The sequence below is a fragment of the Schistocerca nitens genome, chromosome 6 (assembly GCF_023898315.1).
Source record: "Schistocerca nitens isolate TAMUIC-IGC-003100 chromosome 6, iqSchNite1.1, whole genome shotgun sequence".
Lineage (NCBI taxonomy): Eukaryota > Metazoa > Arthropoda > Insecta > Orthoptera > Acrididae > Schistocerca > Schistocerca nitens.
The window spans coordinates 731,638,998-731,711,086 of NC_064619.1; positions in this window are offsets into that span (position 1 = coordinate 731,638,998).

Sequence of the window (72,089 nt, forward strand, 5' to 3'; positions counted from 1 at the left end):
TTGATGGAATACTGTTTGGGCATACAATAAATACTGACCTATATACATTACTCTCTCTGATTCAGGCTAATGATGTATGTGCAGTTGTGAACAGTGCAGAGCAGTGGTTTCCAATCGATGGTAAGTGGACTGCAGTGTGGCATGGGCACCAGCTACTTGGAGTCAAACATTTAACACAATAATTCATTTTTAAAGTAATCAGACTATTGACGCTGTTTTATGCAAGCGTGTTCGCTTCTTTAAGGGATCAGATGTTTACTGGTACATTTTTAACATGTGGATGATAATGTCCAGAACATACATGAAGAAATTAGAGATTTTTGGAAACTCCACTTCAGTGACTTGCTTGTATTTAAAATATTGATGTGATAACCATGCAATCAGGTTATTACTTTACAACAAACTGTTATGAATGAACGACTTTATGGACATCACATAACAAAAATTTTTGTGAACAGCAGTAACACAAACAAATGTAGTGAGTCTTGAGTTGGTTGGTATTCTGACATTCACAAATTGATCACTTATTTATTATTGTCAAATGAGGTTTGGAGCTACAACTCCATTTTCACCAACTGTATGGATATAAAGAGCATTAAATCTGCTACAGTTTTTCACCCAACACACAAAAATGCAGTTGTTACATTTAAGGAGGTGAATTATACCTCATGTGGAATAGTGGCAGAATGCAAGAGCAATGCCACAATAATGACTATTAACATTACTTGCATTTGACCACACAACTTACGTTTTCTGCATTGGTGAAATACTTCCACATTTTCACTTACATTTTGAAAAGACGTTATGACAATAGAGCACAACTAATGGTGCATATTTGACCTATTTTAAAATGATGTGATGCAAGTTGCAATGGATACACTGTTATTTTCGTTCACATAATATGTAAAAGTATGTAAGAAATTAAAAAAATTACTTGGATTAGTGGCCTTTAACAATATTAGTTCAAGTGCTTACATCTTCAGCATGAAATTTTACATGCTAATTTAGACACAGAGTAGCTCTCTCTCTCTCTCTCTCTCTCTCTCTCTCTCTCTCTCTCTCTGGCTATGAGTATAGAGTGTTCAAACTAACATTACTCTCTGACTCCTCATAAAAAATTGGTAAACAACTTACACATTTGAGGTGCCAGGCAACTGCAGGTATCTTGCACTGTATTTCTTGCAAGCTGTCTGCTTTCTAGAAAGTCTAAAGCAGTAGTCCATTAATACTTAATAATGTGCCATGAGTAACTACTCTGTTGAAGAGTGCCAGAGAATGCATGTGTGTAGATAGGCATCCAAACTTTTATTCATTACCCTGGCTATTATAATGCTGAAGGGCATGTTAGCAAAGCTGAGACACATACAGTACTGCATCAAGCACGCTACTTGTCAGGTAGAGCTTCTTATCTGTCACATTTCTATCACACTGTTATGGAAGGAAGTTGCCCTATAGGCAGCTGACATCTTTTCCCCAAGTGAAGGAGAGCAGGTATACATCTGGTTGAAACTCTTCATATTCCTGCTTGCAGGGATGCAGAACAATCTTCAGTGACAAACAGTTGTCATTCTCCCAGTTGTAGACACCAATATAAAAATGAGGATTGGTGCCAACATCAGTGAGGTCTAGGATGACAGACCTTCGAATATGGTACCAATTGAGATGCTGTGTGCTGAAAGTGATTGCCTTGGGAAGAAGTACATCAGTGTCTCATACTTTCAGCAGTGTTACTCCACATCATAGTGTACTCATATTCATGTTTGGTCTCTTTTTCACATCTGCCAGCCACAAATTACATTCTTCGTTAGTCATCTCCTGCCTGTTGCCCACTGTTACTGGTATTTTAGAACAGGAGCCTGCTCTGTCGCTTCTGTATTCAATCACTAGTGATCGAGGTCACTTCAGTGTTGTGCACCACTCCATCATTGGCTATGTAGTATGGTGGCAAAATTCCTCATTGTGGTTTTCAGTGGAAACACATGTAAGTTCAGCAACAGTTAATATTTGATGTGTTTTGCACCGTACTACGGAGTGTGCATACTTATGCAGTAGGCTCATTCTCCATTCCGCTTACTTCATGCAGACAAACATATGTAACTCTGGGCATATTTCGTTCCAAAACCAGAGCTGAGTGAGAGTGATACCATATGAACACTGGTCTATGACCTGTTCCAACATCACCACCCCTTACTTGTAATTCATATCTGAGGATTATTATTTTCAGGATTTTGAGGACAATTTTTACATGGTCATGTTAACAGCCTTATATAATCCACAGCATTGAAGATCGAGCTTTGTGCTGTGCATTTTCTCCACAAGAAATGCTGGCTTCACCACACCTGAACATGCCCTCCTCCCCCTTTCACATAATGATTAGAGAAAGAAAATGAAAGACACCCCTGGCCTCGCAACCTAATACCATCGGGGTTGAAAAAACAAGAGTTGGCCAAGGGAGGCCGAGAGGAAAGGTGATAGTACAGTAGTCTGACAAATAAGTGGAAGCAATGTCAGACTTAGTTAACAGCTTAATAACTGTCAGTCATGTGGTGGCATTTTTCAAAGATTGTCAAGGACCATATGACAAAAAGAAAATTGTATGAGGCATTAGATATTCTCATGGATAGCAAAATTTCATGAATGAGTAACAGCACTGTTACTCATTAAACACAAATTTACAACATACACTCACTGCTCACTTGTTATCTTGTATTCCACAATGGAATTTATGTGCTTTTACACAATCACAGTTACATGCACATATATCATAGCTATAAATAGAAACTTCATTAAATAAAGGCCTGTAATATTTGGACCAATAATAATGAATGATGCTTGATCTGGTCAGAATATAAAAAAATAAGTTTTTGTAACAACTCAACTGTAGGCCAATAATTTCATTATCTACCATTTACAAAATTATTTTGAATACAGAGAAGTATTTTTAAAACTCACTTTATTAGAATGCTAGAGAAGAGCATCACTAACATAAAATAACTTTTGTTTCCTTTCAAAGAGTGCATATTCCAATGACTTTGATAACAGAAAAAGGTAATGATGATTACATAACGTAATATGCACATCTAAAAATTTCTCTGAACACAGGAAAAATAATCTATTGTGGAATCGATACAAGTACTCAAACACACCACAGATTCAATTTTTATGAAGTACTTTGGAGAATTTATGTGAAAATTAGTGCAAGTTATTGAAAAGTAAATTAACATGAAATAATTATCGAATTTTACACAAACTGTCAAGTACACAGAAAATCTGTAACAGAGTATATACTAACAAAAAAATTCATACAAAGAATTTATGTATCAAATGAAAAAGTTAACTGTGAAAACTACAGCTTTTGTAGCAGTCACTTCCTCAGGAGAGGGTGGTACATTGGGAGACAGTAAGAAAGGAAATACAAGCCCACAGTCTAAGGGACCCATCCATGGTGGTGGTAGTGGTCAGGGTACAGGGTAGATAATGATCAAATGGTACATGTGTGTGTGTGTGTGTGTGTGTGTGTGTGTGTGTGTGTGTGTGTGTGTGTGTGTGTGTCTTCATACAAAGACATTGAGGTACACAGAGGCTCTGCCTAAAATTATTAACCAAGTACTGTCTTTGAGAAATGCATGACACAGCTACTTTCTGAAACTTATTACAGCTGGTTTCTGTCATTGACCATCTTCACAGTTCCATATGATTGACAAAACTGAAGAAAACTCAATGTAACAATGAAATAGTATGTAATATTGGAAGGGTTCTTTTAATATTTGCAGAAAAAAATTTTATCAGTCATTATACATTTCTCCACGTATGAAGAAAAACTGTGGGAATCAAAATGTAAGGAACACAAACTGACATTTCCAGAGCTAAAGACTATACATTGTCTGTCAGGTACATATGTTTCATTTAAGAAGCCAACAAGGTAATACACAAAAGATCATACAGATATCAGCATATATGCGGATAGCAACATGCAACGGTTTCCCTCTAATATTATATATATATGTAGTTCTAGAACAAGAGTGACAGTAAATGGTCAGTTTCAATGAATGTACTTTTTAAATTCTTGAAATATTTACTCAGTGACCAAACTGTTTGTTCATAGTGCATGTGTATATTACACACAAATGTAATAAAGGAAACAGTGCACAAACCGCAATTTAAGTAAATGTCATCAGGAGCTCCACCAGTAAGCCTACTTGAGTTCGATGTACTGAAATCATCAAGGAATTTTGTAACACATTTATGTCCTATATTTCTGAAGTTTATAACACTAAGACGAGACTGCAATACAAGAGTCATTAAACATTCATATTAAATAATGCATCATTCAGAAGCATATTGAAAAATACATAGCAAGACAACACACTACAATAACTTTAGAGCTTCATAATGTTATCACACACTTGGATTACTACTACACTTAAGGGGCACTCCAGGTATCTGCATATTATTTTTTCATATGCACAATAACTAAATGGAAAGAGAAATATTCACAATTTAACCATAATAGCGGAAAAAAACATTTAGAGCAAAATACAGTACATAATGCCCATCAACTGGTGAGGAAGTACTCATAGATAGTTAAGGACTGTGAAAGCTTTGAAAGCACAAGAGGAGTAATATGTTTTTTTGTACTTACACATCACGTTCAGATTACACAGAACCCATCATTACAATTATTAACACAAATCTACGCTCAAACCACAATGTTGAGTAATTAAGTAAAAACTGTCATACGATGTAACAAAAGAAGAGGAGTCCTAACACTACATGACTGTGTAAAGATAGAACAAATGTTTATACTGTATACAATAAAAGCCATGAGTGGTCAGAAGTCTGAAATTCACAAAATCAGGAATGTAATCTAATTTTGTTGGCCCTTGTTAACTTCAAAGGCATATGATGGGATTAGAAGACAAGCAATATGGTGGCCAAAGTGTGTGCTAAAACATAGCTTAAATTGGTAATGTAATTCTCAAGGGACTAAATGTATTACAACCCAAGTGGATGTTTAAAATATATTGAAAGGAGGCAAAATATAAACCACAGAAGAACCCTCCATCTGGAGAAGCAGTAATAGAAAATCAACATTAAACAGTGAACCTATGATATCTTAAGGAACCAAACACTCAAGTTTTTAAATTATTTGTAAAGCAATCAGATGTTTGCAGCAGTTTAAATGTGTTAAATATCTGAATCGCAGGTAAAAAAGAAAAAAAAATTAGATAACATTTAAACTTATGTTTGAAGTCACCAAGTTTACTCAGTACGAAACACTGCATTAATATAGTCTGTGTAATTTGCCAATCATGAGCTACACTGACTGAAAACACCATCACATCCATATTACAGTCAAACTGTTAAACCTCTGACCTAACATTATACCTGTTAATGAGTAGATCAAAACAGGTATTTAATTATTGACTGAATATAAAAATATATATGAAATGTTGAAATTCAAATTCTTGTTGCTGTTTTATGCAAGCGTGTTTAATTCTTTAAGGGATCAGATGTTTACTGGTACATTTTTAACATGTGGATGATAATGTCCAGAACATACATGAAGAAATTAGAGATTTTTGGAAACTCCACTTCAGTGACTTGCTTGTATTTAAAATATTGATGTGATAACCATGCAATCAGGTTATTACTTTACAACAAACTGTTATGAATGAACGACTTTATGGACATCACATAACAAAAATTTTTGTGAACAGCAGTAACACAAACAAATGTAGTGAGTCTTGAGTTGGTTGGTATTCTGACATTCACAAATTGATCACTTATTTATTATTGTCAAATGAGGTTTGGAGCTACAACTCCATTTCCACCAACTGTATGGATATAAAGAGCATTAAATCTGCTACAGTTTTTCACCCAACACACAAAAATGCAGTTGTTACATTTAAGGAGGTGAATTATACCTAATGTGGAATAGTGGCAGAATGCAAGAGCAATGCCACAATAATGCCTATTAACGTTACTTGCATTTGACCACACAACTTACGTTTTCTGCATTGGTGAAATACTTCCACATTTTCACTTACATTTTGAAAAGACGTTATGACAATAGAGCACAACTAATGGTGCATATTTGACCTATTTTAAAATGATGTGATGCAAGTTGCAATGGATACACTGTTAGTTTCGTTGACATAATATGTAAAAGTATGTAAGAAATTAAAAAAATTACTTGGATTAGTGGCCTTTAATAATATTAGATCAAGTGCTTACATCTTCAGCATGAAATTTTACATGCTAATTAAGACACAGAGTATCTCTCTCTCTCTCTCTCTCTCTCTCTCTCTCTCTCTCTCTCTCTCTCTCTCTCTCTCTCTCTCTGGCTATGAGTATAGAGTGTTCAAACTAACATTACTCTCCTGTTACTTGTACCATCACTGCTAAGTGCTGTCAGTCTCTTTTGCACAACCACATCATTCCAGCTCTCCAACAGCTTGGATGTGTGGTTGGGATTATATTTATGCAAGATGGCACACCTCCACACATTGCAAATCCAGTTAAGCAATTGCTGAAACGTCATTTTGGAAAAGCTAGAATAATCAGCCGCCATTTCCCTACATCTTGGACATCCTGATCACTTGATCTTAATCCATGTGACTTCTGGCTGTGGGGCTACCTCAGGGACATTGTGTTCAGTGTTCTGATTGCAAACGTAGGTGCACTGAGGTCATGTATTGTGCAACACATTCTCAACATGACCCCAGAAACAGTTCGATCAGTTGTGGAACATGCTGTTTCTTGATTTCAACTTGTTGCAAAAAACAGTGGGCAGCATATTGAACATATTTTGAGCCAATGACACAGAAATTAATAATTTGATCTGATCTGAATTTGATTGATTCTTTTTACGTGGTTTTTGGACTCAGAACAATTAAATATTAATTTTTGTCATTCAATGTGATATGAACCTGCTGTGGTTGGTGGGCTTACATAACTAATGGTATCACACCTTTACACCCATGTACACTGTGTAGCACAGTTTGTTTAGTATGAAAAATACATCTTAAGCATTGTTGTACAATTCATTTCTGTTTTGTGGTTGAACACTATTAAATTATGATGCTTGCAGTGCTATTGCTACATTTTGTAACTTTTTATTTTTCTTCTGCCATACGTTTTCCCCATCTCTGATAATATTCCATTGCAGTTTGATGTCATTCGTACCAGTGGTGTTATTTATACAATGATTTGAAAGTTTAACTTTGATTATAATCACCCTATATATGGATAATCACACTAAACAGCAAGTCAACACATCAAAGTACCACGAGAGCTTCATTATGTCAGCACACAACAATTAGATTGTTACTGTACTAAGGAGGGAGGAGTTCAGTATGAATAGTCCACTGATACACTAGATAATTCTGAGTCAGCACATGATTATTCCATAGGCACAATAACTGTAAACAGAAATATTCTAAATTCAACAACAATAGCCTAAACAAAAATTTAATTTAATACATCACATAAATTGCTGAGCAAGCTATAACATAGATTGAGAAAATGGGAAAGGTTCAAAAGCACAAGAATTGTAATATGTTTCTCTGTACCTATAAAATATGGTTCAGATTAGATTGAAATCATCCTTACAACTATTAATAGAAATGTGTGCTCAAATCACTATGTTATGTATTTAACCAAAACCTTACATCTGATATACCAAAAAAATAAGAGTCCTGTCATCTTGACTGTGTAAAAACTGTACTAATTTTGTGCAGTATACAATAAAAGACATGGATAATCAAAAAGCTGATGGACAGAAAAGCAGGAATGTAATCTGTTTGTGTCAGGCTTTGTTAACTTCAAAGGCATATTATCGGATTAGAAGACAAGCAATATGGTGGCGAAAGTGTTTGCTAAAATCTAGCTTAAATTGATAATATAATTCCCATACAACAAAATGTATTAAGGCTCAAGCAGATAAAAATATTATGGTAGATGTCCTAGTATAATCCATAGAACAAACCTCAGCCAAGACAAGTAGCTATAGCAATTTGACAGTAAACAGCAAACCTCCAGTACCTTAAGTAATGAAACTCCCACATTTTTAAATTATTTCTAAAGCAATCAGAAGTTTCTATCTATTTTAAGATCTAAATATCTGACAGATATGTGCAAGAAAAAATTTGGAGAAGGTTAGAACCTACAGTTGAAGTCGGAAGTCATGAAGTACTCTCAGTATGGAATACTGCACGAATGTAGTCTGGGTAAGTTGCACATCACAAGCTACAATGCCTCATGACATCTACTTAAGGCATTACATCTACAATCCGCAAATCACTGCGAGGTGCATGGCAGAGGCTACTTTCCACTGTACCAGTTATTAGGCATTCTTCCTATTCAGTTCATATATGGAGTGCAGTAAGAGTGAATGACTGAATGCCTGAATGCCTCTGTGGTGACTACCACACACGTTGATTGCAGCCGATCCATAAAATTTGCGCCAACCACAGAGATTATTCTCCACAGTTCGCATGGGAGTTACAGAGAAGAGAGCTGTTGACTGTGATTCTGATACTTACCCTTTTTCTCTTTGTTGTTGATTCTCTTTTATGTATTCTCTTACTTGACAACCTGTTATATGTGAAAGAAATAAAAAAAGAAACTTGAGTTCACACTCTGTTAGTTTCCAATTTCTAACCGTGTTTGCGTGGGTACACACCTACTTACGCAACATTGGTGACCCCGACTGCAAAACAAACAGCAGATACGGATATGGACACGCCAGCAGTGTCAAGACTAGCGGTTCGCTTACCACCCTATTGGCCACACAACCCTACGCTGTGGTTCACACAGGTGGAAGCGAGTTTCAATACGCGGGAATAACTGCAGAAACAACTAAGTTTCCCCACGTAGTAAGCCAACTCGATCATCGTTACGCAACTGAAGTTCAGGATATCATAACGGCTCCTCCAACAGAGAATGCATATGAATGGTTAAAGACTGAACTGATTTGATGCTTAGCCGTTTCTCAAGAAGATAGAATCCGGCAAGTATTGACACAAGAAGAAATTGGTGACAGGAAGCCTTCGCAGTTCCTGCGCCATCTCCACAGCAAGGTGGACCCTGGCATGATTCCACATAGCATTCTGCATACCCTGTGGAGTTCCCGCCTGCCACCACAGGTAAAAGCAGTCATCGGCACACAGAACGAGACGTCACTGGACACAGTAGCAGAACTCGCCGACTGCATACTGGAAGCAATCACACCAAACACACAGGTCAGTGTTGTAGACATAACTGTCAGCATAGCAGCTGCATCTACTATGGTGTCTTGGGTGGATTACGATGCACTAACTGCCAAGGTCAATATCCTATGCACACAGCTCTCGAAACCAATGTCGAATGGCATCAGAGAAGCCGTAGCCGATGACGACATGGAAGTCGTTTCGCATCGCAATCTACAACCGAGAACAGACAGACCATTTGTTGGTATCATAGTTGGTATGGAGAGCAAGCACGTAAATGCATTAGCCCATGTTCTTTCTCCAAACGCTTGTTCACCCACTGCTTGAATACTGCTCAGCACTGTGGGATCCGTACCAGATAAGGTTGATAGAAGAGATAGAGAAGATACAACAGAGAGCAGCGCGCTTCATTACAGGATCATTTAGTAATTGCAAAAGTGTTACAGAGATGATAGATAAACTCCAGTGGAAGACTCTGCAGGAGAGATACTCAGTGGCTTGGTATAGGCTTTTGTTGAAGTTTTGAGAACATACCTTCACTGAGGAGTCAAGCAGTATATTGCTCCCTCCTACGTATATCTCGCAAAGAGACCATGAGGATAAAATCAGAGAGATTAGAGCCCACACAGAGGCATACCGACAATCCTTCTTTCCATGAACAATATGAGACTGGAATGGAAGGGAGAACCGATAGAAGTACTGAAGGTACCCTCCGCCACACACCGCCAGGTGGCTTGTGGAGTATGGATGTAGATGTAGATGTAGAAATCGGAGCGGAAAGTGGCAGTAGATGCTACCTCCTATCTTCCTCCATCTTGACGCCTTTTTATAACAGATGGTGCGCCAGGCAGGAAATTTTTAATCGACACCGGTTCAGAGCTCAGTATACTATCAAGTCCTTGCATTGTTACCGGCTGTGCACTACATTTAACTTATCCTCCGCCAACAATTCACAGATTTCAACATATGGATTACAACAAGAGAATCTGAACTTGGGACTCCCTAGAGATTTTAAATGGAATTTCACGGTAGCAGACGTCACAGAAGCAATACTAGGAGCTGATTTCTTATCACACTTCTGACTTTTGCCAGACTTGGCCAATGCTTGCCTGATAGACAGTCTCACCAACCTATCAGTGGCTTGTTATTATTGTGACACAGATTGTACCAGTATTAAGTTAGTTCAAATGCCAGACACAGAGTACCGCGCAGTCCCTAGCGGATTTTCCTGAATTAATGAAACCACCAGGAGCACTGTAGAAAGTGTTGCATGATACAGTACACTACATAAAAATCACAGACTGTGTCATGTCAACCTAGAACACTAGCACCGGAATGCCTCGCTATAGCTAAATCGGAATTCGAGCTAATGCTTAAAGGAGGAATTATACGCCCGTCATCCAGTCCATGGGCGTCAGCCTTACACCTCGTAAAAAAAAAAGGTGAAGCCTGGAGTCCATGTGGCGACTACAGAGCACTGAACGCCAGAGCTATTCCAGATTGTTATCCTGTACCTTTGTTAAGGGACTACAAGCACGCGCTGCATGGTGCCACAGTCTTTAGTGTGCTAGACTGCGCAAAGGGCTACACACAAATTCCTGTAGCGCCAGAAGGGGTACCAAACACTGCCATAACAACACCCTTTGGATTGTTTGAAAGTAATTTCATGACGTTTGGTCTGGGAAATGCTGCACAGACATGGCAACGTTTTCTGGATTCTGTATTACGAGGATTGACCTTCTGTTTTGCCTACCTGGATGACGTTCTCATATATTCTGCAAACAATTTACAGCACAAGCAGCATTTAAAAGAAGTACTCCAATGCTTAGAGAAGTTTGGAATAGTGTTAAATACAGAGAAATGCCTGTTTTGCCAACCTGAAGTGGAATTTCTAGGTCATCGCATATCCGCTACAGGTTCAGCACCCTTACCCGGAAAAGTTGAGGCTATTCTACACATTCCCAAGCCTATTATGGTCAAAGAATTAAGAAGATACCTAGGCATGTTAAATTTTTACAGAAGGCATCTACCACGGACAGCTGAACAGCAGGCACCGTTAAACGCGTTATTAGCCGGCTCAAAGGTTCGCAGCAATGCAACCATACAATGGAATGAGGAATCTGATGCAGCATTCAAAGTGAGACAGCAGAGCCTGGCTCAGGCTGCACTGCTGGCACACAAACTAGAAGCACCTTTGGCACTGGTGGTGGACACTAACCAGTTTGGTGTTGGTGCAGCCCTGCAACAATTGGTGGATGGCGCATGGCAACCTCTGGCATACTATTCGCACAAGTTGTCACCAGCACTACAATGCTGGAGTGCTTACGACAGAGAACATTTGGCTGTATATTTAGTGATCAGACATTTCAGACCACAAGTAATTTTTACCGATCATAGGCCCTTGACTTACGCATTCAACAAGAACAGTGACAAATGCTCCCCAAGGCAGTATTCTCAATTGGAGTTCACAAGCCAATTCACCACAGGCTTACGCCACATCACAGGTTTAACTAATATGGTAGCTGATTGTTTGTCACAAGTATCCAGTATAACACAGTCTGTAACTGTGGACAAACTAGCGCAAGCCAAGCAGGAAGATGATGAGCTAAATACACTGTTGAGTGACGACAACACGGCGTTGAAGTTACAGCTAGTTGATGTGCCTGGGGAATATGTACGATTACATTGTGATGTACAACATGATCGATCACGCCCTTATGTTCCAATCACACATTGCAGAAGAGTGTTTGATTGTCTCCATGGCCTATTTCACCCCGGTGTTCGAGCAACTACCAGACTGGTGTCCGAAAGATTTGTATGGCCAGGAATAGACCCCGATTACCGTAACTGGACTAGATCTTGCCCACACTGTCAGCTATGCAAAGTGAGCAGACACATGCTCCCTCCAATTGGACAATTCCCGGATGTCAAGGCATGCTTCTCGCACATTCATCTGGACGTTGAAGGACTTCCACCATCAGGTGGTAATCGAAACCTGCTAACAATCATTGACAGGTATACATGCTGGCCGGAAGCAATACCTACCGATAACATCTTGGCGGAAACTCTGACAACGGCATTCATGTCAACTTTGATATCGAGAATCAGCTACCCACTCCATACAACAACTGATAGAGGACGACAGTTCGAATCAGAACTATTTGCTCAGTTAGCAAGATTCTGGGGATACTGCCATCACCGCAACACCGCCTACCATTCGGCAAGCAACGGATTGGTAGAAAAATGGCACTGTACCTTAAAAGCAGCCCTCATTTGCCACGGTACTAAATGGATGGAAGCATTACCCATTGTACTGTTAGGTCTTAGGACAATATTTAAACCTGATATGGATGCCTCCCCGGCAGAGTTTGTCTACGGAGAAACAATACGTCTGCCCGGAGAGTTTGCTGACGACTCAGGGGTACCGAATGCAGATGTCCAGTCAGAATATTTACAAGGATTGAGAGAAATGATCAAGGAAATCAAACCTGCAAAAGCGTCCAGACATGGAGCCCTAGTAACATTCATGCACAACGATTTAAAAACTTGCACGCATGTATTGTTACGCACAGATGGCGTCAAACCGCCATTACACTGGCCATACACTGGACCTCATCGCGTGATATGCAGAGATGCACACACCCTAAACATAGTACTGAATGGGAAACAAGCCACCATATCACTAAGTATAGTGAAACCTGCTTATATACTTCAAGACACTCTGGCGATGTCAGCATCGCTCAGCGATCAGCACAAGACAACGATGCAGAACCCCACTCTGCTACCTCCGCAGTCAGTAAAGCAGCAGTCTTGATGCACCACACATTCTGGCAGACAAGTGCACTTCCCTGCCCGCTACAGAGAGGAACATCCGAGCTCCGCTCTCACCAAGGGGTCTCATGTGGTGACTACCGCACACGTCGATCGCAGCTGGCGCGTAAAATTCGTGCCAACCACAGAGATTATTCTCCACAGTTCACACGGGAGACACAGAGAAGAGAGCCATCAACTGTGATTCTCATACCTACCTTTTTACTCTTTGTTGTTGATTCTCTTTTATGTATTCTCTTATTTGACAACCTGTTATATGTGAAAAAAATAAAAAATAAACTTGAGTTCAGACTCTGTTAGTTTCTGATTTCTAACTGTGTTTGTGTGGGTACACACCTACTTACGCAACACCTCTGTGCATGCAGTAATTATTCTTATCTTATCCACATGATCCCTATGTGAGGAATACAGAGAGGGCTACAGTACATTTGCAAAGTCATAATATAAAGCTGGTTCTTTAAACTTTGTCAGCAGACTTTCTCAGAATCAATTGTGTCGATCTTCAAGAGGGTTCCAGGTCAGTTCCCTCAGTGGATTACAACCTCTGACCATTCATACTGCCCTTATCTGTATACATTCAATATGCCCTGCTAGACTTATTTGGTAGGGGTCCCACACACTTTAACAATATTCTAGAACTGTTCACACAAGTGATTTGTAAGCTACCACCTCCATAGACTGACTGTACTTCCCCAGTATTCTGCCAATAAACTGTAGTCTACCACCTTTACCCACAACTGAGCCTACGTGATCTTTCCTTTTCATATCCCTATGAGGGATTACTCCCAGGTATTTGTATGAGGTGCCAGATTCCAACAGTTACCATTCAACATTTGACCTAAGATTATACCTCCTAATGAGTAGACCACGGCAGGAATTTAATTACAGGCTGAAATTGAAAGATATTTATGAAATTTTGAAAGTCAAATTTCATTGGTCCTGGAAGCCATTACATAGGCAACATGCAACTGGTGCTGGGTATCATGAACCAGGTTAGTCATTTAGTACTATACCCGTGGATTAGTGTCTGGGAGAAAAATGAGTCCTGTGCTGGATCCTCTTCGCCTTTATTTATGTTAATTATGTACCTACAGTTGTGAATGGTGTAGAGTACAAATTTGCTATGTTTTCAGATGCCAAGCATTGCAACATCTTTCAAACAGTTGACAGTAACATTTTATCAAAAGCTTTAACTAGTTTATGGTAATGCCCTTATTGTGTCTTGTTATCAAGAACTCCACTGTCTCTGAATATGATGCAGCAGTCCAGCTGCATGGCAATGAATGTAATTTTGTGTATGAAAAAAAGGCAGTAATTCTACGTGGCATATTGAGCAGTTCATTGACTGAAAACTTGAGTGTATTAGACGTCGATAAACATAATAGTATGGCAAGCATTTTCATTTAAGTACGATCTGTGCTTAGTAGCTCTTTAGGTTTTGGGAAATATGTTACCATAAACTTGCTAACATGATTGAAAGGGTTTGTGCATGACTGTGTTTGGATTAGCATGGGCTTGGCAGTGAATGTGTAAATTATGAAATTCCAGAATATATCAAAGTTTTGCCATTATTTCCACCTTTCATTCAAAATTAAGGCCTTTTCTGATGCTTGGAATAGTTATGTTGTATGCTGCCTGGTGCAAGTTTCAGTACAGTAGGTTTCTGCATAGCTTTCCTACCCGTGATCTGCCGCAGTGCATTCACAGCTAGGTCCAGGTAATGGAAGAAAGAAACCATGCCGCCACAGACGGTCTAACTGGAGATGAGTGATCTGCATTTAATGAAATCTGTGCGTTCAGAGAAAATCCATTAGTAAAGATCATAAATATAATTTTTTACTGATAACTAATACAATTTGAATATCAAATAGCAAACAAATTGAGATTAAAAAACGTTGTAAGTTTGTATAATGCATACAGCTGTAATTTATGACAATGTATTCTATAAATTATTGATTAACACTAAAAATGTTGTTATCTGAAGACAGCTCATTTATTAGGAACTATGTATCAAAAATTATACTTATGGTCTTCACTAACAAAGAATTTTTATGAACTCCTATTTTTTTAAAGTGCAGTACAGCTAATGACATTAGCTGATGATCCAACCTGGGTACAACTGTCAAGAACTGGGCACCTTCTCAAGCAGAGAACATTAAATACTGTACTGGCAATTTCTTTGATCAGTGCAAAATTTCGTAAGTTTAATGAAAAAAAATCAATAAATAAATAAATAAAATAAAAAAGACAACTGAATGTAAAAAGACACTGACACACTAAAACGACAGCTTCTTTCAGTCTGCAGCTTCATTTTCATTAAGCACTACTGAAAGTGGCAGAATATTACTATGCAATTCCTAGACTTATTATCGACATCTAAAGTCTGTACTCATTTCACAAAAAAACATAAACTCAAATCAACTACTACAACACTGTCCTGTAATTTAAAATTATCCTGTCAAGAATTCCGGAACCTGATTTCCAAGAAAACTAAAGTTCTTCTTAAAATGTGTTTAATTAGATTTACAAAAATATAAGAAGCTATACTTCAGTATCCATTTCTCATTTAAAGTAACCAAAGTTATTGGGTATAAGTTTTCTGTCTCTGTAGGCTAGATAATTGTTTATTTTCTTTAATAAGGAACAAGTATTTTGACATACAAATAGCTTATGAAAAAGGCTAAACAGTACGGAAGACATACCACTTAGTTGGTACTATAGCTGCCTAATTACAAGGCTGTTCAATTTTTTTCCCCATTAAACATGTTGCATGTTGATATCACAAATCTGACTACTTATTACATACGTGTGGCATGTTACATCAGACATATCCAGCAGAACATACTTCTGTTCTTGATACAGTGACTGTAGTTATCAATTTTTGGAGGAAGATACCATTATCAGCATCAATTTGACATTGAAACAATTCACTGGTGAAAGCTAAAAATTTGTGGTGGACTAGGATTTAAACCCAGATTTCCTGCTTTACATGAGCAGTCACCTAAAACATTCTGGCTACCTGAGCACACCCTTCATTCGATCCAAACTCTGAACCTATCCCACATACAAGGTATGTATCCACGTATTCCATATTCCCACTAGAGGTTTGAACCCTATCGTGCACATGCACTGAGGATGTTATCAGTTAGCGTGCTTGAAGTTGCGAATGTGGGTCAGATAGAGGGTGTGTTCAGATAGCTGAAACAGCTAAGGCAAACACTTATGTGAAGCAGGAAAACTGGCTTTGAGTCACAGTCTGGCACAAATTTTCACCTTTATCCATTGAATTATTTTAATAGCTTATTGCAGCTTATGTTAGTACCCCCTCGAAGTAATTGTTGATCAAAAAGTGAAAATACCCAACTGGTCAGTTCTATTTAAAGTGGTAGTCTAGCTTTTGGGACAAAATATGCATCTGAATGAAACACTAATCCCAGCTGGCAACCCTACCTTGAATGCTCAGCTTACTGACCTTTAGATATGGGCAATAAGCTACAAAATTGCATTAGAGAGCTGAATCATTCTATAGAGTGAGGGACAGGTGGCTGGATAAAAAGGGTATCTATTAAGAACCTAATGTTTTCTGTGATGTCAGCAAGTGGGAATGGTACTATAGGGTAAGTTGCTGCAACAGCCTGTGGTGTAACAGACGACAAGTGGTCTGTTGCATGCCCCTGGCCTAGCACAAATTCTAATTAAATGATAAAACTGAGTTGCAGGTCAGGATTTCTTAGTTATGTGCATAAATACTGCGGCAGTATTTGGTTTTTATATGTGCAGATAATTCAAACACTGAGCCAGCAACTGGCGCGGACTTTCATTGATATGGCAAGTAGCAGGCCGCCATGGAGCAAACACAGTGAGGCTGATGACGTTACTCGCTGGGGGTCCAGAGTCGCGGCGGCGGGATACTCCGACATGGTTGTTGGACTTCAGAGGAAAATAATGAAGAATGTATAATGAGGAACTTTGTGTATAACAGGGATAGTAGGAAGAAGCAATTTAATGGGTGGTAACGCAGTAGACGGGGCGGGGACAGTGAAAGCTGGTCAACAACATGATGAATTAGTGACTATGGCGTATGTCTTTCTGTGCAGAAGTAAGCTATAGATCATGTGTGCTTGTATTTTCACTTGCCTATCTGTTATCAGTAGCTTTTGTCAACCACGACAAGACTAAAACAAAGGGAAAGTCAGTTCTTTCAAATACTGCATGGACACAGTAGGACACTTTCTCACCTCTTACTTCCACAGCTCACAAGCCACTGTGACACTGGTGCATTTGGTGCTTCAACACGAGTGACAGTGGGTGTTGTTGACATCATTCATTATAACAATGCCATGGCTATTATATTATTCAACTTTACATTTGTTTTACTGCGTGTTGTTTTTGTTGTTGTTGTGGTCTTCAGTCCTGAGACTGGTTTGATGCAGCTCTCCATGCTACTCTATAAGCTTCTTCATCTCCCAGTACTTACTGCAACCTACATCCTTCTGAATCTGTATAATGTATTCATCTCTTGGTCTCCCTCTACGATTTTTACCCTCCACGCTGCCCTCCAATACTAAAGTGGTGATCCCTTGATGCCTCAAAACATGTCCTAACAACCGAACCCTTATTCTAGTCAAGGTGTGCCACAAATTTCTCTTCTCCTTAATTCTATTTAATACCTCCTCATTAGTTATGGGATCTACCCATCTAATCTTCAGCATTCTTTTGTTGCACCACATTTCGATAGCTTCTATTCTCTTCTTGTCCAAACTATTTATCGTCCATGTTTCACTTCCATACACGGCCATACTCCATACAAATACTTTCAGAAAAGACTTCCTGACACCTAAATCTATACTCAATGTTAACAAATTTCTCTTCTTCAGAAATGCTTTCCTTGCCATTGCCAGTCTACATTTTATATCCTCTCTACTTTGACCATCATCAATTATTTTGCTCCCCAAATAACAAAATTCCTTTAGTACTTTAGGTGTCTCATTTCCTAATCTAATTCCCTCAGCAACACCTGACTTAATTTGACTACATTCCATTATCCTCGTTTTGCTTTTGGTGATGTTCATCTTATATCCTCTTTTCAAGACACTGTCCATTCTGTTCAACTGCTTTTTCAGGTCCTTTGATGTCCCTGACAGTATTACAATGTCATCGGCGAACCTCAAAATTTTTATTTCTTCTCCATGGATTTTAATTCATATTCTGAATTTTCCTTTGTTTCCTTTAGTGCCTGCTCAATATACAGATTGAATAACATTGGGGATAAGCTACAACCCTGTCTCACTCCCTTCCCAACCACTGCTTCCCTTTCATGCCCCTCGACTGTTATAACTGCCATCTGGTTGCTGAACAAATTGTAAATAGCCTTTCCCTCCCTGTATTTTACCTCTGCCACCTTCAGAATTTGAAAGAGTATTCCAGTCAACATTGTCAAAATCTCTCTCTTAGTCTACAAATGCTAGAAACGTAGGTTTCCCTTTCGTTAATCTATTTTCTAAGATAATTGGTACTGTCATTATTGCCTCACGTGTTCCACCATCTCTACAGAATTCAAACTGATCTTCCCCGAGGTCAGCTTCTACCAGTTTTTCCACACATCTGTAAAGAATTCATGTTAGTATTTTGCAGCCGTGGCTTATTAAACTGATAAATCGGTAATTTTCACATCTGTCAACACCTGATTTCTTTGGGATTGGGGTTATTATATTCTTCTTGAAGTCTGAGGGTATTTCGCCTGTCTCATACATCTTGCTCACTAAATGGTAGAGTTTTGTTAGGCCTGGCTCTCCCAAGGCTGTCATTAGTTCTAATGAGATGTTGTCTACTCCCGGGGCCTTGTTTCGACTCAGGTCTTTCAGTGCTCTGTCAAACTCTTCACGCAGTATCATATCACCCATTTAATCTTCATCTACATTCTCTTCCATTTCTATAATATTGTCCTCAAGAACATCGCCCTTCTATAGACCCTCTATATACTCCATCCACCTTTCTGCTTTCCCTTCCTTGCTTAGTACTGGGATTCCATCTGTGCTCTTGATATTCATTCAATTCATCCTCTTTTCTCCAAAGGTCACTTTAATTTTCCTGAAGCAGGATCTATCTTACCCTTAGTGATATGTGCCTCTACATCCTTACGTTTGTCCTCTATCCCATCCCTGCTTAGCCATTTTGCACTTCCTGTCGATCTCATTTTTGAGACGTTTGTATTCCTTTTCGCCTGCTTCATTTACTGCATTTTTTGTTTTTTCCTTTCATCAATTAAATTCAATATCTCTTCTGTTACCCAAGGATTTCTACTAGCCATTGTCTTTTTACCTAGTTGATCCTCTGCTGCCTTCACTATTTCATTCCTCAAAGCTACCCATACTACTTCTACTGTATTTCTTTCCCCCATTCCTGTCAATCATTCCCCAATATTCTCCCTGAAACTCTATACAACCTCTGGTTCTGTCAGTTTATCCAGGTCCCATCTCGTTAAATTCCCACCTTTTTGCAGTTTCTTTAGTTTTAATCTACAGTTCATAACCAATAAATTGTGGTCAGATTCCACATCTGCCCCTGGAAACGTCTTACAATTTGAAACCTGGTTCCTAAATCTCTGTCTCACCATAATATAATCTATCTGAAACCTTTGAGTATCTCCAGGGCTCTTCCATGTATACAACCTTCTTTTATGATTATTGAACCAAGTGCTAGCTATGATTAAGTTATGCTCTGTGCAAAATTCTACCAGGCAGCTGCCTCTTTCATTCATTGTCCCCATTCCATATTCACCTACTACGTTTCCTTCTCTTACTTTTCCTACTACCAAATTCCAGTCACCCATGACTATTAAATTTTCGTCTCCCTCCACTATCTGAATAATTTCTTTTATCTCATCATACATTTCATCAATCTCTTCGTCATCTGCGGAGCTAGTTGGCATATAAACTTGTACTACTGTAGTAGGCATGGGCTTTGTGTCTGTCTTGGCCACTATAATGCGTTCACCATGCTGTTTGTAGCAGCTTACCCGCACTCCTACTTTTTTTATTCATTATTATACCCACTGCTGCATTACCCCTATTTGATTTTGTATTTATAACCCGGTATTCACCTGATCAGAAGTCTTGTTCCTCCTGCCACCGAACTTCACTAATTCCCACTATATCTAACTTTAACCTATCCATTTCCCTTTTCAAACTTTCTAACCTACTTGCCAGATTAAGGGATCTGACATTCCATGCTGTGACCCGTAAAACACTAGTTTTCTTTTTCCTGATAACTATGTCCTCGTGAGTCTGGTGATTCACAATGGCACACACAGGGACACATTGAATTTGTGTTAATGAGTGGTGGATGAAGTACCAGAGTGATTGCTGCTGACTTCAATGTCTGGCATCCTGAGAGAAATGGTGTTTCACACATGACACTATTCAAGTTACTTGACAAGCCATGTATTGGACATCGAAGAACAACCACTGATGACAAGATGATAAGAAATTTTGTCACTCTTTATGGTAAGTCCACATCACTGCATGCACTGGTTATCAGTAACATCTGGTGTCAAGGTTTAAAGCTGTGTGTGTTGCACATACACCAGTGGCACCTGTATTAGCTACAGTCTCAGTATCATATCTGAGGGTGATTCTGATTGGCAGGTGCAATTTGTGGACTGGGCTTTTTATCAGTGTGATAGGAATCCAAACTTCATATGACAGGTGTTGTTGAGTGACAAAGTTAATTTTTATGTACAAGGAGAAGTAAATCATTTATACTTGTCAGATGCTAACACTCTGGTGCGTGGATCCCTAGACATGTGCTAATGTTCAAAAATTGATGATCTGGTATGGGATTTGGGCCAAGAATCGTGGGTCCAGTGTTTATTGGTGGAACCTTGAACGGGGTGAAGTATCTTAATATGATCCATGGTTATGTGGTTCCAACACTGATGAATCAGACGGTGATTCCCCAACCACCTTCAAATGAGACTGTGCACCTCCCCAATAAGCCACTGAAGTCAGACTGTTTCTGGCTGAAATATTTTGGAGGTCACTGGAAAAGTAGCAATGCATTCATCATATAAACAACTGCAGGAGGAGCTGATCCAGCGGATCTCATCATGGAAAAAGCAATGGGTGCACTTAGTGCTAGGACAAGAGAAATGCTCCAGCTCTGCCTGCCTCTGGCGATCTCAGTACACGCAGTCTCAACTTATCACCAAACTCTATCAGCTGCTGGACCACTCCCACATGCAGCCACAGTATACGCTGCCAATCTTCTGCAGGTGCAGTTTCTCCTGTGATTGGTGCATTTGCAGCAGCTTCCACTCACCCCGCAGCTGCTGTGGGTGCCACCACTGCAGCTCCACTCACCTTTCCATTGGGCGATGATTGCTTGTCTTTCATTGAGAGCCCATAAGCTCAATTCAGGAAAAAAGGGGAATCTAAGAATTTAAATGGAAAAAGAAAATGACGGATCATCAGTTTCAGATAGCTCTCCAACAAAGAGGAGATGATGTGATGATACAGTGCCAGCCCATCATCAGGTGTCTGGCAGCTGCTCAACCTCTGCAGAGAGGTCAATTGGAGCAGATTCTCACTAGCCAGCTATGGAGTTCCTCTCCCTGAGGGGTGATCTGGGTGGCGGCCGCACCACAGAGACACTTAAAGAGCATAACTGCAGCACAGCCGACAAGCACAGAGTGCCAGCAATCACACTGCCCAAGCGCACAACTTTCCCATTATGCCAAATTTTGGCAATAGTGCATTGTGCTCCGGCTCTCACAGGATGAAGCATGCGGGCAGTGTGAGCTGTTCAATATCACACAAAATGTCTCTGATCTTCCTCAGTGCCAACCACATGGGTTAACATGGCTCCCCACAAAAACATATGCAGTCTTGCACATTTGCTCAATTCATGGCATGCATCCGCTCATTTAGTGATGCTTTTTTCCCCACCCATGAAAGTCACAAGCCTCCATCGGCTGCACTAAAATCTGTACTTTCAGAGACGCGGGCTTTGCGGCCCATGCGGTTATGCCACGGCTCACCACCGGAGCGTATAGCCTCTGCTATCATTGATCGAGCCATATTGTCAGTGCAATGCACCTGTACAGACAGATATTAATGACAAATGTTCTCTGTACCATTTTGCAAGGTATGGCAAAATAAATGGGTATCACTAATGAAAATGACTCTCATCATTTCCCCTCATGAAGCCTGTCCCCTGAGCATAGCAAGTGGGTGCAGCAGTGAAGCCAAATCATTGCATGTTTATGACTAAGTGATTATAACTTCTTTGTCCTCACTTCAGTTGCACTAGAAGCAGTAATCACCAGCTGTTCTTCCATTGGCCTAAGTGTGGCACAGAAAAAAGTGACGTATTTTCATAGAAATGTATTGATGCAAAGAATTTAATAGGTAATAAAACTCAATACAAACAAAATGAAATCTTATCTGCTTGACAAATAATTCTACTCTCTACAACTAGTTAAGAATACATATAGTCTTAAAGACCTCAACAGCGAGTGAGAATACTATTTCCTATAGTGTGTGTGGGAGCCAACCTTCCTACCACTATATATGAGTGGTGCCATTCTCTTATACCGGCTTTTAAAACTGGGTAGACTCACAGCATGTTCTCCAGTTGCTATAATTGGTCATCTAGGAGTCTTGTCCAGAAGTTTACCACTTCGACGCAAATGATGCCACAAACCTCAGAGTAATGGATCCTCCCACAAGAAGAGGAAGCCGTTTGTGGAAGGGCTATGTCCAGTGCACAGACTGGTAAGCAGAACCCGCTTCAGCTTAGAGGTTGACACGAAGTCTAAACTGTGTCATGACTGTGCGATCAATTTGGGGAACCCCAGTTTAAATGGCTGAAGGTGACAGACAGGTTTCCCACAGACACGTGATGAGACAGTTCGAAAATGAGGTGACAGCACGCCTAGGGATGGGACTCTGACAAACACCACCATCCCAAAATGCTTCCTTGGCTGCTCTGTTGGCCATGTCGATTCCCTGTATCCTGATGTGGCCAGGTATCCAGTTAAAGATCATGTCCTTGCAATGCTATTGGAGCCACTGTAAGGAGTCATTGTGTGCTAGTTTGTCTTCTTTATTTTTTCATTTGTTGTCCTCTGTGTCGATGTACTAGCTGCAAAAATAGGGGATGGAAATGCAGTATTGTCTGCTGTAAATGATGAAGCCCACAGGTACACATTTGCATTTAACATGTTGTTTACTTTCACTTCACCCAAACTCCCATATACACATCTAATATGGCCAGTGCACTACTGTTTAACTTTCAATAAGTCTCATTAATAGTTTTCAGGCAAACATCCACATACTGTTACAACAGTTTAGTGTTGAATATCTATGAGCAGTAAAAATGTAATTCACTGTTCTCCCAGAATAATCAGGTACATATGGAATAGACATTGTCATTGTTTTAACACATGGCCTAATTTTGTTACACTTATTGCACAGTTAAGTTGATGCATTGTTGTTGATCTAACCAACATGGATTTCTTTTCTTAAACTCAGCCATGGACTGACTGTCTTGGGTCCTAAAATTGGGCCCTTATATATCCTCACAATAATAGGTGCTGAAGCTACACATTGTTTGAAGATAAAATTTGCAGAAATTACCATTAACCCTTTAACTGTTCTGGATGTGTTAACACGCGCGCCTTTGTAACTGTCCCTGTGTGCTCTGAAGGTGTTTGCCACTAGGTGACCTGTGGACGACTACTACTACTACTACTACTACTACTACTTCTACTAATATTTTAAGGCACTCAATTACTATACCCGATGTTTCAAAGTGCAGTTTCTCACAGGGAGTGTTGAGATCTAGGTTACTATACTTTTGTGTAAGCGGTGCAAAATATTAAGGATAGTAGTTGTTATAAGAGAAGGAAAAACAGGGAATGGTATACTCCACAGTTAGGGCAAATGAAAAACACTGTTATGCTCTATTCTGGTGTGTACAAGAACAGCAAATCTGAACTACATAAAGAATTATATTCCAAAGCTAAGCGTAATTATAGACAGGCTATTAATGATGCTAAGAAGCTATATAATACAGCCCTCATTGAAAAACCTAGAAATAAATGCAAAAAAGTCTGGAATATAATTAACTTTGTGGCACACACTAAAGGAAAAGACTTTTTGCCATATCCCCAGATGAATTCAATAAATTCTGCATCCAATCTATTGGAGAAATATGCAGCTCAATAGACAAACCTCTAGAAAATGCCTATAACTTCATCAATAACTATTTTGAAAGGCCCCACCAGAGCATTTTCAACTTCACAGAGGTGTGTACCAATACAATTCTGAAAATAGTTAAAAATTTCAAAGCCTCAGATAGCGTTGATTACTATGATTTATCATGTAACTTATTGAAAGCTACTACTGACTGCATAATTGATCGCTTAACTTACTGTGTAAAAAAAATGTCTAGCTGAAAACAAGTTTTCTGATGTACTAAAAATATCTAGAGTGGTCCCAGTATATAAGAAAGGTGATAAGAACTGTCCCGCTAGTTACAGACCAGTATCATGGTGAGCAGACGATTGAATCTAACAACAAATACCCCATTCATTAAGGGAGCAATATTTTATAATTCTCTGCCAAACAACCTGAAACAGCTTTCTGGTAGAATTTTTAAAAACAAGTTAAAAAAGTGGCTTGTATTGAAGTGCCCATACAGTATGGTGCTGACATGATTTGACCTTGGGAATGCTATGTTAAATATACTTAAATGATATTTTACTTAGTAGCATGTAATCTATTTATATTGTGTTTCAATAATGTAAATGTAATTATTATAACAAGTCCCATGCATGTTAAATACATGTTTCGAGCTGTAAGATAAATAAATAAATAAAAGTAAATAAATAAAAGTATTGTTAACTCCTATTTTCTTAAAAATTCTCGAAACAATTATGTATAATCAAGTTAGCATGTATTTAGATAACTTAAACTTAATAAGTGACAAACAATATGGATTCAAGAAATGTAAATCCACAACAGATGCTATGGATTCTCTTGTAAAATTTGTTCTGGATGTGTTTGATGCTAGGGGATTTGCTCAGGCTACATTTTGTGATCTGAGCAGAGCGTTTGACTGTGTGGACCATGATACTTTACTGAATAAGCTATCCTATTATGGTTTTGCTAATAGCAGCATAAATATGATTAAATCCTTCCTTGTGAACCGCCAAAATGTTGTATGCATTAACAGGGAGAAGTCACATCTGATTAATGTTAGGTATGGCGTGCCACAGGGCTCAGTACTTGGACCTCTATTGTTTTTACTTATGATTAATGACCTGTCATCTTTTGTAAACTCTCACACAATAAGGTATGCCAATGACAACTTTTTTAAATAAAAGCTCAGATTTAAACACACTAAAAAAATATAGTTAAAGATACCCTTGCTCAGAGTTCATTACGGTTTAGAGCAAATGGTTTTCTACTAAATGAAAGTAAGACCCAGGCACTTTCCTTTAGCTTAAGAGAGAATCATGACTTAGAAAGTAGAAAATTTTTAGGTGTTATAGTAACAACAAGTTGACATGGGAACTGTGGTGTCACCGCTAGACACCACACTTGCTAGGTGGTAGCTTAAATCGGCCACGGTCCATTAGTACATGTCGGACCCGCGTGTCGCCACTGTGTGATCGCAGACCGAGCGCCACCACAAGGCAGGTCTCGAGAGACGTACTAGCACTCGCCCCAGTTGTATGACGACGTTGCTAGCGACTACACTGACGAAGCCTTTGCTCTCATTTGCCGAGAGACAGTTAGAATAGCCTTCAGCTAAGTCCATGGCTACGACCTACCAAGGCGCCAATTGTAACAGTGCATGTATCTTACGAGTCTCATTTGTATAGTCAAGAGAGATGTATCACAAGGAGTGATTAAAAGTTAAGTATATTCCAAAGCTACGTTTTTTCTTTATAGCAATCATAACGTATCCTGTTCCAGACTTGACGCCAGTCAGCGTGTGTGTACGCGTGCCTTTCGGCTTCCTTCTCAGTGTGGCGTAGCTAGCTTGTTACGCCACAAAAGATTGGCGCCGAGGATTAAAGGATCGTGTTCTTTCTACTTGCTTTGCTCTGATTTATTTGTGTCATGGCTTCGCCACAATCTCCAGATGTACTGTCCGAATTTTATCGCTTGCAGAATCAGCAGACGCAGGCGTTATTGGATGCCCTGGGACAGCTCGTCCAGGGTCAACGTGCGCTGCAAAATGATGCGGCCGCTGCCGCTTCCTCGCTACCGCAGCCACCACACGCGGTTGCACCTCCGTTTCGTAGCTTTGACGCAGCTCAAGAATCGTGGACAATGGTCCCGACAATTTGGATTTCATCTAGCCGCCTACAGAATTCAAGGTAATGAGCGGCAGCCGTTTTTGCTTTCGTGTGTAGGTGTGTCCACCTACCGTGTGATAGTGAAATTGTTTCCCCGACGCGACATAGCAACTCTGTCATACGAAGACATTTTGTCTGCTTTAGATGCCTATTTCAAAGAAACAGTTAATGTCGTTGCAAAAAGGTATACGTTTTTCCGTACAAAACGTACGGCCGGTCAGACTAATAGGGAGTGGGTTGCAACTTTGCAAGGACTTACTAGGGATTGTGAATTTGTGTGTGAATGTGGCCTCCCGTATTCAGATACAATGGTGCGTGATGCAATTGCACGGAACGATTCTGATGTTCGCATAAGGGAACAGATTTTGAAACTAGTAAATCCCTCCCTTCAACAAGTGATAGACATATTAGATAGGCAAGACACACTTGACTTTGCTCAGAAATCATTTGAAACTTCGCCAGCAGTGTGTCACATTAACCGGCCCGCCGGGCGCGCAGCACGGGACGCTAAACAGCCCTCGCGCATGTCCGTGCCGCTGCAGCCTAGCTTGCAAACATGTGTGCCGCGTAAGCATGCCAATGCAGTGCTGAAATCATGCCCGCGGTGTGCAACTAGACATTCGCGTGAAAATTGCCCGTCACGCCAAGCTATTTGCTTTTTCTGTAATAAGAAAGGCCATGTTCAAAGTGTTTGCCAGAAAAAGCTTAGATCGGACAATCACTACACTTCCAGGCCCTTTGCTTCACGCCGGAATCGAACCAAGGACAATCAGGCTCGTGGACCTTCGCCCATGGACATTCATGTAGTTCATTCCACCCCGTCCAGTGCCACTTTATCTAACAGTGACTGTGTTCGTCCCACAAAAAGTGTGCGTCGACGTCGCCGGCAATCCCGTAAAGTCGCAAGTGCTTCTGTACCTGTATCCATTCAAATTGCACGTGTAAGTCGCTCTTGTCATCAGCAGGACAATAAACTTTTTGTAGACTTGGACTTTGACGGCAAAGTGGTCCCATTCCAGCTCGATACCGGAGCTGCAGTTCCATTGCTCAATCACGACACGTACAAACAACTGCGCGCACCTCCGTTGCATGCCACAAATGTGAAGTTACATAGTTATTTAGGACAGGAGATACCTGTGTTAGGACAGTGCAGCCTTCTTGCCACATACAAGGGACAAACAATACTTGTGTCATTTTATGTTCTTCGTTCTTCTACGGCAGTGAACTTGTTTGGTTTCGATTTATTTCAGTTGTTTAACTTGTCTATAGTAAATCAGGTCCTATCAGTGAATCAGACTGTGCCTTCCACCAGTGTTTCTAATCTATGTGAAGAATTTGCAGACATTTTTGCACCGGGCCTTGGTTGCGCTAAGAACTATGAAGCACATTTGGAACTGGAAGTGAACGCGCAACCGAAATTTTTCAGAGCGCGCAATGTTCCCCACACATTGCGTGATGAGGTCGCAAGAACATTAAACAATTTCGAATCACTTGCTTGCATGTTCATTGATGCAGAAACCGATTATGAGGTCGAATCGTTTCCGATTGATTTTCGTCGTGTAGCTACCGCCACAGCTGCTGACCCTGTCCTTGCTACTGTTTTGCGTTTTGTTGCTACGCAATGGCCCTTGTCAAAGTCATGGATCGAGGATCCGTTGGTTTGCAGATTTTTTGCTCACAAGGAGAGACATTTTGTACGACGTGGTGTTTTGCTGTTGCGTTCTGATCGGTCGTGGTCCCACGTTTGTTACAGTCCTCTGTCTTACGGCTTCTCCACCAAGGACATCGGGGTATAGTGCGAACGAAACAACTTGCTCGTCAGCACTGTACTTGGTTCGGCATCGATGCTGCGATTACGAATATGTGCTCTTCTTGCGTGGCGTGTGCCGAACAACAATCCGCACCGCCGCGGAAATTCTTTGCATGGCCGAAAGCCACTTCCCCTTGCCAACGCTTACACATCGATTTTGCTGGTCCATTCTGGAATGCTCAATGGTTGGTTGTGGTCGATGCTTTCAGTAATTTTCCTTTTGTTGTCCGGATGTCTTCCACGACGTCTGCTGCCACAATCCAAGCGTTGTCTGCTATCTTTTGCATTGAAGGTCTTCCGCAGACTATTGTTTCCGACAATGGCCCACAATTCATGTCCGCAGAATTTCAGTCATCCTGCAAGGCCAATGGTATTCACCATCTGACATCCGCGCCGTTTTCGCCTCAGTCAAACGGTGCCGCTGAACGATTGGTCCGGACTTTCAGGTTACAGATGTTGAAGTTGAAAGAGTCACAATCTCGGGAGGACGCGTTATTGCTCTTTTTGTCTTCGTATCGCTCTCAGCCCAGCAATGGTCGCTCGCCGGCTGAGTTGATCCATGGTCATCCTCATCGAACCTTGATGTCTTTGCTGCATCCGCCGCATCAGGTTCCTGTGCAGCGGCAGACGCCTGCTTTTGCTCCTGGCGACGTTGTATTCTATCGCAACTATCGCGGTTCACCGCGTTGGCTCGCAGGGCGCATTCTTCGCTGCCTCGGCCGCGCGATGTATTTGGTTTTGGGTGCCTCTGGTGAGGTGCGTCGGCATCTCAATCAGCTGCGCCTCTGTCGTCGCCTGGGTTCTGCCGCTCCCCGTCTGCTTTCAGCGACGGTGCTGTCCGGTCAGCACCCTGGGGACCCATCTACTGACTCGCCTCATCCCCAGGTGTCACCGACGATGCCTTCCATTTTGCCCCATGGCGTCACGCACCCGCCGCCCGCAGTGGACGCTTCGCTGCAGCCACCAAGCGCCTCCCTGGGTTACGCGCCGCCGCTCGCTTCCCATGACCAGCTGTCCTCCGCCATGGAACTCTTGCCCGCTCCGGACCACATGGCGTCATCGCGCGTCGGCTGCCCCGACGCGTAGGAGGTCGACCCTTCGGCCCCTCCTGTCTCATTACTGGCGCATACACTGCATGTTGACGTGCACCCTGGACTAGGTTTTCAGGCGTTTCCTAGCTCCCCTCGGACAGAATGGCCGGGTGCGGGTGGCACAGCCTCGCCTGTTGTTAGGTTCCCCACCTCATCGCATACGTCAACATGGGGTCCTCCCCACGGTGGACGGAAGCCTTATAACACGACCGTTCGCCGATTTGCGGGGGAGGAATGTGGTGTCACCACTAGACACCACACTTGCTAGGTGGTAGCTTAAATCGGCCGCGGTCCATTAGTACATGTCGGACCCGCGTGTCGCCACTGTGTGATCGCAGACCGAGCGCCACCACAAGGCAGGTCTCGAGAGACGTACTAGCTCTCGCCCTAGTTGTACGTCGACATTGCTAGCGACTACACTGACGAAGCCTTTGCTCTCATTTGCCGAGAGACAGTTAGAATAGCCTTCAGCTAAGTCCATGGCTACGACCTACCAAGGCGCCAATTGTAACAGTGCATGTATCTTACGAGTCTCATTTGTATAGTCAAGAGAGATGTATCACAAGGAGTGATTAAAAGTTAAGTATATTCCAAAGCTACGTTTTTTCTTTATAGCAGTCATAACGTATCCTGTTCCAGACTTGACGCCAGTCGGCGTATGTGTACGCGTGCCTTTCGGCTTCCTTCTCAGTGTGGCGTAGCTAGCTTGTTACGCCACAACAGGAACCACACGTCAAACATTTATCTGCCAGATTCTCAAGAGTTATCTATTTAATTATAAACATAAAAATACATGTCCGTAATAGTTATATAAGATCAGCATATTTTGCTTTCCTTCAAAGTATCATATCATATGGAATCTTATTGTGGGGCAATAGCGGTCACATAAAGGGCATTCTACTTTTACAAAAAAAATTAGTAAGAATAATAACCAACTCCGATAAGTTAGAACACTGTAAACCCTTGTTTGTTAAATTGCAATGCCTGACGGTAATAAACTTTTACATCTATAATGTTCTATTGTATGTTAGGAAAATATTTCAAATATATCATTAAGAAGGGATGTACATAGCCATAACACCAGGAACAAATCATGTTTAGTTGTACCATATCAAAGACTATCCAAGTCACAGAATTCATATTTAGTTCTTGGACTTAAGTTGTACAGTAAGTTAAGTATAGATTTAAAAGAGTTACCTGTCAATATCTTCAAAGCTAAGTTGTACAGAATACTAGTAAATAATCCTTTCTACACAGTAGATGAATTTTTTGAAACTGAAAATATTGTCTTTCAACACTGTATCTAGCAGATGGCCTTATGTAATCCAAACTAAATTGTATTTAGTAATTAATGTTAAAAATGAAAGTTATCTTGATGTTGTCTATTGCTTTATGAGCTGAACGACAATAAAATTTGATTGATTGATTGATTGATTGATTGATTGATTGATTGATTGGGTCAAGGACAAAGGTGTGCATGTTAACATGTCCAGAGCAGTTAAAGGGTTAAAACTTAGTCATTAAATTAATTGAATACATAAAAAAATTGGTTCTTTTCAACAGTTTCTACTATGGTGAGGGTTAAGCCAATTTATTTGTTTAATTCATGAAATTAACAAATATTGTTACATAAACAATACTTCTGACAAACTGTTAATTACTGTGGAATTAATTAAGGGGTGGCCTTAATAACTAGTTTTTGAATAGAGTGAAATAAATACGTAAGAATGCTATTGTTTTGTCTTCCAAATGTTTAGATTATTACAGAATTTATATTTGTTTATATGTCAACAACAGAATTTAATTTACAAAACAATTACTGATTTCACCCTATAAAGAAGGATACTAACTATTAATAGTCAAAATAAATGTTCATACCAATTACATACATAACACTACGCACAAAATTAGATCGGGTGTTAAATTTTTTTAACACTGGGAGCAACCGTTCTCTTATATGAAAATGCAGGTTATACTCGCGTATGCTAATGGTAATTAGTCAGAAGTGAAAAAATGAATTTTAATGAAGCACACTGCAAAACAAGAGGGGAAGAAAAATTATCCTGAATTGCTTCATCACATCATCCATCACTGGATTGAGTGGATAGATATTGCAAACAGCTAACTGGGCAATTTACTGACCACCAGTGACCCCAGACAGTGGGTTAAAATTCTACACACAAAAGAATAAACATACGAAATTTTATCCAAACCACAGTACAAATTTTTTTTCAAATATATACTTATGTGAACTGGCCATACAAAAACCCCCATACAAAATATTTACATACAGTGTAGTGTACATTTACATAAGATATCTACAAGTTATACTTCTAATAAAAGTTAAGCATCTTCATCATAAGTGATGTCCTTTTTGGGTAAACAAAGGTTACATTCTAAGATACATATCACTTGATTCAAATAATAAATTCTCATGGGTTGCAACAAGTTAAATTACACTGTGCATTCCAGTTCACTTTCAGGCAGAAAATTTCACTTGCTCAATGTTTGGTATTTTTCACAAGCACTTTCACACTTTTAATGAGCTGTTACGCACTTTCTCACCAAGTCGTCCATGCCCGCAACAGGTACAAGTGGCTGTTAGTATGGAAATGGTTCTCCTCCACCACAGCACACGAAAAATGAGACAAAATACACTACTTTACTACACTTATGCTTTCTTGAAACTTAAGTCTAAAGAAAAAAAAAAAGTTTAACACTAATGGCAAATAATAGTTCTTAAATCATAAATAAGTACATCACATAGTTCTCATAACATTACAATAATTAGCACTAAAATTGACTATAGTACGCAAGGTGTGGATTAAAAAATGGCTCTGAGCACTATGGGACTCAACTGCTGAGGTCATTAGTCCCCTAGAACTTAGAACTAGTTAAACCTGACTAACCTAAGGACATCACAAACATCCATGCCCGAGGCAGGATTCGAACCTGCGACCGTAGCGGTCTTGCGGTTCCAGACTGCAGCGCCTTTAACCGCACGGCCACTTCGGCCGGCAAGGTGTGGATTAGAGTTTGTTTTAAATAAAGTGCACATTACACTACAAAACATTACTCTAAGTCATAACTGACTGAAAATGGTTAAACTTGAAAGATGTGGGTCTCTTTCCCAACTGCAAAATAGCAAAAACTCAAGATGTGCAGTAGTATATATTTACTAATCCTTACATTACAAAAAGAAAAAGACTCATGCGATGATAACTTAATTATTATTCAAATCAAAATTTCTGGGGATGGAAGTTGTACCAAATCATTGCCCCACTTCTCTAATCAACTCTAAGCACTAGTCTCATTCAAACTGAAAATTAAATGCTCACAAAAATCACACAATTTTACCTAATAGTTGACCTGTCAGAATATTTACATCCGTCTATCATCACAGTTATCAGCTAATCAGCAAAATTACTTTTCTTCATTTCAGTATCCACTTTAATCTCATAATTCCTCAGAAAACAAATAGATGTTTCCAGATAACATATAGATTGAATAATGGAGCCTTATATGACTTGGAAATATTACTCTTTCTTTTAATCTCTCATTCCCAGCTGCAGTGTCATGAATTGCACAATATAAACACTACCCAATGTTGCTTATATCACAGTTAGATCATTAATACATTTACACCACATTTGTTTGTATACAGTTATCTTTTTCATTACTCAGGCATGTCTGTCAGCTGCATTCTCACTTACTTAACTAGTGGAGCACATTCTTAAAAAATATATCAAGTGCAGAGACAGGCTCCCTAACCCTTAAGGCAATAACATTATTCACTGTTTTATTATTTCATTATCTAATAAATAAACACCTGCTCTGCTTACCTAATGCAAAACTGACTCTACTGAAAAACACTCCAAAGTAACATTCTTATGCTATGGCAAATGTAATGCTCATTACCAATCAGACAAAATTATCACTTAGAAAGTCTATTATTTCACTTTTTTCCATCAAATTACATAACATTTTAGCCTGAAGTGTGATATACGTACAAATCTTGCTTATTCTTTTCACACATTAATCTAGGCAACAATGTTTAAAGTTGTAATTTCCTTATGTTAGATGAGGCTGTACCATGACACACTTCTATAGGTAAATTGTTATCTCAATATACTGATGCCATTGAAGACAAACACTTCTATTATACCACAATTAATATTAAGACCTGGCATCCAAGATGGTTCATACTGCATATTGCCTCCACCGCTGCATCAATCAGTGGATTACTTTAGATGTTAATTATGCTCCTCATATGTTCACACTTTTCATTTTCTGCTTACCTTACGTTTTAGACAGAAATTCTTTAACCAAGGTACCAATTTAAGCCCACCCAGTTAGCCGTGCAGTCTAACGCACTGCTTTCCGGGTGGGAAAGCATACCAGTCCCTGCCACAAATCTGCCCGGCAGTTTAATGTTGAGGTCCAGTGTACCAGCCAGTCTGTGCATGGTTTTCCATCTGCCTTGGTGAATGCGGGCAGGTTCCCCTTATTCCGCCTCAGTTACATTATGTCGGTGATTGCAGTGCAAACACTTTCTCCACATACACATACACCACAATTACTCTGCTATGCAAACATTGGGGCTACACTAGTCTGGTGTGAGATAACGCATGAGACACAAGATTGGCTTTTCCTTTTACATACCTTAAATCCAAATCAAATTGTTGCAAATACGCAGCCCACACAGTTAAATTGGTGTGCTTCATCCTGCACCCTGCATTTCTCAAAGCATTATGATATATATACACTATGGTCTCAAGTCCAAGCAAATAGTACTCAAACTTTTGAAATGCAGGAGTAATTGCCAAAGCTTCTAATTCTGGAATGTAATAGTTCCTTTCATGTGGCTGTAATGTTCTGATAGCAAAAGCAATAGTTTTGTGTTCAAGCCTCATCTCAGTAGGTATTAATTGGAAAATTTCTATCCCCAAACCATACAAACTTCCATCACTACTCATAAAAAAAGGCGGTGAAAAATTTGGATGTCCTCACTTCTTACTATTTACTAATCTTTTTTCAAACTCTGAAATGCCTCTCCACACTACTCTCTCCAATTCTACACCACATCCTTTTTCAACTCTCCAATTCTACACCACATCCTTTTTCAACTAATTACCAAGGCAAGGATGGTTAAAGGACCAATCTGATATGAAGCCAAACATAGCTTTAAAATCCTTCTTGTTCCTTTGGTGATGGGAGGGGGGGGGGGGGGGGCAATAGCAACAAAGTTTACTGGATCAGGCTGTATACTTTCCTTGTTAATCCTGTGTCCAAAAAAATGAAATTTCCTTCTTTACAAATTCAGATTTACTTAATTTTAGTTTCATACCTCCTCTATACATAGTTGTCAGTATTTCATTCATAACCTTACAGTGCTTGTACCATTCTGCACTCACTACTAGGATATCATCTACATAGACTTATTTTATTAGTCAATAGCTCAGTCACGAGTCACATCAAAAGAAGTCAGAAATTGACATCCATGGAACTTTTGCAAAATGTCATCTACTTTAGCTGGTCTGTCACTCTCCTCTATTACAATTTCATTCAACTTCCTGGCATCCAGAACCAACCTGATACAACCATTCTTCTTCTTTACGGCCGTAAGTGAGTTATTATACCTGCTGTTTGACCTTTCAATAATTCCCCATGAGACCATATTTCGAATTTGTTTTCTCACTGTTTCCTTTTTTGGAAGTGGAATAATATAAGGCTTCTTGAAAAAGTGGTTCATCATCCTTAAACTTTAATTTGCACTCAAAATCTTTTACCAAACCTGGCCTGTCAGAAAATGCCTTACAGTTGCTCAGGAGAATACCCATTAATTCCTCCCTTTGATTGCTTGTAATACCTTCAACATCTTCAACTCCCTTTATTCTCTCCAATCTTACTCTCTCCTCCTCTTATTCCACAGTAACCTGCTCTGTAGTCAAAACTCTTAATGCCAAATCTGATTCAGTTTCCACACACTTGTTCATATCTTCCAAAAATGATACTTCGTACCTACTTCCGTTGAACTTAAAGCTAAACTTACTACTAGCAAAAATCAACATTTACATGCCATTTCAACAAGGAATTGGTTCCATGCATTACATCAATGCTGAGATTTTGAATCAACAAGAAACTGCACTCCAACAGCTGTACTGCCAATTCCACAGTTCACAGAATCTCTTGTTTCACACTCTTTGATAGCTTACCACTAGCACCAATAATTTTTATTCCAGAAACGTGCATCCCTACTATAACCTCTGTGTTCTTGATAGATTCAAAAAATGTCTGTGAAATGCCATTCAAATCATTACCACTGCCCCGTACACACTTAACTTTTATACCTTGTACCCTTGCTGTTATTACAGGGCGGCACACTCCCTTTTAACTTATCATGTGATCTTCTTCATACAACAAATCCTCATTAATCCTTTTCCTGGAAAAACTATCATCCAGCTTACAAAATTGATTATCAGACACAGTAAAATGACAGATAGCACCATCCTCTTCCTCATTACCTCTCTCAAACTCTGACTCTTCATTAGGCCTAATATCATCCTCCTCTACTCTTTCTTTATTTATTTACGGCATGGGCATCATTATCAACTATAAATTGAAATACCTCACCCTCATCACTACTGGATTTGTCACTGCTATCATCATTAAAACTACTGTCAGAATTAGACCCACTACCACTTTTACTGTCCTCAAATACTTGGCTAATTGGTTGATCCTTGTTTCCTGTTTAGACCACAAAGCAGAACACCTGAATTCTTTATGTTCCCTTAAAAATTTAACATCCATTTTGACACTTTGGACATCCTGAGCAACAGCAACACGCTCTGTTTTGTCACTTGATTTTATTACAATAACTTCCTCCTCTCTTTTTTCAGAATGAACACTTGTTACCCACACCATCATTCAACATCTCATTAGAATTATAAATTACACTTGTCTTACTTCTATCATTTACATTACCCTTATGTGTGATCACAGCACAATTATATACAATTCACTCTACATCACTACCTTCTCTAGTGCAATCCAAAACTGGAGCATTATCTAGTTTAAATGCTTTGATCCAGAATTAAAGCCATCTCCTCCATTTCTTTTACTTGAATTTCTCCTACCAATTCTGTGCCCATTCTGGCTATCCTCCACCCAACCATTCCTTGAATTTCTATTGTAATTAGTCCTGTTCATCCTATTTACCTGAAATTCTCTCCTTGATTGATTATAGTCATCAAAATTCTTCCTACGACCTTCCATTGATGGCTTCACCCTCTCCACTTTATCAACATAATTCAAGAAATCACTGATATTATCCATAGGGGCAGGTACAACAATTATCTAAGTTTATGAAGTTTCTAAACCCATAATTATTAATTCACTACCTAGCTCTTTGTCCAAATATTTCAGTTTGTTTGTCCAAAGCTGACAGAAGCCTTCACAGTATCATTCCTAGAGTCAAATCTCTCTCCTCCCGCAAAATTTACTAAAAATTCTCTGCTGCTTCTCTTTCGACCAATATTCATCTAAAAACGCTTTCTCAAAGCTTTGCCATGAAGTACAACTATCAGCTTTGTGAGCTGCCCATCCATAAGCATCCCATTTCAAAAAGCCCCTCACAAATTACATTTTCTCTTTACCATTTCACATTTCAGGCTAATCATTAAATTCCATAATGAAATCCAGTGGATGCCCTACCTCATAGGGTTCAAAATTATCAAATTTCTTAAAACTAACAAATGAAAGACTGTTTGGTACACTATATAATCTATGGTTTTGATTTTGTACCTCTTCCCTCTTTTTTTCCGTTTCAGCAAATTTGGAAACTATATTTTTATTTACTTTTACCAGTTTTTCCTCTACCTTTACTCCACACTTGGTTTCTACCTGTGTTTCTTAATATTTTTACTTGGATTGATTTGGTTCTTAGGTTTAACCCAGTTTTACACACAAAATTTCTTGGCAGCTCTGACTTCATCTTTGCATCGTTTTTCAGAAGCCTCCACCATCCTACTACCTAGTTCCCATGGAAGAGGTGTTGGCCAACTTTTTCAGGATGAACTAGGATCAGAATACCAGGTCACCAATTTTTCTTCAACCTAGTGCTGGTCTGGAGCAGGTGACAGAGGATTTAGGATCACTTTGCAAAGATTCCACTAAGGAAGACTCTGTGGTTATAGTGGGTGGGGCAGGTAATAGTATTGACAGAGATCCTGGGTATAGTATAGAGCGTGAACTGGCAAAGATTGCATCACCATTGAAGCATAGTAGTGTTGAGTTTGTATCTGTTCTTGGGTGCCATGACCGACCTTATTTGAACTCTTCTGTCAAGAGAGTTAATTTGGAGTTGGAACGGTTGCATATGTCGGGTGCAGGGTCACACACTGGTGTGCTTCCTGTTCATTCTCTCAATAGGTGGGATTATACTAGGCATGGCTTTCACCTCAACAGGAAGGGGAAGGGTAAACTTGCTGGGAAAATAGCAGGAAAGTTAAAGGGGAGAGGCATTGTCATGAGTGATAAAATACCACTGGTTATAGGGTTCAGAAAAGACCCTTTTTTAGGGTAGAGAGGACAGAAAGAAACCAAATTTTAAGAGAGGTTAGGACTGAGACAAACCTTCAGTTTGAGAAAGAAACCAAAAAACATAATTCTAACTTATTACATCAGCATAAACAGCCATTGGTTACAAATTTTCAACACTCAGCAGATATTCTAACTTATTAGATCAGCATAAACAGCCATTGGTTACGAATTTTCAACACTCAGCAGATATTTTAACTTTACCCAATGTTAACTCAGTCAATGTGAAATGTCAGCTATCTTTCTTGCATCAAAATATTTGAGGACTGAGAAATAAAATTAATGAATTAATTATCTGCATAGATGAATTAGAGTCTTCAAACACAGCTGACATAATCTGCCACTGACATGTGACCACTGGTATAGAACTTTTAAGTGTTACAGGGTTTAGGTTAGCCTCTCACTTTTGTAGATCAGATATGCAGAAAGGAGGAGCTGCCACAATTATCAGGAACTGTCATAAATTTAAGAACATAGACATTCATAAATTTTGCCTAGAACAGCATATGGAAGTTGTGCAAACAGAAGCAGAATTTCACAAAAAATCCTTCATAATATTAAGTGTATATTGAGCATCTGCTGGTAACTTTAATCTGTTCATAAACCACCTTGAAGCTGTACTGGCCCATTTAACAACCAAAGACAAAGAAATAGTGGTTGCTGGTGATTTCAATGTAGATTTCCTTAAAGACTCTACCAATAAGAACTTATTTGGGTTAGTAACACTATCATTCAACTTAATTTCCACTGTAAAGTTTCCCACTAGGGTAGCCAATTGCTCACAAACAGCCATTGATAGTATCATTATAGAAAAGTCCGACGAACAAAATTATATTACAAAACCAAGAGTGAATGGCCTCTCAGATTGTGACATGCAGTCCCTTCTGTTAAATGTTAACACTGAACAGGATATAAAATCTGTTAAATCTGAGCTCAAGAGGGTAATCAAGAAGCCAAAAATTGGTTATTTTAGGACACTCCTCAGAGACATTCACTGGACTGTTGTTTAGAGTGCTCATGGCATGAATGAAAAATATAACACTTTTGCTAATAAAGTGCTTACCTTAGTTGAACACTGTTTTCCTCAAAAACGTACCAAGGTTAGAGCAATGTCTACAAAGAAGCCATGGATTACTCAATGAATAGCGGTATCTTGTAAAACAAAAAGAAAACTGTATCTGTCAATCCAAAACAATTCTGATGTTGATGCTATAGCACATTACAAGAAATACTGCAAATATTAAAGACTTTAATATGGACATGAAAGCAAATATATTACAAGGAAAAGAAAGTCATATCAGATAACAAAATAAAGACAATATGGGATATAGTGAAGGAGGAGACCAGTAGAACCGGACATGAAGAGGGACAAATAGCATTAAGAGTAAATGAAACATTGGTGACAGATGTAAATAGTGTTGCAGAACTATTTAACAAACATTTCATAACTGTTACTGAAAAGATGGAGTTTTTCAGGTTCTGTGGATGCTGCTATGGAATACCTCAGACCAGACATTTCAAGTAACTTCCATAATATGAATTTGACCCTCACTACCCCAGCAGAAATAACGTCCATCATAAAATCTTTAAAATCAAAACCATCTAGCGGGTATGATGAAATATCAACAAAGCTAATTAAAGAATGTGATTCTGAGTTAAGTAAAATATTAAGCTACCTGTGTAACCAGTCGTTTGACAGTGGAATACTTCCTGAATGGTTAAAATATGCTGATGTTAAGCCACTGTTTAAGAAGGGAGATAAAGAAATAGCATCAAATTTCCATCCAATTTCACTTTTGCCTGCATTCTCAAAAATTTTAGAAAATGTAATGTGCAATCAGCTTTATAACCATCGTATCTCAAATATCATACTGTCAAAGTCACAGTTCGGATTTCTAAATGGTTCTGATATTGAGAAGGCTATCTACACTTACAGTGAAAATGTGCTTAATTCATTAGACAAAAATTGCAGGCAACTGGTATATTTTGTGATCTGTCAAAGGCATTTGACTGTGTAAATCACAATATCATTTTAAGTAAATTAGAATATTATAGTGTAACAGGAAATGTTGCAAAATGGTTCAAATCTTATATGTCTGGCAGGAAACAAAGGGTGATATTAGGAAAGAGACATGTATCAAGCTATCAGGCATCATCCAACTGGACACTAATTACATTAGGGGTCCCCACAAGGTTCCATTTTTGGGCCCTTACCTTTTCTTGTGTATATCAATGACCAACATTACCAGATGCCAAGTTCATTTTGTTTACCGATGATACAAACATTGCAATAAATAGCAAATCACATGTTGTCTTAGAAAGATCAGCTAATAAAATATTTGTGGACATGAATCACTGGTTCCTAGCCAATTCTTTGTCACTAAACTTTGAAAAAGCACACTATATGAAGTTCAGAACTTGTAAGGGGTGTCCCACGAGTATATGCCTAACATATGATGAGAACCAAATAGAAGAAATGGACAGTGTTAAATTCTTGGGATTACAGCTTGATAATAAATTCAAGTGGGAAAAGCATACCACAGAACTGCTGAAGCGTCTTACTAAATCTCTATTTGCAATGTGAATTGTGTCAGACATACGGGATATAAAAGTGAAAAACTGGCATACTATGCTTACTTTCATTCCATAATGTCATATGGAATTATTTTTTGGGGTAATTCATCAAGCGAAGCTAAAGTTTTCTGGGCACAAAAACGTGCAGTCAGAGTTATATGTGGTGTGAACTCAAGAACATCCTGCAGAAGTGTGTTTAGGGAACTAGGGATACTAACTACTGCTTCCCAATATATTGATTCTGTAATGAAATTTGTCATTAAAATGTATCACTTTTTCAAACCAGCAGATCAATTCATGGAATCAATACTAGAAATAAGAATAATTTTCACAAGGATTTAAAGTCACTTTGTCTTGTGCAAAAAGGTGTGCATTATTCAGGAACACACATTTTCAATAACTTGCCAGCAGCCATAAAAAGCTTAACAACCAATGAAATTCAGTTTAAGAGAAGCCTAAAGAATTTATCTGTGTCCAACTCCTCCTATTCCATTGATGAATTTCTCAGTAGACCCAATTGATTTGTATGTTCATTGTGTGTGTGTGTGTGTGTGTGTGTGTGTGTGTGTGTGTGTAACTATAATCTAACTTCGCCATTTAAGTGCAGTAATGTATTCATTGTAAATATTTTAGTAGTTGTATTACACGTTTATTACCTAATAAATAAATTAAAAAAACCTTTTTTATTTTAAATTCAGTGCATTAGTATTTGTAAAATGATTCTTTCATATAATGTTCATTTAAGAACCACAATCATCCCACTTGGGACCTGTGGAATGGACATTAGCTTAGTTGTTTGAGTTGTAAATATCTGTCATGTATTGTTGTTTTTCTGACATGTTCTACATCCTGGAGTACCTCCTCACTATGGATCAATTGGAATGAAAGTAAATGTAATTTAATCCAATCTATAGTCATCACAAAGTTAGTTTCTCTCTTCTACACATTTACAACTCATCAATGTTAATTTCTCATTAGTGTTACATACACAATCTTTAACTGCCACCTCAAACTTCTTATTTAATTCTGGAAGATTAGAGTTGACTATCTTAATTTTTTAAATTTCTTTCTTTAGTTCATCCTTTAAACTAATCATGTCTTCTTTCATACACATACCACTCAAACTACTCATAACTCACAATAACATCACTTCCAGTTTTCCATCTGCCATAAACTTTTGCCATTGTTGATTTTTGCTACTAGGTTCCTCCTCCTTAACCTTAATTATCTCATCCACTTTAGTAGTGTTCTTGTCCATTTCACTCACATCACCATACAATCTATATGACACTTATCATTCCATCTACAATAGGACTTTTGTCCCCTTCATTCAAAGTTACATTCATATCTGATTTATAATCACCACCATCTACAGTATCAGTCTCCTGTTGCCCCTTGTCCCCCATCACACTGTCTTGTTCATTAAGGACACTCATTATTTATCACTTAATACAAAACAGATTTTGCTATGAAATTACCTTACTTTTAATCACTTGTGTGCTGTTGTTGCTGTTGTCATCTCGACTTGTCATCCAAATGGCTATTGCAAGTTTTAATTCTCTCAGAAAGGCATCTTTTTTATTCCTGTCAGCTGTGTCCACCTGTGAGCTGATTGGCTGCTCTTGTGCTCAGTGGCTGCTTCCACAGAACCTGCTTGCCAATTGGCTGTTGCACCATTGCATTGTAAACTGCTGTTAAGTTCACTGTTCAAAATTTGGGAGTCCTCCTTTACAGTGGTTATGTACAAGTGTCATTGTACCCAAGAGGTGCACATTTGCGTTTCACAGTTGTTTCCTTTCTCTTTTCACCCCCCCCCCTCCCTCCCCCCATCAATAATACACAGTTATGTATTGCCAGTGCACCATTGTTTAAACTTTCGATAAGCCTCATTAATAGTTTTGAGGCAAACATCTACATACTGCTACAATAGTTTAGTGTTGAATATCTATGAGCAGTAAAAATGTAATTCACAGTTCTTCCTGAATAATCAGGTACATAAGGAATAGACACTGTCATTGTTTTAACACATGTGTTAATTGTGTCACACTTATTTCACAGTGAAGTTGATACATTGTTGTTGATGTAAGCAACACTGGTTTCTCATCTGAAACTCTTCCGTGGACTGACTGTCTTGGGACCTAAAATTGGGCCCTTCTATATCCTCACGATAATAGGTGCTGAAACTACACATTGTTAAAAGTTAAATTTACAGAAATTACATTTGAAACTGAATACATTTAAAAATTGTTTCTTTTTAACACTTACTTCTACTACGAGGGTTAAGCCAAATTATTTCTTTAAATCATGAAATTGAGAAATATTGTTAAACAAGAAATACTTTTGTCAAAACTGTTAATTACTTTGGAATTAATTAAAGGCTGACTTTACTACCATGTTTTCGAATAGGCCCAAATAAATACTAAATGAATGCTAGTATTTCATCTTCCAAATGTTTATAATTATTATAGAATTTATATTTGTTTATACATCAACAACAGGATTTAAGTTACAAAATAATTACTGATTTTGCCATACAATGAAAGATAGTAACTAGTAACAGTCAAAATAAATTAACACACCAATTACATGCATAAAACAAAGCACAAAATTAGATCTGGTGCTAAATTCCTTAAAACTGAGGGCCAACCATTCTCTTATATGAAAACACAGATTATACTCCCATATGTAATTAGTCAAAAGTGAAAAAATGAATTTTAAGGAAGCCCATAGCAAAACAAGTGGGGAAGAAAAATTATCCTGGTTTGATTTGTCACAATGGATGAACTGAATCAATTGGTTCAGTGGTTACATTTGGTGGTATGTTTGTAGTGCTTAAGGATACATTCACTTGCTGATACCTGCTCTTAATTGGCATCCTTGTTCATATAAAAACCTCTGGGAAAATCAATTTACAGAGGGGGAAGTTCAGAAATGTTGAATAATCAGCAAAATAAGCACATATTAGTAGGTTCTATAGTAAGCATATGGTCACACTAGTAGCTTCTTGTCAGCTGATCAGGACTGGACCTGATTGACAAAACTAGATGTGCAATGGGCTCATCCAACTGTTGATATTCGTGTAAAATTGTAAGCTGCAAAGCTTTCAGGCTACAAAAAAACAGTGGAAAGGACAAGGAGACTGATATAACTGAGAAAACAACTACGTGGGGCAAGACACGGATGTCAAATCCATGAGGTACCAACACACTGATTACATATGTTGCACAATACCACATCTACCCTGCACAGCTAACTGCTATGAGAAACTAAGTCCACTCCTCCTCCTCCCCAAAACCAGAATAATGCAGGTCCAGCAACTGAGAAGAGCTGTTGTCTCAATCCCTCACACAGTCTTTTGCACTTCTGATATAGGGTCTCAACACAACACCTGCCCTTATGACCTTGGCTCTTTCCATCCCAACTTCTGTTCCTCATTTCTACTCACATTACACCCCTCCCCCACCTGCCCCCCACCCCTCTGACACAAGCAAAAAAATTCAGTATCGTAGTTGAGAAATCACTTCCACTTGCACACTGATATGCAAGGACTCAAAGATGGAATGAAAATCTATAGAATTAATGATTTGTTTTCCATGTGGAGAGAGCAGTTAAGTTTTTCTTTGAGTTATTTTGGATTTGTACATCGAGTTGTTGACTTTGTTAGAGTAATTTGAAATTTTGTTTCCTGTCTGTCTGGATGTTTCAGCGTAATGTCAAGCACCAACACGAAGATCAAGAATGGAAGGGCAGGGAGGGCTGTGAGATGACATCAGCCAATATTAGGCTGACAAACCCCTCTCTAGGATGACACCAAGACAGGAGCAGCATCTAGGCCAAGAGAATATAAGTGCCACTCCAACTGGCCAAGGCCCGAGTTGAAGTCAAGCTGACCTATGAACGGTACAGCAGTGACTCAGATACAGTACTGGTTCACTAGTATTATGAATTGTATATATTGAAGAGCTTGTTTGTATTTGTTATACACCCCCCCCCCCCCCTGCTATATCTCACAAAGTATTCTCATCTTTTCCTTTTGTAATGAACACCATTAGTAAGATTTTCTCAAATTGTTGTCTAGCAATCCAAGTAAGCAGCTTTCCTAGGGCACCCTATATATTAAACGAGTGGGCAGAACACAACACAGGGGAACTATACTAAGGCACCAGGACACCAGAAATGATTTTCCTCAAGTAAATAATCTGGTGGTGATCGTGCAGCAGCAGCTGTAGCAGTAGCTTCATTATCGATATGCCATTACAAAATGGTTGGTTTCAGCACTGGATTCCACCCACACTCCTCTCCATCCCCCTTCCTAGGTGCTCACGTCCTTCCTGTACATGAAGCTCTGCAACCCCAATGGTACGTGCTTCTTTCACGTGCAGATATCTTTTCCCTGGGAACTTCTAACTTCTTTTTCTAAGACTTAATGCGCCCCTGCAGAAATTTGTTACTTGTGGTAGCGCTTCCAGTTTCTTTCATTAAACAGTCTACCTTCACCCTTTCCCAAATATGGAGCTGCTTGAGTGGGATAGTTTAAATATTAAAGAACTTATTGCATGTAAGAGACGGTTGATTAAACATTAGTGCCGGACAGAAAATGTCTCCAACCTATCAAGCTGTAGAGAAGGTACAGGAGGGGTTATATGCTATTATGGCACCTCAGATTGCATCAGGTATGTATCTGGGTTTCTCACAACAACAACAACAACAAAAAAAAAGAAGCCTGCTGCGAAAGAGCTGGGTAGAGACAGCAGGAATGACTACAACCACAAACTCCGATATTCTCCAAGCAGCAGTGATTGTATGCAGTTAATAATGCAATTTGTGTTGTGATTACTACCTCTACTATGCATTGGATTCCTAGAGAGACAATTAAAAGCACCTTTAAGTATGACATTGCTTATCAGAACAACAGTGCCTATAAAATCCAGGATGTATCTTTTCCTCAATAATGTGGATATTGCAGCCCAAAGAAATCTAAGAAATGTTTATTACATGAGGATATGCTTATAACATTACTTCCTTGAGGATTACATTCTGAACTAGAAAACCAAGGTCTTCTGTCTACTTCTGAGCAAGACATGGAAAATGAATACTGTTCTTTCACAGAAAATATATCCTTATAAGGCAACATACAGAATGCTGTAAGAGATGTAGCAATGCAGTAGGGAGATGGACTAAATTTGTTGTGTTAATATGACAAATGAACACTTTCCTCAACACTCTCTTGTTATTATCTACAAGCACTTCATGAACAATAAGTATGTTGTTATGCACACAGTGGTAGTACAAGAATCCAGGTGAACATCCTTTAGATTTAAGTTTGCTTATAGGTTCTCATAGGAAGGGATCATCACAATGATATGTGAACTCTGAAAAAAGAAAATCTTGAATGACTCCATATTCAATACACATGACAACTGCACGAATGGTTATTAAAAATATTTCGAAGATTGCAAATATTGTTATTCTGCATTTTCAAACAAATGTCACAAACAAATGATAAGTGAAGCACCTAAATTTGAATCACACATCAAACAGCTTCATAAAATGGTCTCCCCTTGTTACAAGCATGGCCAAAAGCAATTCCAGAAATGTTATTTAAATATTTTCCTGGTTCTTAAACTGACATCACAGGCACTTCCCGTATGTCTTATTTATCTCTGGAATATCCCAAAATATGTCTCATTTAGTCAACAAGAACAACTTCCTTCAGCACATGCTTCACAGCATTGTAATTATGTACTTCATTCATTCTACACCTACAGCAATGAGACCCTCAGTTATATGGACCATGTCAGAAGAAATGCATTGTTTGCACTCAACACAAATAAAAGGAAAATAGAGACTAACCCAGTTATTTGAGAATTTTTTGGTTCTGGAGTAGTTGGGTGATACCTTTAGCCCCAACTGAACAGACCCATGAGTGATTGCCTAAAGAGAAACAACTGTAGGTAATTCCAGGATTTAGATAATGTCTGTTTTATGTTCTGTAGTATATTTCGTTTTTAATAACATTAAAAGCTGTTCATGATTTTATAGTGAGTTTTCAGTTTTGTTTTTTATTTTACATGTCTAGTTCTGTAGGACCGAATCGACAAGCAAAATTCCATGCTCATGGAACATGTCAGCACATGAAATTACAACATAAAAGCAATAAATAAAATGTTGAATCCTAAAAAGACATCAAGCTGTAAGTTCATGTAAACACAATCAACAACACAACACAGGAATGAGCTTTTCTTTTCAAGGAACTCCTTGGCAGAATAGAAGAAGTGACCCATGAGGGCACTCTTGAGTATAGATTTGAAAGTGTATGCATTACTTAAGATTTTGGAATTATTGTGGCAGCTTACTGAAAATGGATGCAGCAGAACACTGCATGCCTTTCTGCTTCCTAATATTAAGTGAAAGTTGCTAATCCTTTGGAATACTATTAACAAGAAATTACAGTAAAGAATATATGTAACTTACCACATATGCCCAAAACCACAAATTTCTGAGCCAAAAATACACTTCGAGAATGGGAAGAGTTATCCCAAAATATATCATGCATCATAAGTGAATGGGTACAAGCAATGTAGACTACTTTCAGTGCCTAACTACCACTTGCTTCAGATACTGTTCTAATAGTAAACATGGCAGGATTAGGTCTGAACGAGATGCTGAAAAGGGGTTTTCCATGACAGTTTACTATCTGGACATCTAGAAATTTGAACTGTTCAGTCTTACTACTCAAATGCCCATTCCGGTTAATTAAAATGTTGGGTTTTGTTGAACCCTGTGTTAGAAACTAAAAACCGAGACTTACTGTGATTTAGAGTTAAGTTTGTAGAAAATGAAGTATGTCGTCAACTGCAGTATTTGAAACAGTGCCAATCATCGACACAACATGTACATTAATGTATGAGGGTCACTCCAAAAGAAAGGCACACTACTTTTGTAAAAATACAGTTTTCATTCTGCAGCTGTGAAAGTTATACAGTGTGTAGATACATCCTTCCCACTTTTTTTCACAACGAGTTCAACCTGTTCCCGTGAGTGGAGCCCTCACACCATGTCTTCAAGATAGCTGCTACACTTGACGTTTGTCAGAAGCAATGTGCTCTCATAAGAATTCCGGTGCTGTGAAAACAAGACGGTGGGAAAAATCCGTAAGAGGTTGAGAAAGGTGTACGGGAATGCTGCTGTCGATCGCAGTACAGATAGTTGGTTGGTGGGCAAGCAGGCTATGTGATGAAAGCGGGCACAGCAATACTGATGGTTGCCCTTGCTGTGGCAGGCCTCATACCACACACACTCCATACAATGCACAGAGAGTTAACGAATTGGTGACTGCTGTCAGACACATCACAGTGAACGAATTGTCACGCTACATTGGGATAGGGGAAGGAAGTGTTTGCAGAATATTGAAAGTGTTGGCGTTAAAAAAGGTTTGTGCCATGTGGGTTCCCAGGATGTCGACAGTGGCTCACAAAGAAACAAGAAAAATGGTATGAAGTGAACTTTTGGAACAGTACGAGAATGGTGGAGATGAATTTCTTGGAAGAATTGTGATGGTTGATGAAACATGGCTCCATCATTTTTTACCAGAGACGAAGAGGCAATAGATGGAGTGGCATCATTCAAATTCACCCAAGAAAAAAAAATTCAAACCCACACCTTCTGCTCGAAAAGTTATGGCTACGGTGTTTTTCAATTCTGAAGGTCTCTTGCTTGTGGACATAATGTCAAGTGGAACCACCATAAATTCTGATGTATATGTGACGACACTGAAGAAACTTCAAGCTCGACAGATTCATGTTTGACCACATCAGCAAAAGCAGGATGTTTTCCTATTGCATGACAATGCATGGTCACATGTCAGTCAAAAAACCATGAAAGCGATCACAAAACTCGGACACTGAAATACCTGCCTTACAGTCCTGACTTGGCTCCATGTGACTATTATCTCCTTGGGAAACTGAAAGACTCTGTTTGTGGAACAAGGTTTGAACATGGTGACTCCCTTGCACATGCTGCCAAACAGTGAATCCAACAGGATGGTCCAGAATTTTACCATGTGAGTATACAGGCGCTGGTTCCAAGATGGCGTAAGGCAGTTGAGAGGGGTGGAAATTATGTGGAGAAATGAAAATGTTGTTCCTAAAGGATGTATCTACACACTGTAAAACTTTCAAACATGTAGAACAGGGCTTAACAACTGGCCAGTTTTGAGCGCGAGTACTCGCATCTGCTCAGGCACGTGCTCGCGAGCAGCTGCAAGGTCGTGGAGTACGGAGGGAGGGGAGGGAGGGGAGGGAGGGGAAATGCGCGCGCATGTTTGAATAGGGCCGCAGCGTGCCTATTGAATTCGCGCCGACTGTGTAACGTTTAAAGTACTACGATCAGCTCTTAGCAGTCACTTTGCTGGTTAAGAATCATGTGAAGTCGCCGTTGTGTAACCCCAACCATGTTTTCGCAGTTCAACCCCCATTGGGAGGAATTGTATCTGTTCACAGAAAAAGATGGTGTTGCAAAATGTTTAGTATGTCACAAAACGCTGAATTCTTTTACGAAATTTAATTTGCAGCGACATTATATGTCGTACCACGCGAAAGACTATGGATGTGGAAAATGTGATTGACCAGATTGTGCACAGGAAGTTATTAAACTTAAAAGGAAGCTATCCGGAGATCTGGATGACGAAGAAAAATCAACTGAGGCAGCTCTCAGAGTGGGTTACAAAATTGCCTTGCTTTTAGCAAAATCCCTGCGCCCCGTAACTGATGGCGATTTAATAAAAGAATGTTTGGTCGTTGCAGCGGAACATTTGTGTCCATCTCAAGTTGAACAGTTTCGGATTGTGCCATTATCTAACATGACCATTATGCGTCGCATACATGACATGGCAGATGACATCCAGAGCCAGTTTGCAAATATCTGTAAAGATTTTATGGCGTATTCTCTAGCTCTGGATGAAAGTGTTGATATCACTGGAACAGCGCAGCTTGCCATATTTATTAGAGGTGTTAATAGAGATCTTCAGGTGAGGGAGGAGCTCCTCGATGTAGTAGCCATGAAGAACACTACAACTGGAGGTGATATTTTAAGTAGTGTTGAAGAAAGTGTTGAAAATATAGGATTGTCATGGAATTCTTTAGTTTCAGTGTCTACAGATGGTAGAGGCATACACTAAGCTAATAAAATTATGTGGCACGTGTACATTCTCCATTATTTGTTTCATTTGTCGCAGTAATAATTCGTGAGTGATATCCCCGCAGGTGGCCGCGGATTTACATCGACTGGCGGCAGCTGTTGTGTACCCCACGTGACTCTCCCCACTCTCCGCTCTGGTCCGGTAGTGGGGGTAGCGTGCTCGCGCTGCTCCCTGCTCGCGCCTTGCTGCTCACAGCTTGCTCCGCGAGCACGTATGTTGTGAAGCCCTGATGTAGAATAAAAGATGGCTTTTAAGAAAATAGTGTTCATTTCTTTTGGAGTGACCCTCGTATGAGTACCACTTACAATAATCAAGAAAGCTAAATATGCTGGGTATGCCTGCCAAAACAAACTGCTGACCCCGGACAAAACTTTCAAAATTGCCAGACATCTGTGTCAAATCATACTATTTTCCTAGGCACACACATTCTGTAGACATGATTTAGCCCTGAACTCCAAAACAGTTACCAAAAACTACTTTAAGCAACACCAAATTTTAACATTTTGTTTGTGGAGGACCCCAACTCTCCTTTTGTTAAGTGATATTCCATTCCCCCAAATCCCTTACTCCCTTCCCACCACATCATTTGTCCACTGCTTGACTGACCTAGAATTGCCTCTGATCTCTAGTGTTACAAGGCACATTATTTATATAAATAAGGAGCAGGAGTGACGCCAGAACTGACCCTACGTCGCCTCACTCTGATTCCACATCGTAGCCATTCTCAGTGCTATGAAGAACGACCTTTTGTTCTGTTCTTAAAGAGATCAACAAATTGTGAGCTTCTAGCCACACTCCATAATGGTCCAACTTCTGGGGCAAAATTTTGTGATTGACACAATCAAATGCCTCAATTAAATAAGGTGACTAGTGTTTGAAACCTTTTGTTTTATCCATCCAGTACCCCAAAGAGGAAATACACCAAAAAGCCAAAGAAAGAGGTACACCTGCCTAATATCCTGCAGGGCCCTTGCATGCACACAGAAGTGCTGCAACACGATGTGGCAAGAACTCAACAAATATCTTAAGTATTGCTGGAGGGAACTGATACCAAGAATCTGTAAGATTATGATGGGATGGAGATCTTTTCTTAACAGCACGTTGCAAGGCATCCCAGATATGCTCATATCTGGGGAGTTTGGTGGCCAGCGGAAGTGTTTAAGCCGAGAAGAGTGTTCCTGGGATCTCTCTGTAGCAATTCTGGAAATGTGGTGTGTCGCATTGTCCTGCTGGAATTGCCCAAGTCTGTCGTAATGCACAATGGGCATGAATGAGTGCAGGTGGTCAGACAGAGTCATATCTAGACATGTCAGGGGTCACATATCATTCCAATAGAAAATTTCCCACACCATTAAAGAGTGTCCACCAGCTTGAACAGTCCCCTGCTGACAAGGAGGGTCCATAGGTTCACGAGTTTGTCTCCATACCCGTACACGTCCATCTGCTCGGTATAATTTGAAACAATACTCATCTGACAAGGGAACATGTAACCAGTATCAACAGTCCAATGTCAGTTATCACAGGCCCATGTGAGGCATAAATATTTGTCTCATGCAATGAAGGGTACAAGAGTGAGCCTTCAGCTCCGAAAGTCCATACTGATGATGTTTCATTGAATGTTTCACATGTAGACACTTGTTGGTGGTACACCATTGAAAACTGCAGCAATTTGTGGAAGAGTTGCACTTCTGTCATGTTGAATGATTCTATTCAGTTGTTGTTGGTCCTTTTCTTGCAGGATATTTTTCCGGGTGCAGCTGTCAGAGTTGATGTTTTACTGGATTCCTGATAATCACGATACACCTGTGGAATGGTCATATAGAAAAATCCCCACTTCATCAGTACATAGGAGATGCTGCGTCCCATCACTCATGCACCGACTATAACATCACGTTCAAACAGAGATCTCCATAACCTGCCATAGCAGCAGTAACCGATCTAATTATTGCTCCAGACACTTCTTTTATATAGGTGGTGCCAACCAAAGTGTCATAGTCTGCCTGTTTACATATAATTGTATGTGAATGCATGTGCCTGTATCAGTTTCTTTGGCACTTCAGTTTAATATAGCATTGTAGCGTTTTCAGTTGTTAGAACAGTTCTGAAATCGAACTGTACATTTGACAGCAAATTATGTGGTGGTGGTGGTGGTGGTGGTTAGTGTTTAACGTCCCATCGACAATGAGGTCATTAGAGACGGAGCGCAAGCTCGGGTTAGGGAAGGATTGGGAAGGAAATCGGCCGTGCCCTTTCAAAGGAACCATCCCGGCATTTGCCTGAAACGATTTAGGGAAATCACAGAAAACCTAAATCAGGATGGCCGGAGACGGGATCGAACCGTCGTCTTCCCGAATGTGAGTCCAGTGTGCTAACTACTGCGCCACCTCGCTCGGTGCAAATTATGTGAAAGGAAATGATCAACTATCCTTACATACTCTGCACTTTCAAGAAATTAAACACTGATGGCATAGAAATACACAAGTTGTAATGTAGGACCACAAAATATTAAAACTGCAAAAAAAGTAAAGAAAAAATCATTAAAAAGTTTACAGTAAATGTTGAAATAACCTGAAAATACAGGTATAATGATGTTTAATGAAGAAGGCAAAGCACCTTTCCTTCATTTAATTTGTCAAGCGAATGTGAGTGGCAAATTGTGAATAAGAGATTGTCAGTTTCAGCGAGTGAGCAGTTCTAATTGTATCCCTGATAAGAATTGTTTTGTACATCTCTTCTCCACTGGCACATCTGCCAGAACTACTTAACACCCCAGTTAATATATCCATTATATCCTTCCATGTGTCCACCTACCTGTCACAATCTCTGCTACGCTTCTCTTTATATATTCAATATTCCTGTTACTCATCTCTGATACAGCTTCCACATGCCTGATGTGAGTTCTGCAAGCAGTCTCTTATATAGACTTACTCAGTTCTCTAGTAACTTGTGAAAAAGTCTGCCACTTGATTCACTGATGAATATGCTTATGTAATCATTCCACAAACTCCTACACTCAAGTATCTGTACATGTTGAAAAAATTCAGATCACAACTCACTGACAGCGTAATCACAGGACACTACATTTCTGCATAATGTGAAGTGCTCAGTTTTAAATTTCTGGACATTTAAAGCAATATACAAATGTGACATGTTTAAAAAGTTGAAGAAAGGATTTAATATTTGCTCACTTCTTATACGACAATGTACAGCAATGAGGTGTGTCACTTTAGTTTTAAGTGATGAGAGAAACTGATTCTAGAAAGAAATCACCAAACTGCTTCACAATTCATAGAAGTACAAATACAAATTCAGTTTAAATGTATAAGTTTGTTTGGATGAACAGAAAGTATTTCTGAAGCAGATTATAATAATTTTAGTTGTGAAACTTCCTGGCAGATTGAAACTGTGTGCCGGACTGAGACTCGAACTCGGGACCTTTGCCTTTCACGGGCAAGTGCTCTACCAACTGAGCTACCCTCACAAGACTCATGCCCCGTCCTCACAGCCTTACTTCTGCCAACACCTCGTCTCCTACCTTCCAAACTTTACAGAAGCTCTCGTGCGAACCTTACAGAACTAGCACTCCTGAAAGAAAGGATATTGCAGAGACATGGCTTAGCCACAGCCTGGCAGAATTAAGGCTGTGAGGACGGGGCGTGAGTTGTGCTAGGGTAGCTCAGTTGGTAGAGCACTTGCCTGCAAAAGGCAAAGGTCCCGAGTTCGAGTCTCGGTCCGGCACACAGTTTTAATCTGCCTGGAAGTTTCATATCAGCACACACTCCGCTGCAGAGTGAAAATCCCATTCTGACTAATTTTAGTTCATCATAAGAGAATATTTGTACTCAAGGTTGTTCATCTTCTAATGAATGACAGCAAACTGATACAGAAAATGGCTGTGTACTTCCATATAATTATCACAGTGCACCAAGCAAATCAGAAGGGTGACAAAGATTTTTTTAAATTGTGCATGCATAGCGTCTGAGTCTTTAACAACTGTGAGTAGTATCACTAATATCATAAATCTTGACTTCTTGACAGTATGTTACACAATGTTTGCACTATTAAAACCTACCAACATTTCATTGAAGACGGAAGGTGTGTGGGAAAAGCAATAAGACTGACAACACTACAAGTGATCTAGCAATGCTGTGTTGGTGTAATCATACCTTCCAGATGTTCAGTCCCAGTTACAGATCTGTATAGCTGTCACATTATCTTTGAGAGTGCTATCAGAAAAGTTGGGTTTTTGTTGTGTCTTATGAATATGGAACAGCACAGTTTAATGTGTGGAATGCAGAAATGTGACATTTGAAATGTTGAAACAGGCCTAAGGGGAATATTTCTTATCAAGAGCACCCCTTTTTCACTGGCACAAATCATTTCTGGAAAGCTGAGAACAACTTGAAGATAAACTTCACTCAGTGAGACTTCAGCTTCAAAGACTGACAAAAAGTCTAATGTTTGTACACTCGTGAGAAATCAAATTGAAGTTTAACAATAAGGAAGATGGGGAACTTGTTGAACACTTTCACCATACATCAAATTTTGACTGAAGTTTTGTACATGCAAAAGGTTTGCACCAAAATGGTGCTAAAAACTCCAATTCAGCAGAAGAAACATGTGCACTGACTTTTAGAGGACTACCAATGACCACAAATGATACAGTTATGTGATTACAGGTAATGAATCCTAGATTTTGGAGTGTGATCCTGAGACAAAGCAGCAATGTGATGAGTGGCACAGAGATTTCCACAACCTTTCTGTTGTGACTCACTGATCTTTCAAAGTACCACCACGCAGTTACGCGCGTCCTCCACATGCGGCGCTGTCTGCCAGCCATGCAGCACCAGCGCCACCTAAGCGGCCAGCCAGCCAGCCAGCCAGCGGCCGCTTGACTCGGACACTGTTCTGATTTGACTGTTCAAGTGTACACACATCTTACTTTGTTTACTTGATCTGTGACTTACATATATTGTGTCGTCATTGAAATATATTTGTTCAACTTGAAGTTATAACAATTGGCGACGAGGTAGTGAATTTTTCTTTTTCATGGTTGACCCACAGGTTTCCATGGCTAATTAAGTCAACTATTGCAAAGTCTCATCAAACAGCAAACACTTCTCACAAATGCGATTCGTAATTTTGTCGCGGCATCCACTGCGGGGTGTCTCTCGTCATGGTCTCTCCCTCCTTTTCCTCCTTACGACGAGATGGTGGAAGACTGGTCTGATTACAAAAAACGTCTTCGACAGCACTTCTTGGCATTTCATGTCTTGGACGACCAAACATGTAAGTCTCTTTTCCTTTCATGAATTTCACCTCAAATGTATCGGTTGTTGTCGCAATTGGCTCCTTTGGAAGATCTTGCGTCTTTGTCCTTTGCTGAAATGTGCTCACTTCCGTCCGTATATTTTCAAAAGCATATGCATATGGTAGCCTATTGTGTGGCCTTTTATCATTGTCAAAAACAACCGAATCAGTACTATTGCGCTTGGGCTGCTGAACTTCAAGGCCTTAGTCGAAAGTGTCGATTTGTTACTGACGTTCACAAAGAATCCTACGCCGATTGCATGGTACGGGATGCTATTATCTGGTCAGCACCCGACAAAGAAGTTAGGCAACGTGCCCTGCAGTTAGCAAATCCGACTTTAGATGAAGTCCTATCCATTGCTCGGTGTCCCCCCGCCAGCCGACGTGGCCGCAGTACGCTCCCAAGCGCAGCCTTGGCCTAGCCGTAAACAAACCTCTAAGAAACTGCAGCAAACCCCACGGCAACTTCCTTCATGTCCGCGGTGTTTTATGAAACATTCACGAGAGGATTGTCCACAACGTTGGGCTGTGTGTCACAAATGCACAAAGAAGGGTCATGTGTCATCCGTTTGCAAATCTGACCGCATACATGATGTTCATGAACATGATGCTGATTCTGCTTCTTTGTTGTCTTTAAAGAGTACTTCTTCCCTTTCAGGGAAGTTATTCCTCACTGTCCAAATACTGGGTCAGGATGTTCGCATGCAGGTGGATATTGGTTCTGCTGCCACTATCATCAATTCTCAGACGTATCTTCAGTTGGGTTCTCCAATCCTGTCACCTGTCACTAGGCAATTACGGACTTACAATAAACAGAAGATTTCTCTCCTGGGACAACTTGATGCTGAGGTATCTTACAAATCTGTCATTTGCATTGTTCCCATATTTGTGGCCGACCATAGTAATGCAGAGAATCTTTTTGGTTTCAATGCCTTTCATGTTTTTGGGTTCTCCATAGATGACTGTCAATATTGTCTCTGATGCTATTCCTTATGCTCAATTGGATTCCTTGTCAACGACATTTATGTCCCTTTTTTGTCCTGGGTTAGGCTGTGCAAACGACTTTGAAGCTCATATCACACTCAAATCCACTGCTCAGCCTAAGTTTTTTCGGGCTCGGCCCATTCCTGTGAACCTTCGTGATCGGGTCAAACGGGAGCTGGATCGTCTCACTGCTACAGGGGTCTTGCTTCCTGTCACTTCCAGTAAGTGGTCCTCTCCTGTCATTGTCATTGCTAAGCCCAATGGTGATATTCATCTCTGTGGCGATTTCAAAGCCACTGTAAATACTAAATGCCTCATCGACACTTACCCTAAGCCTCGACCTGAAGAACTGTTCACTAAACTTGCTGGAGGCCAGTATTTTTCTAAACTTGACCTGTCAGGAGCCTATCATCAACTTCCTCACGATGCTGCTTCCCGGCAGTTTCTGGTCCTTAACCTCCCTTTTGGCCTCTATCAATACCAACGATTGCCATTCGGGATTGCCAGCACCTCTGCTCTCTTTCAGCAATTCTTGGAACAATTATTGCTCACTGTCCCTGGGTGTATAAATTACATGGACTACATTGTTGTCAATGTCTCCACCACTGAAGAACATCTTCAGAATCTCACCACCAGACACCACACTTGCTAGGTGGTGGCTTTAAATCGGCCGCGGTCCGTTAGTATATGTCGGACCGGCATGTTGCCACTATCAGTGATTGCAGACCAGGCGCCGCCACACGGCAGGTCTAGTCTAGAGAGACTCCCTAGCACACGCCGCAGTTGTACAGCTGACTTTGCTAGCATTTTCAGAGACGACATTTTAGCATAGCCATCAGCTACATCATTCGCTACGACCTAACAAGGTGCCATATTCAGTTACTATGTCTTCTGAATAGATAATTTTGTGACTCATGTACTGTCAAGAGCGACATTCATCATTAATGGATTAAAGTTAAGTATGCAACTAATTACGTCCACTTTCTGAATTCTAATTCCTTGTCATGTTCCAGACCTCATGTCAGTATAGTTCTTCCCTCCTTATGCCAGCCTGCGTGAGCTAAGACGCATGCATTTCGGGCTCCTCTAGTAACACGGTGTTGGCTCTTCTGCCAACATGACACTTTTTCATGTCTTAGAGACTGCTGGTCTTAAGTGTAATCTTCAGAAATCAAAATTTTTTCTGGCCTCTATCACGTACTTGGGGTTTCAACTCTCTCAGTATGGCATTTGTCCACTTCAGCAAACTGTCGCTGCAGTCGATGCCCTTCCCCCCCTACATCTGTTAAGGAACTGCAGGCCTTCTTGGGGAAAATAGCATACTATCACAGGTTTTTACCGTCTACTGCTTCGGTGGCTCAGCCGTTGCATCGCCTGTTGCATAAAAACGTGCCTTTTCAATGGTCAGTGTCATGCGATGTGGCTTTCCAGAAATTGGAGACTATACTGAAACAGGTCCCATGCCTGGCTACTTATCAACCTGGCCAACATCTTGTTCTTGCCACGGACACCTCTCAATACGGGGTTGGTGCAGTCCTTGCCCACCATTTTTCTGACCATTTTTCTGACGGTTCTGAACAACCCATTGCTTATACCTCCAAAACGCTCACAGATGGCCAACGAAAGTATTCTCAAATTGAAAAAGAAGCTTTGGCCATTATTTATGCTCTTCATAAGTTTGGTATTTTTCTCAATGGATCCAAATTTCATCTTGTTACGGACCACAAACCACTTGTTTCCTTGTTTCATCCATCATCAACGTCGCTTCCTGACAAGGCTGCACACCGCCTCCAACGTTTGGCTCTCTACTTGTCTCGTTTCAATTATGAGATTCATTTCCAGCCGACGGCTCCACATGCAAATGCTGATGCACTGTCTTGCCTTCCCACGGGTCCTGATCTGGCATTCGATAGGGATGAACTCTCGTGTTTCCACCTGGATGTTGCAGAGCAGCGGGTTGTGGACGGGTTCCCCATCACCGGGGATCGGCTGGCGGCTGCTACGGGTTCTGACCCTACCCTCTCCCAGGTTTTACGCTGTATTCAGAAGGGTTGGCCAGATCGTCTGTCCGCTAAGACTTCTGATCCATTGTGGAACTACTACGCTTTGCGTTACCGCCTCACACCTAGGGATGGTGTTATCCTCCTTTCCACCGAAAATGCTTCACTGCGTGTTGTGGTACCTGCATTTTTGCGTGCTTCGGTATTGCGCCTCCTTCACCAAGGTCACTGGGGTGTCTTTCGCACAAAATCTCTGGCATGCTGTCATGCGTACTGGCCCAGCATCAACTCTGAAATCGCACATATGGTCGCTGCCTGCAGCCCTTGTGCGTCACAGGCGACCGCCCCAAAGTCATCTTTGTCAATATGGCCTTCGCCTGAGAAGCCCTGGAAGTGTTCTCATGTTGACTTCGTGGGACCTTCTTTAGGTACTTATTGGCTTCTCAGTATTGACACTTACTCTAACTTTCCTTGCATTGTCCGTTGCGCATCGCCTACCACCGCGGCAACCACAAATGCTCTAGCTCGCATTTTCTCTTTGGAAGGCCTTCCCTCTACTCTTGTTACTGATAATGGTCCACAATTTGCCTCTTCTGATTTTGCTGATTTTTGTGCCCGTCACAGCGTCATGCACATCGTGGCCCCTCCATTCCATCCACAGTCAAATGGTGAGGCTGAAGATCTGGTCCGCACATTTAAGGCTCAAATGAGGAAACTCCTGACTTCTTCTGCTGCTGGTGATGCACTTCTCCAATTTCTGGCTTCTTACCATTTCAGCCCCATTGGCGACCACAGCCCGGCTGAGCACTTACGTGGCCGACAGCCCTGCACGCTACTTCCTCTTCTGCGGCCTTCCATCTCGCGGCCGTGGATGCCTTTGCTTGGCCAGTTCACTGCTGGCGACCTTGTATGGGTATGGGGATATGGCAGGCAGCCAAAATGGAGCCCTGGCCACATCTTACAACACCGTAGCCAATGCCTGTATGAAATCCAGATGGACACGGGTGTTGCAGTGCGTCATTCGGACCAGCTTGAGCCTCGTGTGCCGGCAACACCTGTTCCGGATGCCGCTACACCACCTTCGGCTCTACCTGATGCCCGGGATCCTGGAATATCTCATTACTCAGAACACAGTCCTTTCACCATCATCTCGGTGCCACCACAAGAACTGATGCCAACAGGAGATGTGCCCATGCAGGAACCAGATGACCACCACCTGTCGGAACAACTCTACTTGCCTCCTCCTACGGACGCTGACACATCGCCCTTGTCTCCTGTTATAACAACCGGACTTGCCGTAACGGGCAGATTGGTGCATGGGGCCCCAGCAGATGTGACCCCCACGTCTCCTGTCATTTCAACCCATTATCATCGGGGACACTTCCGTCCATACGGGAAGGCTCCTCCTCGAGGCCTTATGGCCAGTCAAACAACACCTATGGATGTTAGCAATCTACAGGCCACGTCCATCAAGACCTGTGCAAAAATTGAAAGGGGGGAAAGTGTTGTGACTCGCCAATCTTTCAAAGTGCCGCCACAGCAAGGCCACCTAAGCGGCCGGCCAGCCAGCGGCCGCTAGACTCGGACTCAGTTCTGATTTGACTGTTAAAGTGTACATACGTTTTACTTTGTTTACTTGATCTGTGAATTACATGTATTGTGTCATCCTTGAAATATATTTATTCAACTTGAAGTTATAACACTTTCTCCAGGAAAAACTGCCTGTCAATTGTTTTACAAAGATGAAAGGCACAGGAAAAGTGCCAATCAAGGGAGACTAGACACTGATTACAAATGAATGCTTCATCACGACAATGCCCCATGTCACACAACCCCTTCCATAACGAAATTTTTGATCTGAAGGGGCATTCCTAGTATTCTACAGCCCCCCATTCTCCTGATTAGATTCCTTGTGACTTTTCTCTTTCCTGAAACTGCAAAACGTCTTAAAAGGAAATCATTTTGGGACTTTGCAGATCATTCAAATGAACATGACTGATCACATTAAAAGCTGTAACAGTTTAAGCCTTTCAGTGCCACTATCAAGACTGGCAGTGATGACTCCACGAGGGTACAGCTGTCAAAGGGAGCTACTTTGAAAGGGACAGTATTATTGTTCAAAAAATATAAAAACTTGGTAGATAAATAATCAGTCTCCTTACTTTTTTTCACACACCTTGTTTGTGCATCTTTCATCATGTACTACTTTTTTATCAATAATTGCAACACCTGCAAAAAGACTGAGATTACTGTTAATACTATTTCCCTGTTCATTAATATAGCACATTAACAACAGGAGCCCCAACATATATCCCTGGACGAGCCTGAAGAAACATCTACATTTGGCGATGACTCACTACTTGAAATAATGTGCTGCATCCAGCTTAATGAGAAATCTTCCATCTGCTCACAATCTTCAATGGATACCATATAGTCGATCAGATCACTACCACCCACCAACAGGTATTCTATTAGGTTTTCATAAAATTCTGACAAAGTATTTGTTAAGTAATTATTATTACATAATTGTTACTTTCTTAGTTTATAAGTCACTATTACTGTAGAACTGATGGGTGGGTAAAAAATTTTACTACCAACAGGAGATAAAAAATTCAACAGAAGGTAAAAACAGGTTGACTAGCTTGCCATATATGGTCATTGTTTCATTTTTTTGTCAAATGCTTTCACAAGTCAAGAAATATTGCACCAACCTGACAGCCTTGAGCCATGGCTTTCAGGGTAGTGTGCAAGAAAAGCAAAACTTGCATTCTGTAGGACTGATACTTTTGGAATCCTTACCTGTTGTCAAGGGAAGGGGGGGGGGGGGGGGGGAGAGGTTCATCCTGTACAAGTTATCTTAAGGTATCTTACCGTGCTTGTGTTTGTGTTTTGTGGATCTCTTCTGCTACCCTTCGTGGAGATCAGTGTAAAATTGGGACACTACTCCTGGATTTTCTTTAGTAAAGGAACATTCTGAAACACTGCACATCATTTCTGCTCTTCATGTGCCACACTCCACTCCATTTCCTGTGTTGTCCATAAGTGCCTGGACTAACTTTTGTGCCACTTACTGCCTTTACAATTGACTGGAATTTCTTTGTGTTTTGTGAGATGTCTTTGAATAATATTCTGTTACAGTAATAAGTGAAGGCATCCCATTACTCTCAACAGCCACCTACATTAATTTAACATCCCTGTCTATAATACTATGCTTTGTTTTATGCGTACTACATAGAATGTCAGTCTCTTTTGGAGTTTCTTAAAGAGACCACAAACTGTGCACAGTACCTCCCATCACAAACTATTCTATCTATCCAGTACTAGTTCAACTATCCTAAGCTTCAGCTACAGTTCCACTACACCCTCCTCCCCAGAGTTATATGTTTCCAGGTCCCCATTTAAAATAATAATACTACCTATATATGTAGTTTGCTGAACATGTAAATCATCCTACTAATTTTTGTTGTCCTTATACCTTCAGTAATTATTATTGGTACAAGTGTCTCACTATCAATGACCTGAGTTTCAATGTGAACATTACATGAAGCAACGTCTAATGAGACACACTTAATCACTATAACAGTACAAATTACGCAATGATTTCCAAACTCATCATTATATTGGTACAACTTACAAACATGAAACTTGCTGGCAGATCAGAACTACGTGCCAGATCAGGACTCAAAGCTGGGAGCTTTACCTTTCGCAAGCAAGTGCTACTGACTGAGGGATCCGTGCCCATCTTATGGCTTGCCCTCACAGCTTTATTTCCACTAGTACCTCATCTCCTACCTTCCAAACTTCACAGAACTTATCATTACATCACTGTTAGATTTCTTCTTCTTCTTCTTCTTCCACTACTACTACTACTACTACTACTACTACTACTACTATTACAACTGCCCTTTTATGGACACCCAACAAGTGAAGCATTCAACAGATTCAGTGTTGCACAAACAGCTTCCATGAATTCAAACTGTCCCATCTCCCATCTTCAGTGTTCCCAAGGCAACAGGTCCTGTATTTGGCAATTTTTCATGTCATAAAAGTCAAACTAACATTTCACATATCGATGTTAGGCCTCTTAACTCCATCTGTCTGTGAAAACTAACTTCCAGTAACCAGTAACTCCATAATCAAAGAGTGTTTTGAAACAGCATGGATTACTCTAATCTGTCAATAGCTAGGCTTCTCTTATATATTTACACATTTAGCAACTTCCTTTATTACATTAGGCCTACAGTATTCTTTTCAGAAACTATTTTTGCTTCAACTGCAAAATTTAACAAAATGTATTTATGAGGTTTTCATTGCCTGCCACCGATATTTCACTTTTTCTTTGTACATTATCTTTCCAGCTCAAGATATTTGTTCTTCAAATCCTAGAAGAACAGCTTGTGATGGGATGGATGCTCCGCCATACACAATCACTGTGCAGCAGCTTTGATGGAAGCAGGAACTACTCCATAGCAGGTACAAAATAAAGTATAAGGTTGTAGATAGATAGCTACTGAAGGAATCACGTTTCACTCTCAAATGTTCGGAGCATGAAACCTTGAAATGACTGTTTCCATTGTTGTTGTTGTTGTTCTTCTTCTTCTTCCTGTCTTCAAGACTAGTTTGATGCAGCTCTCCTTGTAAGTCCAACCTGTGCAAGCCTCTTCATTTCTGCAAAAGTACCACATACATGCATCTGAATCCACTTCTTTACCGAAGCCTTAACCTCCCTCTGTCATATTTACACCTCACATTGCCCTGCATTACCAAACTGACAATTCCTTGATAGCTCTTATTGGGTCCTTTCAACTGAACCCATCTTTCAATGAAGTTTTTCAATAAATTTTCTTTTTACCCAGTTCATTTCATTATCTGCTAATTTGTTATTTGATCAACACCATTCTTACGTACACATCAAAAGGTTTTATTCTCTTGTCGTCTGAAATGCTGATCACACATGTGATTTACTACAGTAAAATAATTTTAGAAACGTTCCTGGCATTTAAACTAAAATTGGATTTTAACCTGATCTCTTTTTCATAAACTGCTATTGCCAGTCTGCATTTAATTGCCCTTCTGCTTTGAAAACCATTTCACTGCCCAGTAGTGTCTCATTTCCTAACATAATTCCCTGATTTAATTTGCCTCTATACCATTATGTTGTTTTGCTTTGTTGATATTCATCTTCTCAACATACTGTCCACTGCACTCAAGTGAAAGCCTTGGGTCAATGACGTCATGTAGATTCAGTACTTCTCTATTTCTGAAATGCATAAGACTCTGTACCACATATGCTTATTATCGAAAGTAGGACCATTGGAGAGTAAGGAAAAATTTATGACTGGGCTGAGGATCCTTTGATAGGAAGCACACAGCAAGTGTGCTAACTCTGGCATAGACTTATTGACAGATGTAGTAGTGAATTCTGGTGTGCACTAGGAAAATGTATCAGGACTGTCGTCGATTGTATTGTACATTTATGGCCTCATCAACATTATTAACCTCTGGCTTCTTGTGGATGATACAGTTATCTGTAATGAAGTATTGTCCAAAAGAAGCTGCCCAAATATTCAGTCAGATCTTTAGAATATTTAAAAGTGGTATATAGCTTAGCAACTTGTTTTTAAATGTTTGCAATGTAAAATTGTGCACTTCACAAAACAAAAACATGTACTACCCTATAACTATAGTACCATGAGTGACAGAATCTGTGCAGATAAATGGGTGTGCGGATACAAAATATGAGGGTGATTGAAAGGGAAACCTTAGAGAAGTTCAACAAAATTTCGGAAAGTTGTGCTCTGGGGTTGGTAGGTGGCAGTAGTGTTCCTTGGGGTTCAGAAAGACAGACAGAAGACAGCACCATCCACAACAATATGGCTGCTTCCCTGTCAACATGCACTGCAAATGAGCAAGACTGCGACGCATTGTTTCTGTAGTGTGGTATCAAAATTCATCACAGAAAGACAGTGCAGTATGATGGTTTGCGTTTGTCATTGCACCAAGGTTATGAGTGGTGTAGGACGTTTGAAAGTGGTCTAATTTCTGTTAAGGATGCCCCAAGACTAGTGCAGGCTCACTGTGTAGTAACGGATGAGAACACTGGGTTAGAGCAGCAGCTTGCAAAAGATAATAGATGCCCGACTCTGAACAAAATAGCTACAAGTTTGAAGATTAATATTGGTTCAGCACAGAATATTGTTCACAATGTACTGCAGTTCGATAAGATGTTTTTGAGATGGATTCCACGTCAGCTGACTGTCGAATCGAAAGAGCATCACGTCAGTCCCTGTGAAGGTGCATTTCTGAGAAAAATTGTTACAAGCAATGAGACTTGGGTCCACTTTCACCAATGAGAAACGAAAAATTCAAGCGACAAATGGCAAAACAGCTCATTTCCGAAACCAAAAAATCCACACTCAGGTGTTTGCTGGAAAAGTCATGCTCATTCTCTACTGGAATGCAAATGGAGTAATTCTGGAGCATTATGTAGGTTGTGGAGTGATGGTAACCAGAACTACTTATTCAGAAATGCTGAGAAATCAGTAGTAAATGATGAGGACTCTTGACTTTAAGAATACTGCTACAGCAAGACAATGCCAAATTGCACACAGTCCTTAAGAGATTGAGATTATTCAGGAAATTAAATTTGAATGTCTGATACATCTTCCTCATTCACCAGACCACACTCCTAGAGAAACACCTGTTAAATGCACACTCACAAGCAATGGTACATAAGCATTTCAGAAGTGATGAAGAGGTGAAAACCACAGTGCATGACTGGCTACACACGTGACCAAAATAATTCTTTCATCTTGGTATCTATGCACTTCCAGATTTGTGGAGTACATGCTTTCATCATCAGGGAGACTACATTGAAAAATGACATGTAAGTGTTTTGTCCACAGTTCCAATTAAAAATATTACTACACTTTTAAGATTTTCATTAGAATCACCCTCTTAGAACAATGACAGAGTCTCACTCATATATAAAGTAGGTTGACAGAATGAGGTTCATTGGCAGATAACGAGGGAAATGCAGTCAGTCTATGAATGACGCTGCAAACATTGTGTGGGAACTATGACAAATAATTGACATATACAGAAAAGGGAAGCATAAATGGTCACAGATTTGTTTGACCTCTGGGAGAGTGCCATGAATATTCAGAAAGTACTTAACTGATACATGCTTTAATATTGACAAAAACTCCCCTGTGAAAACCTACTTATTATGTTGGTAGAATGAGCTTCAAGTGATAAATCTAGGAATATACTACAACCCACTATGTACCATTTCCACAGCAGTCACAAAGACGAGGTTAGACTAATTCAGTGTGTACACAGGATTTAAACAATCATTCTTCCCACTATGCATATGTGAATGGAATGCACGAAAACTGTAACAACGTGCAGTGGAAAATATCTTCTGCCATCCACTGCACAGTGGTTTGCACACCATAAAAGTAAATGTAGAATGAATAAAACTGTAGATCAGCTACCTTCCTGTCCCACTCTCTTATCGACCACAACCATCTTTTATGTCAATCAGCTCTTGTAACTGCAGTCTGATTTCTGAAATCATAAATAACTTTTCACTCACTGCATGTCACACCCACTACCTTGAATACTTCAATAAGGCATGTCAAGACAATACTATTAAAAGCTTTCTCTGAATCTACAAATGTTTGGAACACATGTTTGCCTTTCTTCAAGCCTTCTTCTACGATACGCTGTACGTTTGGTATTGTTGTTGTTCCAGAACTGACACTAATGGTCTCCAAGATATAGTTGTATTGCTTTTTCCATGTAAGAAATTCATTCTTTATTTTGTAGCCATAGCTTATCAGGCTCACAGTTCAGTATTATTCACATTTGTCAGCACCTACCCACTTTGTAACTGGAATTTTTACATGCTTCCTGACGTACAAGGATATTTTGCCCATCTCATATCCTGCACTTGAGGATCAATAATTCTTTCATCGTTGGATCTCCCACAGATGTCCGTACTTCAGATGTAATATCACCTACTCCATGGACATTATTTCCTCTTTGGTTTTTCAGTGCTCCATCATACTCCCCTTGCATTATCATATCTCTCATCTCATCTTCACCTACTATTTCTATTGCTGTAATATTGTCCTCAAGTTTGTTTCCCTTTATGCAAATTCTCTATATTTTCTTTCCACCTTTCAGCTTCCCCTTCTTTGCTTGGTACTGGACAGCCATCAGAGCTCGAGATATTCCTTCAGCTGCTTCTCTTTTCTCCAACGGTCTCTAATTTTCCCCATAGAAGCAACTCATCTTTATCCAAATTATGCATGGCTCTAAGGCCTAGGACTAGCCTTTGTCTTGCAGCCATTTCACAATTTGTCAATTTTATTTTCCAGATATCTGCATTCTCTTCTGACTGCCTCATTTGCTTCATGTTTTATATTTTCTCCTTTCGTCAATCGAATCTCTTTTTTTTTTTTTTACATGTGTGACATTCTTCTGCTTTCCCTATTTTATCTCTCAAACCTGACTCATCATCATTTACTGTATTAATTTCCCTGGTTTAGTTCAATGTTGCCTAACACTCCCTCAAACTCTCAATGATCTCTGGTTTCTACAATGTATTCAAGTCCCACCTACTGAATTTCGTACTTTCTCCCACATGAGACACATGAAACTAGTACCTTTTGCCTGCTTACATAATCCCTGTAACACCAAAGATACATTTGCTAACAGCTTACTCACTTTCTTTGAGGATTCATGATCCACAAGAGTAAACCGCAGCACTGGGAGTCGGCAGGTACAGTTTGCCTAATGTCTGCAGGGGAAGGACAGCAAAACAACATCAAGATGCTTTAAGTGTGCATTTTAGTTCATTTATTCTCATGCTAACTACATTCAGCAGATGCTATTTTATTGTCAACAGAATATTAACCCCATGTAGCACAAAAATACTCTTTCCACTACTTTGTTGCACAAGTTTCACATGTGTGCTATACATTACAGTGGGTTTGTATCTTGTAGAAATGTTTATTCAACTGCAAAAATTCTGCAGTAATTCTTTATCAGTTTTAGAACATTTTGATATTTTTGACTGTTAATATGTGAATTAGCTATAACAACAACACCAACAACAAAGCAGTAATGACTTTATTCATGGAAAAATAAGGAAATATTTATCCTTAGTGACAAGAGATAAGATGTCATGAGCTGGAGAAGCCATTTGACTTTGATGGGAATCTACCAGAGCCTGACAAAATGTCAAGTGATGATGAGACTTTTGTTCAACCTACTGACCCAAGATCTGTAATTTTTGTTGTAACTGCGACCGAGACGGACACGGGGTTGAAATGACGGAAAGTGCAGCAGAATACCTGAAGAGGCCCGCGAACAACAACACAAAGGGAGAGGATGGGCACGACCAACGAAGGACAGAACGAACAACAACAAGATCAAATAACGGAGTCACAAGGAAACCTAACAAACACGTCCGCTCGTAATCAGAACAAGAAAGTAAGCAAGCTGTCTAACGCAAGGCGATGTGTCCACAGACGTATGCGAGATTGGACTGGCTGGCTGAGTGAGACGCAGGCGCTTAAGTACTCTACCAGGGGCACCACTATTGGCCGCTGGAACCATGTGTTCCACTGTGTTGCCCTCACACTAAAAGCAGGCCAGGAGGTACGTGCCGCCACAGCTTATGGTGCGATGGTGCAGACACCTCTAGGGGTCTTCGACGTCCATGACGTCTGGCACGGATTCAAATTCTGTGGTGCGCACTACCAGAATTTTGGCATCTGATGATGACCCAGATGTGATGGATCCACAATTACTTCTGCCACAATGATGAAATAAATCTCCTTGGTGCCATACAGATATGTTTGACTCCTTGTCATCTGCTCTAGCTTTTAATGAAGCAGATGGGAAAGAATGGACAATTAACCACACCAGTACTTCCTAAAATAGATCAGGACGGACAGGTCTGAACTGATCTCTATCTGTACAAACGAGATGTCATTCATACATCCAGGCAACTCAATAAACACAACAGCTGAAGAATTACATGTACTTTTTAGGATATCTATTAAGATTTCTTTTCTTCATTATGCTAAAGAGAACACATCATCCAATATATGAATGTATAACAACTTTTCCACATACCATGCTGTAATTAAATATTGTATAAGTCTCCTTTTCACTACTAGATTACAACATATAAAACCAGTATATTACCCACTTCCATTTTTATCAGGTGCTTGCCTCGAATGCAACTGTCACATACAACATACAATATACAATATTTTTTTGGGTAATCTGGCCATTAATTTTTGAAAATAATGTTTTATTAACCTTGTTGGTTGAATGATTCAAAGTAATGGAAATATTGCTAAAGATAGATAAAGGTATTTTTCTACTAGTGTATCTGAAGGGTTTAATCCTATTTCTGGACTATCATTATTTAATTGTGCGCTGATAAACTCTGAACCAACATGACCAAAAGTCAGTCTGATTCTCCTCCATACAGCACTTCACTAGTTCCCATTACTTCTAGCTTTAACATAACCCTGATTTCCATTTTGAAATTCTGTCACCTTGCAACCTTGCCCTATCAATCCAGATGCTGACTCTTAGAATGACAGTTCCCTGGTTCCTCAATACGATATCCTCCTGAGCAGTCCCTACCTGGAAATACAATTTTTTTTTAGGGGGGGGGGGGGGGGAGACACGACTATTTTACCTACAGAATATTTTATAAATAAGATGCCCTATCATTAAGTCATGCAGTAAGCCTGAATGCTCACAGGAAAAGTGTTGGCTCTAATTTCCCCTTGCTTTCAGAAACTTGCAGTATCAGAATGCCAAGGGCATGCAGGCTGATTTTACAAGACCACATCATTCAATCATGCTGACTGCTGTTCCTGCAACTACTTGATGGCACTGTCCTCATTCAGCAACCCACCTAAGTCACACAGCCTAGGCAAGGACCATGGTTAGTGGCATGGGGGCCTTCTGTGACCACTGTAGCAGAACATAATTAATGATTTCTCATGAAGAGATAAATTCTGGTCATATGGTAATGACAACAGTGGCAACATAGTTAGAACACATACATTAATGGATTACACAGAAATGATATTTGAGGGTATAGTCCAGTCACCAAAGAAAAATTAGGAGAAAATTTGTGCACTCACAAAATTTCCTACAATGCTAGAAGAGAGTGTTTATAAACAGCATCTATACTAAAAATCCCCACCAGTGATGGTGGGGGGTACTGAAAAGTTTACTTTCCTAAATTCTTCTTACATAACTCTACTTCTAGTGAACATACTTTCCAGAACAAAAAAAACTACATTAAAGTCGCTAAAAACAAATGTCCTTTTCATTTTTGTCTAGGATTAACAGTTTCCACATAGTGGGGGATGGAAAAGTTCCAGAGAATTGATGTTAGTAAGGTATTTTTTTTTTTATTTTCAGCAGAATCACTTTATGGAACAACTGTAACTGCTTTCAGACTTGAAAGGTCATCTTCAGATACTGCAAAGGATGACAAAAAATCTTAAATTAAGACCTGAAACAGGTGCAATTATCTTCACTTGATTTACTTGTGAACCCAGTACAATGTTCTGGTGGTAAAAAATTAATGTTTATCTCTAAATGAAGTGGATTTTGGAACAAATATTTAAAATGTGCAATCAAAGTGCAGTGGAGCATATTAACCCCTTCACTGCTAGATATGGGCCCTCTGCATTCCGTGCAAAGACAACATTTGTTTTGGCTGTACTGCTCGCCAAATGCTGGTGCCCCTGCTGAGAGACGGCATTCTGCCTGATATGAAATACTTATGCCATAAAAAAAAAAAAAAAAAAAAAAAAAAAAAAAAAAAAAAAAAAAAACAGAGAGAGAGAGAGAGAGAGAGAGAGAGAGAGAGAGAGAGAGAGAGAGAAAGACTTTTGTACATCTCACAGTCTGACATCTTCACTCCATGAAGAAGTGTATTCCTTTTCATTTTCTATCATACTTACTGTGCTGCAACAAATTCACAGAAATTTAAAGCATGCACAGAAGTAAAAATACATGGCATAAGTTTTTTGCACAACTGGTTTTAGCTCATACATTGTAGTGAATGAAATGCAGATAAGATACTGAGATTTTTTATTTAAAACTCAGAGGAGAGCTGTATATCTTTTTGTTACCTAGTTATCAAGTTTTATACCCGGAAGACTGTCGCACGTGACATGCCCACTCGTGTCCTCGTACATCATGAATCGCGTGGGTCTAATAGACATCTTGTCTCAAATGATTCGAGATATTATTGAAACAAGGTTTTTTGCAAATGATGTCACACAATGAGGCACATATGTTGTGCAATAAATAATTTTAACACTCTTATTTTCTGAGATACAGAAGTAGCTCAACCACAACAGTGAGGCAAGAGCAGTATAGGAGACATTCAGAGATCCACAGCACTGTAGGAGAACCTGAGTGGTGTATGTACACACATCCATCGAAACTAGGAAATGACATTGCAGGATGTGTATATGTGCCCACAGCAGTGAAAAGGTTAAGGGAAATATATCGTGTTCTGGGGGTGTAACAGGGTGGAGGCAGAGAAGTGGGAAGGCGGTAGTGTGAGAAGAAGTATGCAGCCAGACTGTGAGCATGCAGTTCACACATTTGCAGGCCTTCAGATTTAAGGTCAAGCAGGTGATTCCTTAATCTAGCTACCCAACTACATCACAAGAAGCAAGTACAGGTCGTTTCACTGAGCTGTATCTACACTCCACAGCTATTCCTACAAATCACCAGTGACACTGTGCAGAGGTGTCCAGGGTTATTTGATTTCCACAAAGTGCATTGGCACTACACAGTACACACGAATGAGTTTGTCAATATTAGCACAAAAAATGCTACTCTCAGGATCCACGTAAATCGCTGCACACTATTCTGTTGATTCTCCTTCATCCTGTGCAGCAGGTGCTGCTCTTTTAAGTTTACATACTTTCCCAGCATTTCCTGTCCTGTTCTCTTATGCATAATTGCCGGTACTCACAGAATGAGCTGAAAACAGTAATCTGCTGTAATGTGTTGTTTGAATTATGTCAACATACATTAAGTTCTACATCACCTGGGTGACCTGATACAGGCAAGAATTTCAACTTCTGGACCTCGTCATTTGGTCAGAAATTTAAAGCTGGTGTGATGCATTTGACACCCCTCACACTGCAGAAAGTATTCCAGGCAGTGAAAGGAGCCACAAAATTGACACTGTCTAATAAGTATAGATGGCACATTACACTATGTGCAGGTTCTTCAGTGCGGTAGACAGTGACAGCTCCAGCTGTCTGGCATTTATACACGACAACTCACTTAACAATTGCAAACGAGTACTTACTTGATAAACTGAAAATAGCTCCAGTATACAAGTGTAACCTCTGTCAAGTTATTTCGCCTACACACGTAAGAGGAATGGAGAGGAAATTCTGGGGGGGGGGGGGTATAGTCTGTCTGTAAACATACAAGAGTAGCACTTTTAATGTGGGAAGTCGCATTTCCTGGAAGAATATTGCAGCTGCCATACAGGATGACTGATAATCAATTACCCTTTGACAGGACAGAGGAGTGTGCAGAGATTTATATAGATTTTGCCTATATGCGGGCCTACAGAACAGGGAACTGCAGAACCCCAATATGGACATCTGCCTCCCCTTGCACTGATACATCCTGTTACACCCACAGAACACAATTTTTCCCTGAATATGACTTCACTGCACTGGTACACACATTTAATATTTGTTCCTAAACCACTTCGTTGAATAGTTACATCTTTTATACCCATGAAATGCTATTTTTAATAATTTGTCATTTTTCCAATGCCTGCAATGTAGGCAGTAGTAATCCTAGGGAGTACCTTATTGTAGAATATTTAATGTAATTTAATTGTGTACTGGGAATTGTTTCTGCTAGAAATTGTGGTTTTTGATGTATTTGAGAAGAAACATATAACGTTACCATTAAACTCCCACTACCACCACCACCACCACCCACCACCACCCACCACCACCACACTGCACAGCACAGCACACAGCACCAGTGGGGATTCTTAGTATGTTGTCCATGACACT